The sequence below is a fragment of the Mirounga leonina genome, unplaced genomic scaffold (genome assembly GCF_011800145.1).
Source record: "Mirounga leonina isolate KUSES-001 unplaced genomic scaffold, KU_Mleo_1.0 Mir_488, whole genome shotgun sequence".
NCBI lineage: Eukaryota > Metazoa > Chordata > Mammalia > Carnivora > Phocidae > Mirounga > Mirounga leonina.
In genome coordinates, this window is record NW_023270777.1 from 1,763,738 (window position 1) to 1,829,136 (window position 65,399).

At 48.1% G+C, this 65,399-nt stretch overlaps 2 protein-coding genes and 1 pseudogene across 2 annotated transcripts in view; 2 read left to right on the plus strand and 1 right to left on the minus strand.

The window, feature by feature from the left end:
• The window catches only part of PELP1 (proline, glutamate and leucine rich protein 1), a 20,977-nt gene extending 16,581 nt beyond the window's left edge, over positions 1-4,396 (plus strand). Inside the window, exons 8-17 of the mRNA XM_034989414.1 lie at positions 231-360; positions 514-601; positions 1,033-1,121; positions 1,202-1,318; positions 1,434-1,581; positions 1,743-1,902; positions 2,296-2,351; positions 2,465-2,671; positions 2,769-4,148; positions 4,245-4,396. Of these exons, the coding sequence (XP_034845305.1) occupies positions 231-360; positions 514-601; positions 1,033-1,121; positions 1,202-1,318; positions 1,434-1,581; positions 1,743-1,902; positions 2,296-2,351; positions 2,465-2,671; positions 2,769-4,148; positions 4,245-4,337 (2,468 nt within the window). The 3' untranslated portion in view covers positions 4,338-4,396. The remainder of the gene's footprint in view (positions 1-230; positions 361-513; positions 602-1,032; positions 1,122-1,201; positions 1,319-1,433; positions 1,582-1,742; positions 1,903-2,295; positions 2,352-2,464; positions 2,672-2,768; positions 4,149-4,244) is intronic.
• Positions 4,397-11,158: 6,762 nt separating this feature from the next.
• LOC117999897 lies at positions 11,159-12,845 on the minus strand (annotated as a pseudogene).
• Positions 12,846-15,132: 2,287 nt separating this feature from the next.
• LOC117999898 (polyunsaturated fatty acid (12S)/(13S)-lipoxygenase, epidermal-type-like) lies at positions 15,133-19,958 on the plus strand. Its single transcript, XM_034989298.1, is given in 12 exon segments — positions 15,133-15,194; positions 15,303-15,499; positions 15,658-15,739; positions 15,828-15,950; positions 16,041-16,144; positions 16,289-16,450; positions 16,774-16,913; positions 17,008-17,217; positions 18,980-19,066; positions 19,309-19,478; positions 19,595-19,718; positions 19,917-19,958. Coding segments are annotated over 12 exon segments (1,503 nt in total).
• Positions 19,959-65,399: the final 45,441 nt, after the last annotated feature.

Sequence of the window (65,399 nt, forward strand, 5' to 3'; positions counted from 1 at the left end):
CGAGGGCGCAGAGACGGGTAGGGGCAGCGGGGGGCGGGCGGCGGGGGCGGGTGCTGGCCTCCCTGCGCAGCCTGCTGGGGGCCCTTACGAGGGTGCAGAGATGGGTAGGGGCGGGCGGCCGCGGAGGCCGGGCAGCGGATGTCCCAGCAGCCTGCGTCCCCTTCCACAAGGGAGGAGGAAGGGGGCGGACCAAGGGCCTGGGAGCACGAAGTCCTTGTGTTTCTGTGCAGCCCCCGTGCAGTATGAGGGCCCCGGGGTGGAGGTGCTGCTCACGCCCTCGGAGGACGGGGACGCGCACGCCCTCCTCCGGCTCCGACAGCGCTTCTGTGGACTGGCCCGCTGTCTGGGGCTCATGCTCAGGTGCGCGAGCGAGTGCCGGAGGGCACGGCGGTGGGGGCCTGTGGCCAGGGCGGGGGCTGAGCTTGGGGTGTCGTCCTCATCGGGAAGGGGGTGGGAGGCTGGGTCATGTTGAGGAGCCTGCGCTGAGGATCTCTCTGCTCTCCCCCTCTTTAGCTCTGAGTTTGGGGCTCCCGTGTCCGTCCCTGTGCAGGAAATCCTGGACGTCATCTGCCGGACGCTCAGCATCAGCGCGAAGAACATCGTGAGTGGAGCTGGGGCTCTGTCCGCAGCCCGTCCTCGGGCCCCGGGCGGAGAGAGAGCAGCGTGGGGGCGGCGCTCCCACAACACTGTCCTCCCCGAGGCTGTCCGGCCAGCCCCGTCCCCCGTCGGATGCCGCCGCTCCCTGTGCTTGTCCCCACACACATGCCCGTCGGAGCGCATTCGCTCACGGTTTTCGGGACCCGTCCAGCAGATGCTTCCCCCGGGGAGGGTGAACCCGGGGCTCCGCTGGGTCACCGTTGAGAGGTTCAGCCGTGCTCCCCGTCATCCTTTCTCACTGGTCTGTTTTAGAGGACGGGGTCTGTCTTGTTGGGCCAGCTGGGCATGGGGGCAGGCTCCTTCCTGCGTGTGCACGGTCTCCCTGTTTCCCTTTCCCTCCTGCCGCCCCCTTACTCCTCCCGTATTTTCCTGCAGAGCTTGCTCGGAGACGGTCCCCTGCGGCTGCTACTTCTCCCCTCCATCCACCTGGACGCCTTGGACCTGCTCTCCGCACTCATCCTCGCGTGAGCGGGAGGGGACAGGGTGTAGTGAAGGGACGAGGACCGGCTGGGAACGGAGGTCACTGTTCTGTCTTCACCCCCAGGTGTGGAGGCCGCCTCTTGCGCTTCGGGGGCCTGGTCAGCCGCCTGCTTCCCCAGGTCCTCAATGCCTGGAACATGGGTAGGGATACCCTCTCTCCAGGCCAGGAGAGGCCTTACAGGTGACTGTGAAGGGGAGGGCACAGACCGCGGAGGGTGGGTTGGGGGCTCCGAGGAGGACCCGGCCTGCGGCGCCCCCCTCACGGGCTGCTCTCTGCTTCCGCCCCCCCCCCCCAGCACCGTGCGGACCAAGGTGTACGCCGTGCTGGAGCTCTGGGTGCAGGTGTGTGGGGCCTCGGCGGGAGTGCTGCAGGGGGGCGCCTCGGGAGAGGCCCTGCTCTCCCACCTGCTCAGTGACATCGCCCCGCCGGCGGACGCTCTGAAGGTGAGCGGGGCGCCCGCCCCGGCCGGAGCGAGCCTGCGCGCCAGACGCCGCCTCCCGCTGCCGCCCGCCCCTGCCGGCCCGCCGGTGACCCAGGTCTCCCCCCCCCCCCCCCCCCCCCGCCGCCCCGCGGGGGGCCCGGGGCCCCCCCCCCCCCCCCCCAGCTGCGCAGCCCGCGGGGGAGCCCGGACGGGGGGCTGCAGAGCGGGAAGCCCAGCGCTCCCAAGAAGCTGAAGCTGGATCTGGGGGAGGCCATGGCCCCGCCCAGCCACCGGAAGGGGGACAGCAACGCCAACAGTGACGTGTGCGCGGCCGCGCTGAGAGGTGGGAGGGGCCGCGCCCTGCAGCCCCGGGCAGGGGGGGCGGGGCAGGGGGGTCACGGACAGGGGACCTGCCCCAGATCGGGCTCCGGCCCTCCGCTGGCCCTGCAGGCTCCCGTTCAGCTCCGCCTGCCGCGTTCCCTTGCGGCTCCGGCGGGGCTGCGCCGCGGGGCGTCTGCTCTCCCCGCGCGGCGCTCGGGGCCGTCCCCTCGGGGCTCGTGCGCTGCCGTCCCGGACCCGTGGGCGCACGTGTGCAGCGCGCCTCCTCGCTCGTCGCACGCGGCCGGGGTGGAGGAGCCCGGCGGCGGCGGCGGCGGCGGCGGAGTTCCCGCTGCGCGTGGGCTGCGTGCTCCCTGCCGCCGCCCGCCCGCCCCTGAGACGCCGCCTCCTCCCGCAGGCCTCAGCCGGACCGTCCTCATGTGCGGGCCCCTCATCAAGGAGGAGACTCACAGGGTCAGTGGAGCTGGGGGGCACTGCTTGCGCGGGGGCGTTCGGCCCCGGGGGCGGCCCTGCAGGAGCGGCGCGGGTCCTCGCGCCGCCTCCAAGTGCGCCCGTGTTCTTTGCAGAGACTGCACGACCTGGTCGTGCCCCTGGTCATGGGGCTGCAGCGGGGCGAGACCCTGGGCAGCTCCCCGTACACCAGCTCCCGCTGCCGCCGGGAGCTGTACCGCCTGCTGCTGGCCCTGCTGCTGGCGCCCTCGCCCCGCTGCCCGCCCCCGCTCGCCTGCGCCCTGCACGCCTTCTCCCTCGGCCAGCGGGAGGACAGCCTCGAGGTAGCTGCCCCCTGGGGCCCGCCGCCTGCCTCTCGGGTGAGCCTGGGCCCGCCCTCCCAGCGCCTGAGGCTCACGGCGCCCTTGGCCTCTTCCCCAGGTGTCGTCCTTCTGCTCGGAAGCACTGGTGGTCTGCGCTGCCCTGACCCACCCCCGGGTCCCTCCCCTGCAGCCCGCTGGCCCCCCCTGCCCCACGCCTGCCCCCGTCCCCCCTCCTGAGGCCCCGTCTCCATTCAGGGCCCCCCCCTTCCATCCCCCGGCGGGCCCCCTGCCCCCGGCGCGGCCCGGACCTCCAGCCACAGCCAACCACTTAGGCCTCTCTGTGCCAGGCCTGGTGTCCGTACCCCCCCGGCTCCTTCCCGGCCCTGAGAACCACCGGGCAGGCTCAAATGAGGACCCCGTCCTCGCCCCTAGTGGCACCCCTCCGCCCGCTCTGCCCCCGGATGAAACTTTTGGGGGCAGAGTGCCCAGACCGGCCTTCGTCCACTACGATAAGGAGGAGGCGTCTGACGTGGAGATCTCCTTGGAGAGCGACTCAGATGACAGCGTGGTGATCGTGCCTGAGGGGCTGCCGCCCCTGCCGCCCCCGCCCCCCTCGGGCACCACACCCCCACCTGTGGCTCCAGCCGGGCCACCCACGGCCTCCCCTCCTGTGCCAGCCAAGGAGGAGTCCGAAGAGCTTCCCGCGGCCCCGGGGCCTCTCCCACCCCCGCCGCCTCCCCCTGTGCCGGGCCCCGTGGCGCTGCCGCCCCCCCAGCTGGTCCCTGAAGGGACTCCTGGGGGCGGAGGCCCGCCCACCCTGGAGGAAGACCTGACGGTTATTAACATCAACAGCAGTGATGAGGAGGAGGAGGAAGAGGAGGAGGAAGAAGAGGAGGAAGAGGAGGAGGAGGAGGAGGAGGAAGATTTTGAAGAAGAGGAGGAGGACGAAGAGGAGTATTTTGAGGAGGAAGAAGAGGAGGAAGAGTTTGAGGAGGAGTTTGAGGAAGAGGAAGGGGAGCTGGAGGAGGAGGAGGAGGAGGAGGATGAGGAGGACGAGGAGGAGTTGGAAGAGCTGGAGGAGGCCGAGTTCGGCCCGGCAGGAGGGCCGGCAGAAGAAGGGGGGCCTGCGCCCCCGAGCCCGGCCCCGGCTCTGCCCCCTGCCCAGTCCCCGACGGTGCAGCCCGAGCCCGAAGGGGAGCCCGGGCTGCTGCTGGAGGTGGAGGAGCCGGGGGCCGAGGAGGAGCCGGGGGTCCAGGCTGCCCCCACGCTGGCCCCCGAGGTGCTGCCCTCCCAGGGGGAGGGGCCGCGGGCCACAGGGAGCCCTCCAGCCGGGCCACCCCCCCAGGAGCTTGTGGAGGAGGAGCCCTTGGCTCCCCCGACCCTGCTGGAGGAGGGGACTGAGAGTGGGGGTGACAGGGTGCCGCCCCTCCCAGAGACAACTGCCGCAGAAGACGGGGAGGCCGAGGCGGAGGCCGAGACGGCAGCCCTCCAGGAGAAGGTGGGTGGGCGGGGGGTGCCCAGCCGCTGTGTCTGTCCCCAGCCCGACCCGCGTGTGCGTGTGACTGTTTCCAATTTTCTGTCTTTGTCTCTGAAGGAGCAGGATGACACGGCTGCTATGCTGGCTGACTTCATCGATTGTCCCCCTGATGATGAGAAGCCACCGCCGGCCCCAGAGCCTGATTCCTAGTCCTCTCTTGCACTCCCCCAGCCCCCTGCTTTCCAATAAAGTTATGTCCTGGGATATCACCTGCCGCTCCAGCCTTTTGCACCACTGCGTCCCGGGCCAGAAGCCCCGCCGCCTGCCGGGCTTTTCAAGATACCCGGAGCGCTCCCCACGTGTCTGTGTGGCGTCCCGTGCTCTCCAACAGCTGGGCTGGGCCACATTTTCCCACTGTTCGCCCTCCGCGCTCGCGGTGCGCCGTGTGCCGGGCTCCCCGTGTGGTTAGGACCAGGAGTGAGGACGCGGCGCTGCTTGTCCAGATCCAGCTGTGGGAATGTGTGGGAGGTCAGAGCACCGCGTGCCCCAGCGAGTGAAGGTGGGTGAACACGAACGGACACACACACACATTACCCGTCTCCCTTGGCCCGAAAGCGCAGGCTGGTCGTGATGGGATGTGGAGAAACGTGAAAGGTACGGAGGAGTCTGGGCCTTGACTCCTTGAGGTGTGAGCCCTGCTCCGGGCCTCGGCCTTCCAGTGCCCGTATCCTCCCCCCGTGGGAGTTTGAGAAGCCCACCCGCGCTCTCTTCCACGTGGAGCCGTGGCCACATCCCAGCCAGTGTCGTCCCCGTAAACACATTGACCCTCGGCCTCGTTGGGCCCCTCGTGTGCACGGGAGTGGGCAGGACACCCGTCCGCTGCGGTGTGAGCATGAGCCGAATGCCTTGGAACTGCAGAAAGGGGAACGGGTATCCTGATGGGCCCCTGCAGTGACATTGGAGCCAATTTTTGGCAACTCACTCGGGTTTAAACAAATTTCCCCCAACTTGGTATCTTGAGAAACCCCACCCCTGCAGAAAGGCTGGAAGAGGAGGGTGACCTTCATGTAGACTCACCGGTTGCAAACGTTCTCCCGTGTTTGTGTTCATGTCCACGGGGCTGTGTCGTGTACAGATGCACGTTTGTACGCGCGCATGCATCTCTGCCCATCATCAGCCCGTTCAGATCTGTACGTGTTTCTTTTCTTCGTGGGATCGTGTAAAAGTCAGTTGCAGACCTGGCCCTTTTCCTCTGAATTCTTCAATGCTGTTTCCTGAGATTAAGGACGTTTTTCTACGTAATCATGATACCACCATCAAACCTGAGAAAAGTAATTCAGTAATAGTGCATGTAGACTGTGATACTCAAATTTCCCTACTTCTTGAAATGTCTTTAGTTTTTATTTTGATTCAAGTTCAAGAGGTGTTTCAGGGGCAAAGGGCCACTTGTGGCTTAAGGACCGCTGGAGGGACGGAGGTGTAGGAATCCTGCAAGAGTGATTTTTCAAAAATGGGAAGCACCTGAATTCTGGAAAGTGTACGTGGATAAAGTTGACAATGACCCCGAGGAAGAGGATGGGACAGAAATTTTGTGATTAAGTTGTGTTTTGCGTAGATAATACATTCAGGTGGTTCAGCACTCAGCAGGGACCGGAGTTTGGTTGCAAGATCTTCTGGTCCCTGCTTGTCCGCCGTAGTCCCCCAGAATGCAGCCTGGAGCAGCTCGGGGGGGGTGGATGTGTGCGTGCGGGGACGGGGATGTGCATGCATGCAGGGACGGCTGCGAGCCTGGGGCCGGGTGTGAGCACAGGGGGCAGGTGTGCGCTCTGGGGCGGGTGCACATACGCAGACCTGTACGGCCTTCCCTTCAGTATTCCCAGAGGGTGCTTCGTTGTCGCTGGGGACGAAGCCGTTTCACCGAGTCGTGGGATCTGCTCATTAACACACTGAGTACCAGTTACGTAGCAGGCGCTGCTTTCTCCTCAATACGTATTTTGGAAGTACTTCCAGATCACGGGAGATTCTGGAGAGAGCACAGAGGGGGTGGGGGCGGCCACAGTTTCCCCTCGCGGTCGTGTGCATGGTTAGGGCACGATGTGGAGACGAGGGTTTGACGTCAGTATAGTGATAGGGCAGTTTCATCAGCCAGACGGAGGGCAGAAGTCCCCGCCCCCCCCTGGGGCTGAGGGTCCAGGCGCTCCGTGGGGGGCAGGCAGCAGACGGGCACAGCGTGCGAGTGGGTGCCGAGTGCGTGGCGGGGACGGGGGAATAGGGGTGTGGGGGCGTGTTTCCAACATCAGGTGAGAATTTTCAGATCCTGAAAGTGGAAGGGTTTCCACAGAGAGCGCCCACGTGCCCACCGTGTTACTGCACCTGGGCGCGCGTGTGCATGCGTGCTTGGGTGCGTGTGCGTGCGTGCATGAGTTTAGGATGGTCAAGGGGCGTCTGTCCGCGTCTGTGTGTGTACGTGCATTTTAGGATGGTGGGGGAGATCTCGTCCTGTCTGTGCACATGGGCACACATTGCTCGTGTGTTTTAGGTAGGACAGTCCAGGGAGTCTCCCAGAGAAGGATGGTGAATAAAGGGCCAGAAGGAGATGACGAGAGGGCAGTGTGGGGCTGGGGGGGGGGGGGTGGCTGTCTCCTCGCCTCCGGCACAGCAGGAAAGACGTCCTGAATCGGGACCGTTCTTGGGGTGTGCAGGGTCAGCATGCAAGGTCCCCTCTGCCCTTGATTTGAGGACACCATCTCTTGTCACACAGGGACAGAGGGGAGCACACAGAAAGGACAAATGGACATCACCTGCGTGGAAGAGCTTTTCTGGGTGTCCATGCCTGTCCCTTTGATTGCAGCTGATGTGCCACCTACTGACTTGGTCCCTGAAAACCCTGCTCAACCCCTGTCTGAATTATCCCAGGAAGGTGGCCCTTCTTGCAACATCAACATTGTTTGTCAATCGCTTTGTTGATAGATCAGTTTTCTAACAACGCTTCCGTGGTCTTGGTGAAATCGCTTCTTCAGCACTTGGGGAGTTTCCCTGGGAGCCAGTTGGATGGGCAAGGTTGGTATCTGGTGCTAATAAGGGAGGAATATCTGAGTGAGGACTAATTTGGTAAGCGGTAAGTTCATCAAGAATGTTTTTTGACCTACAGAAGCTTATGATTTTGAAGATTCAGAAAGTAAGTATGTGGACCATCTTAGTTATTTATTGCCGCAATACTATTACCTCAAAACTCAGTAGCTTGGGGGCAATGAACATTTATTATCTCACACAGTTTCTGAGAGTCTCTGGTGGTTCCAGCTCAGGTCTATCCTGAGGTTATAGTCAAGATGCTGGCTGGGGCTGTGGTCATCTGAGGCTTGACCGGGGCTGAAGGCACTGCTTCCAAGATGGCTCCGTCTCACAGCTATTGGCTGGGCGCCTCAGTTCCTCACTGGTTCGGGGTAGGGGGTACTCAGAACCTTGTCATGAGGACCTCACCATGGAGTTTCTGGATTGTCCTTATGACATGGCAGCTGACTTCTCCCAGAAAAGCAGTCAAAGAGACGGAGGGGGAAGGAGTGAGAGATGTCTTTTAGGACCTAGCTTCAGGAGGCATAAACCATCACTTCTGCCATATTCTGTTGGTTGTGCAGACCAACCCTGATACACTTGGGGAGGGTGTGCATACCATGAGGTATGGATCACTGGGGGCTATTCTGAAGACTGGCTACCTACTGTATGCCCTCTGGTCCCCAGTGACGCATATCCCTCCCACACTCGCCTCCCCTCCTGGCACGCCAAAGTCTAATCTAGGCATCAGTGTGAAGTCCAGAATTTCATCCTCTAAATCAGGTCCAGAGATGAGTAGGATTTCTCAGGAATATTTCCTTAAGCATAGCTTCTCCAGTGAAATTCTTCTCCTTCCGAAGATCCGTGAGCTAAAGAGAAAGTCATCTGCCCTCTGCTCTCACCCTACAATGGTGGACGGCAAAGGATAACCTCCATAGAGATGCTACTCAACAAGGCGGGGAGATGGCCTGGGTTTCACCTCTCAAGGTCATAACTGCATCATAATGTAACCTCACTGAATCTACCCACAAGTTACCGTGAATGACCTTCAAGTGTCTTCGCAACTCTTCAACCACCTATTTCCTCTTTAACTATTTTTTTTTAAAGTAAGTTCCCCACCCAAGGTGGGGCTTGAACTCATGACCCCGAGATCAAGAGTCGCGTGCTCTGCCGACTGAGCCGGCCTTGAGCCCCTCAACCCTATTTTTAATTTGTAAGAAAATTATTAGGTTTGTGCCATTTCCACAGATGATGAGCTTCATCCACTACATTTTGATTTTTCTGAATTGTATTTATAAAAGAAAATTAAACTTCAGTTTCAGGGCTTCCCTTTATGGCCACACTTGATTATAGTTAGTGCTTTTATGATAGCATTTTATAGCCTTGAATTTTGTTCAAGATTAAATTTTTGAGATTACAAAAATAACTGATGCTTTTCTAAAAACTTAAAAAAATTCTAAAGGATGTAAAAAATGTAAGTTCCTTCTTTTCCTTCTCCCACTCCCTAGAGATAATCGTTGCTAATGCTTTGGTGTGCACTTATTTTTTTTTAAAGATTTTATTTATTTGAGAGAGAGACAGAAAGAGCATGATGGGGAGAGGGGCAAAAGGAGAGGGAGAAGACTCCCCACTGAGCAGGGAGCCCAGTGTGGGGCTCGATCCCAGGACCCCCAAGATCATGACCCAAGCTGAAGGCAGACACTTAACTGACTGAGCTGCCCAGATGCCCCATGTACACTTATTTTTTTTAATCCTTATTGTTTGACAAAGTTTATGCTCATTGTTGATAAGGTTTTCAAAGTTTGAGGATTTTTTTGCCCGTGGAGGAAACCTCCCCCCACGTGTGTATTTTATTTAATGCCAAACATTAAACATAATCTATAAACAGAACTTTGAAATATAAGTGTTAAATTTGAACAGTGGTTGTTAAGTTATTAAGTTATTAGGTAATTAAGTTAAATTTCCTTAAACAATGTAAACTGACATCATTTAACATATTTAACATAATGATTCTTTTGAATACACCTTAAATGGTACACAAAATGAACACATAGGTGATGATTAAAGACTTACTGTCATTATATTTAAATCTATTTTATTTTATTTTATTTTTTTTAAAGATTTTATTTATTTATTTGAGAGAGAGAGAATGAGAGACAGAGAGCATGAGAGGGAGGAGGGTCAGAGGGAGAAGCAGACTCCCCGCCGAGCAGGGAGCCTGATGCGGGACTCGATCTTGGGACTCCGGGATCATGACCCGAGCCGAAGGCAGTCGCTTAACCGACTGAGCCACCCAGGCGCCCCTTTAAATCTATTTTAAAGCACCAACATCAGGGATTTAATTCATTACTTCATTGGCTCCTGCTTGTTCTCGTTTTTCTCTAGGAATAAGATACGTTCTTAAAGTTGCTAAAATACTTCTTTTGATGTTTTCTTGGTGTTACTTTCAATCTGTCTTTTCCTCCCTGAAATGATGTATTCCTTTAGTTTCGCCTGGCCAGAGTTATGGAATCCTTGTTCTGTCATTCTGATACACTGGTTTGCTTTGTTAGCATTATTTAAAAAAATACGCATGCACTCTTAATGTCTTACTGTGGTTGAGGGGGCATCTAGTGGATTCATCTCCTAGGAGAGGGCAGGGTTGTGTTTGCACGTTAATGCTCTTCTTGAGGACATTAGCTAATTCAGCACCTCAGGACTCCTTTTCTCCCTGACCATGGAGCATGAGCACCAGTCCTGGTTGACTGGTTGGACCTCCTTTCTTCCTGGTTGTCATGGGTAGCCACGTGTGCTGATCTGGGGACGGCTTCTATTTTTCCCGGGACTGTTTGGCTCACATACGGTTGCCTGTTTTTATCCTCTTCTATCTACCAGTGGGCATGAACATATATCTGTTCGTTATAAAAGGAAGTATTCTTAGAAGAAGCACACACTTTCACGGATAGTAACATCCCCAAACGTATAGAAACGTTCAAAAATCCAAATGGAGCCCCTCTCTTCTGTATTATACCTTTTGGTAACAATTTACAGTGACTTTTCTCTTTTTAATGTTATTATGAATTTAAGTCTTTCCCAGACTAATTGCAGCCGACACCCTTGGGTGCCTACTTCCTAATCCATTATCCCTGTTTACTTACTGGTGGGGCCCGTGTGTGTTTGTGCGTCCGCCCATCCTTATGTGGCTTGGGGAAATCCTGATAAGGCTGGGGGGATGACAGGGTCCCATCTCCCCTGCCAGCTTGTAGGATTTGGGTTTGGTGCCCAGTTTTGGCCAAAATAGAAAAGGAGAGGCTGCTGGATGGTTTCTGTGAAAGCTTCCCCTGTTTTTATTTTTATTTTTAACTTGGCATTTTAATTATGTGCATGACTAATAACACGAGAATGGGGAGTTCTCGGGCTGGACTGTCTCTCTAGGTAGAAGGATTTCCCATCAGTCCACTTGCAGCATAGCATCCCCGGAGATAACAAAGAAGCCTAGTATAGTTTTTCCTGAAGAAGAAAGACAATTTACAACATTCAGTACTGACTTCTCTAAACGTCTAAATGGGGGGGGTCTCTCGATTGGATGGGGGCCCCCATAGGTGGGGCGAGGATCAGGTGGAAGCCTGATCCTCGGGCAGGAAATGAATTCACCTGAGGCAGAACACAGGTGACAGAAGTTCATTGACTACCCCGCAAGGGAGCGCGGGCAGGACAGCAGAGGAGAGACGGTCTTCGAGGAGGCGGCGGCTGGGGGCTGTTTTTAAAGGGGGAAGGTGAGCAGGTACGGGGATGTATGGAATTCTCCCCTTTTTGGTAACTGTGCCTGGCTGTAAGTAGCCCATCCGTCAGTTAGGGCCTGTGGCTATTTTGAGGTGGGTCCCCCGATGGGCCTGTGTTCAGCCAGGGGGTCACTGTGGCCCCTCTTTGTGTCCATCATGCAAGCCCGTTTGCCTGAAAGCAGCCTCTAGACTCTGCCATTTTTCTGTGGAAATACTGGTTTACTGCATGGAGTTTCCAATGTTTACCTGTAACTGATTAAAATGGGCAGAACATGGAGCAATCTCCTTATTTCCAGGTGAATTCTTCACATTCTCTGGCATCTGAAAGTTCTCCTTCTATAAATCTTCTAGGACTATGAATCCTTGTAAACCCCAGTCATACAATTTCTCCCCACTGACCTGGACGAAGACGATGAATGGCTCATTGTGGATAATGAAGAGAGACAGCTCATCCCACAAACCTCGGTGGATACACCAGCTTCTTTATTTCTGAACCTCTGGCCAAAACAAGTCCAACAATGCCAGCAAAACCAGTAACACCAAGTCCTGGAAAAAATCCAGGAGGTGCATTTTGGAGACATTCATAGCTGTCTACCCCCCCCCCCCCCCTTGAACCAAGCTCTTGGGTTTAGGTTGTGAGTACATTTCCTGACACCAACTTGTGGATGGCTCACAGTAATGTCAGAGATGTGAGATGCTTTCTTCAAGTTGGGTCCTTGGCTCCTCCCCATATTCAGAAAGACCCTTGGGGACGGAGGAGAGCCAAAGTTCCTTAACCTCTGCGGAAGTTTTGGGAGGTGACTTTGAAGGTGAGCAGACTTGGGCTGGCTGGCCCCCACAGACCTCTGAATTACCTTGAACGTGTTGCTGGCAGAGGTGGCCCTGGCCTCGCCCACTCTTAAAAAGGACGGTGCAGGAAGAAATGGTCCTTCTTTTCCCACTGCGTGTTGTTGTGTCTGTATGGGATTGTTGCAGAAGCAGCACCATTTTGCCAAGGAGGTGACTCATCGAGGAGCTAAGTCATGAAGGATGGAAAAAACAATACCCTGCATCCTTGGTGGTGCTGTAGGGCAACTGAACTAAACAACCCTAGAGCCAACTTAACTTATGGACTTGTTATTTTCTGAGATAATGATTTTTCCCTGGGACTCGAACCCAGGACCCCCCTGGGTCATTTTGAATAGCTTTTTGGTTACTTGCAACAGAAAGCATTCTAACTGATACACTTATTATTTCCACTAGCCCCATTTATTTAGGTTTTTGCTCCTCAAAATGTCGCACATAGCCAGTGGGAGCCCCTCTAATTGGACATTGTGCCCTGTCAGGATAGCCTGTGACTTTCTTGAGAGTGCCCTTACTTTTCTATTTTTATTTTTAGCAACAATAGCCTGTCCCAGGCGTATCCTGAATTTTACCTGCTCCAGGTACCCCCTAAGGAGGCTAGGTTTTAGTGGAGAATAATATTGTGGACCACAATCTGGGCTCCAAGGAGTTGATGTAGGTAGAAAAAAAACACTGTTGCTGTTGGGACCCTTTTAGTCATGACAGAGCTGGAAAAGGGCTAATTTCCTTAACATGTAAATAGTTCCTACAAATCAATAAGAAAAAGACCAAACTCCAATAGAAAAATGGAGCAGCTAGTTCACAGAAAAGGACATATAAGTGGCTTCTACAACATGAAAAGATGCTCAACCTTACTGAGAGCGAGAGAAACAGAAATTAAAGTTACACGAGTGTACCATTTCTCACCTGTCAGATTGGCTAGGGTAAAAGTGTTCATCAACACACTGTTGGCGAGAGGGAGGGAGAGTGAGCATTCTCACACATCAGTGGACTCGCTGATGCAAACATAAAGTGTCACAACTTCTACACGGGAGGCAATTTTACATACGCCAAATGTACACATGCTTTTGACCCAGACATTCCATTTCTAGGATTTTGTACTACATATATACCTACATTTGAGAAATGATGTATATGGCTGATGATCTCTTTTAGCAAACACTTTTAAAAAAAGATTTTTAGGGCGCCTGGGTGGCTCAGTTGGTTAAGCGACTGCCTTCGGCTCAGGTCGTGATCCTGGAGTCCCGGGATCGAGTCCCGCATCGGGCTCCCTGCTCGGCGGGGAGTCTGCTTCTCCCTCTGACCCTCCCGACCCTCCCCCCTCTCATGCTCTCTCTCTCTCAAATAAATAAATAAAATCTTTTAAAAAAATAAATAAAAATAAATAAATAAAGATTTTTATTTATTTGAGAGAGAGAGAGAGCACATGAGTGGGAGGAGGGAGAGATGGAGAGACAGACTTCCGGCTGAGCAGGGAGCTGGATGTGGGACTCGAACCCAGGACCCCCAGATCATGACCTGAGCCAAAGGCAGATGTCCAATCGACTGAGCCACCCAGGCACCTCGCAAAAACGCTTTTTTTAATACTTACACAAGATTGCAAACAACCTAGATGTCCAACTTTTACAAAACCGGGCAGACTATCTTTTCTACATCAAAATAGCAGCACCTTTAAGAACAAGGAAGCTCTTCAAGTCCTGATTTGGAATGATCTCCTGATTTATGCTGCAATGCCTTCGGCCCAGGTCATGATCCCAGGGTCCTGGGATCGAGCCCTGCATCAGGCTCCCTGCTCAGCGGGAAGCCTGCTTCTCCCTCTCCCACTCCCCCTGCTTGTGTTCCCCCTCTCGCTGTGTCTCTCTCTGTCAAATAAATAAATAAAATCTTTAAAAAAGAAGCTTTTTATAGGTTAATTAATGGGCTTTCATACCCCCTGGTTTCTAGCTGGGTTTGTCCAGTGGAGAGCCTCAGCAGGAGGTCATAGGGAGGGAGAATGAAGTCAGCATGTTTATTCCCCTGGGTCCCTCCCTAAAAGTTCATTTTAGGCTGTGTGACTTGACAGAAGGACACTGTTCCTTTCCAGGAAGGCTTCCTTAGAAAGCTTTCTCTTTTCTAGGTTTAGTAACCTTTTCCTCAGGCCCACGGGTGGTGGCAGCTACAGGGCTGATGGACTCAGGATCTTGTAGCATTCCTTTGTGGGTCTCTCACCCCGTCCCTCCTTCATCATTGTCTCCTCCAATTATCCTATTTTAAATGTGTCACCTGCCTTCTATTGGGTCCTTGGCTACTGCAGGGAAGCCAGCAGAATGTGAATCTCCCCTTGCCATCCCTGGTATGTAGGACAGTGAAATAAAAGTTAGCAGAAGAGTTCTGATGCCCCATTCCCATTTCAGAGGAACAGGGAATGATCTGTCTTCTGAATTTGGAGGCATACTTTAAAATAGAAACTCGTGTTTGCTATCGGAGGCTTTTGAATGAAGGAATCTTACCGGAGATTTTTGAATCTAGTAAGGACTTCCAAGAAGGCCTGAAAGAATCTTAATACATTTTGCCCTGGGGGAAGGTGGGTCCATTGTCAACTCCTCCTACTTCTCTGCAGTCCTTGACGGGTACGGAGGAGGGTGTCAGTGATTCCTTTGGCTTCACATGAACAGGCAGAAGCCACGGGACTGCGGTTTTCTCCAGGCCAAACAATGGGGCATCCAGCCTAAAAGTGGCGGAGTATTGCACTGAAAGAACCTGCTCTAGGAGTTCTTTCGACAGGATGGATAAGCATGAAGCCAAACACACTGTTCCAAGAACCAAACACTACTCGTATAGACCTTCATATCCACACAAGCAACCAGTAGTGGATGGCAGAGATAACCTCTGACGAGTGACGTCCCTGGAATTTCTCCATGCTCTCCTTCAGAGGATGTGTGAGAGCACAAAGTTCAAAGACAGAGAGAGAAACCCCAATAAGAGCGGCATACTGCGGGTGGGTTTTTTTTTTAGATTTTATTTATTTGCGAAGAGACAGCATGAGAGGGAGGAGGGTCAGAGGGAGCAGCAGACTCCCCGCCGAGCAGGGAGCCCGATGCGGGACTCGATCCCGGGACTCCAGGATCATGACCTGAGCCGAAGGCAGTCGCCCAACCGACTGAGCCACCCGGGCGCCCCTGCGGGTGGGTTTTAAGTGATAATAAATTGGCTCAGATCGGCGGACAAGTGAAATGTGAAACGTAGGGATCTGGAGGCAGGGTCGGTGGACAGGACATGGCGCCAGGCTGTCCGAAAGTTCTTCTCTAAGTGGAGGTTGAGGCTCTGGAGGACAATGAATGGGAGGGGAAGTCGGTCAGGGGTTGGAGTCAATGCGAAGACGAGAGGGCTTCCAGTTTGAGGGGAAGAAGATCAAGGGTTTATTGGCAGCAGTGTGACCTGCAGAAGACAGTCCCCGAGGGATGGCAGCAACACCGCTCCGTGGATGTGCTGTGAGGCGAGTGTTGAGATCGCCCGCGGTCCCCGATTCTTGAGCGTTAAGAGAGGGTGCTGAAGAGGACAAGGTAGCATCGGAGAGCAAGCGGGTTTTACAACGAAGCTTCCAAATCACCTGTGTTGAACCGACACTGAGCATCCCCTCCAAGGAAGACAGGTTTTATTTTTATAAAGGCGAGGCCTTTCTCCCCTGCTACAGCTGGGAGCAGGGCAACCAGGTCGTCTGCCTGCCCGAGGGCACTGGGGAGGGCAGCGGGGCAATGGGGGGCGGCACGGAAGAGGGGGTCGGCGATGCTGTGACGTAAGAGGGGGACGATGGGGTGCAGGAGAGGGGACAAGTGGCAAGGGTGGGGCCCGCGCGGACGGAGGCCGGGGAGACCTGGTGCTCGCGTCCCCTTGCCCAGCCAGGACCGTGAGCAACGACCAGAACCCGTTTAAGAGGCATCGGGAACAGGAACTCCAGGACAGGAAGACGGTGTGCCCGTGAGCCCGAGCAAGCCTCTGAGCCCCTCTACCAGATCCCAAGAAACCCACCGCCCCCCTTGTCACCGATTCCATCTTCTTCCTCCAGGTGGGGCTCCTGGAAAGATGGGTTAATCCTGCCTGTAGCAGGGAGAAGGCCGTTGGACCTTCCCAGGAATGAGAAATTCCACGAGGATAAGGATCTCGACTTCTCCTTCTCGCTCGCAAGAGCGTATGTGCCGGGTGGACGGTGGGCACTTGCACCCCAACGTGGGAAGTCGGGTCCTTACTTGATCTCCTAGCATTGCCATTCTTTCCACAGGCTGGAGGGCGTGGTCCTCAAGGGGACACTGGACCTCACAAATCCAGTTAAAAGCCTGGAGGATTTCCAAAGAATATTCCCGCGTGCAGAGACTGCTCTGGCTGGCCGGTTACTGCCACCTCCCAAACCTATGCACGTATTTCCAAACCAGGGCTTTGAAAGAAGAGGGGCAGAGCGTAGGGGGAGTGATCTGTTAGTAGGATCAGGGGCTCAGAGCTCACAGCACGCTCCCCAACTGATGTCTTTAGAGCGGGTTCGAAATTCCCGGAAGGATCACACCCTCTTTGGGTACCAGTTCCTCAGCGGTGCAAACCCCATGCTCCTGCGGGGGTCCGCCAGCCCCCCAGCCCGGCTGGTGCTGCCACCAGGGATGGAGGACTTGAAGACGCAGCTGGAGAAAGAACTCCAGGTGCTGAGCTCCCTGTGTGCACCCACAGCCCCAGCCATGTTGCCTCTGTCTCCTACCCCCCCCATTTCCTCCACCAATACTTTAATCGACACCCTCCTCCCTCTACATTTAAGGTTTCTCAACTTTGACACTGAGATTTGGGGCCAGATAACTGTTGTGGGGCTGTCCTGTGCATTGTAGGATGCTTTAGTAGTACTAGATGCTAGAATCCCCCCTCCCCTCGTTGTGACAACCAAAAATGCCTCCAGACATTGCCAAATTGCCAAACATCCTCTGGGGGAGGGGGCAAAAATCACCTCTGGTTGAAAACCACTGAACTAACCATCTCCTCCTGTTATTCCTTTCTGTTCTCCCTCCTAGAGGGGGTCAAGCCTAATGTTACCATCTTGAAACAATAATACGTGGCCGCCCCTCTGGTCACGCTGAGGCTCCAGCCTGACGGACTCTTACCCGTGGTCATCCAGGTGAGAGGCGCTGGGTACCTTTCACACAGACATGGGTCCCCTTGAGAGACTCAGGCACACGGGTCCTGAGCCCCCACTCTCTCCCCTGCTCTAGCTGCAGCCTCCTCATCATGGACGCCCCCCACCCATGCCGTTCCTGCCCTCCGATCCCCCTCTGGCCTGGCTGCTGGCCAAGACCTGGGTCCGTAGCTCTGATTTCCAGCTGCACCAGTTACAGTCACACCTCCTGGGGGGACACCTGATGGCTGAGGTTATTTCTGTGGCCACAGTGAGGACCCTGCCCAGCCTGCATCCCATCTACAAGGTCAGCATCTCTTCTGTATTTGATTGCCCTTTGGATCACACCCCTTCGCAGCTGGGGTAAGCACCTCCTCCGAGTCTAACCTTGTGGCGTGTTGGGTTAGTAGCCATCTCGGTTTAAATGCACGTGCGCGCACACGCACTCACACACGCAGACACGTGCACGCCTGGACACACACCCAGGGCTGGGAGTGTTGTTGAAATGTGGCCTCCAGGGGCACCTGGCTGGCTCAGTCGTTAAGCATCTGCCTTCAGCTCAGGTCATGGTCCCAAGGTCCTGGGGTCGAGCCCCGCATCGGGCTCCCTGCTCCGTGGGAAGCCTGCTTCTCCCTCTCCCACTCCCCCTGCTTGTGTTCCCTCTCTCGCTGTGTCTCTCTCTGTCAAATAAATAAATAAAATCTTTAAAAAAAAAAATGTGGCCTCTGGAGGTTGCCAGGTGGGTAGTAAGGGATGGGGACGTTCCCGTCAGAGAGGTCTGTAGACGGCTCTGGATAATGGCTGAGGAGGAGGGTGTGAGGGATTGAAGTACTGGGTAGGAGAAAGGGTGAGAGGAAGCCGTGTTACACGGTGGGGAGAAGAATCAAGGGTTCTTTCTGAGCACGAGCGGTTTCCAACACTTACAGACACGCACCTGAAGATGTCAGAGGGCAGTCAGATATAGGAACCTGGGGTCCCTGAACAGGTCAGGGTTGGAGATACAGACTTTGGGGTTTTCAGAAAACAGAGCTACCGAAAGCCATTGTACTAGATGAAGCTGTCTGGGGTTTGTAGCTACAGCAGAGAATTCGGCCCAGGACGTAAGTGGAGGGTGCCCGGGCTTTATAAACTGGGAGGGCGGAGTGAAGTCAGACAAGGAGCAAGAGAAGGGACAGCCATTGAGGCAGGAGGGAAACAAAAGGCGTGATGTCAAGGCGGCCAAGAGGAGGAAGTGTTGAAGAGGGAGGCATGATCATCTGCGTCAAATGCTGCTGAGAAGTCACAAACAGAGAAGCCATATTTGGATGTCAGTATGGAAGCCTCTGGTTACCCACTGGTGAGTGCTATCTTAGGGGAGTGGGGGTGGTGGTAGGTGAGCGGGAGAGACAGTGCAGGGTCCCTCCTTTAAGAAGACTTGCTGTGGAAGGGAAGCAAGAAATGAGGACGCTGATGGGAAGGGGTGTGTGGGGGGCGAGGCCAGGGTTTCCTCTGTCAGGGTATCCAGGATGAAGTGTGTGTGTGTGTGAAACAGAGGGAGACAGAGAGAGGGAAGGGGGGAGGAGAGAGGGGAGGGAGTGGAGGGGGTAGGAGAGGGAGAGAGGTTGGGGGGAGGAAGAGGTGGGGTGGAGGGGGAGGAAGGGAGGGGAGGGAGAGGGAGAGATTGCAGGAGTGACATCCCGAGAAGGGAAAAGAGGACGGGAGACTTTGCCTTCGCAGGGAGCAGAGATACTTTCTCGATGGGAGTAAGAGACACATGAGATAGTTCCATATGCGGGAAACTTGCTAGGTTTTGTGGTGTGAGACAAGAGATTCCTGGGATTCTTACAAATAATGCGAGACTGTGCAAATAAGTGAACTTGTAAAACCCTTGACCTTGGGAGGCCTTGGACAGATATTTTCCCATCTTTCTTTTCCCAAATCTTAACCTGATCCAATCCAATCCAACGGGAGGTCTCTCATTTTCATGGAGACCCATCCCCTCCCTTCTTCTCTGTCCCTGGTCCTTTAATTTCTGCTCCCCTAGGATTCTGGGGTCCCTATAACGGTCCTGTTTCTTTCTCCCCAGTCAGCTCCTGATCCCTCACTTCCGCTACACCATGGAGATCAACATCCTGGCCCGGAGTAATCTTGTCTCCAAATGGGGAATTTTTGATCTGGTATGGAAAGGGATGGGTAAAGAGGGCAGAGGGTTCAACAGTGGGAGAATCCTGAAGGTTGTTTGACTTACCCTCCCAACCCCCCACAAGCCCAGCATCCTCCATGAAGGCCTCTCCCTGATCTGCCTCACACCTGAGGAGCCTTTCCTTAGAGGGGCCCGAGCAGGACCATTGACCTGGAATCTGACCCTGAACTCCTGACATGGCTAACCCTGGTGTATGTGCTGTGGGGTCGTCCTCAGGTGGTGAGCACCGGTAGTGGAGGCCACGTGGACATTCTCCAGAGAGCCACCACTTGCTTGACCTATCGTTCCCTCTGCCTTCCTGACGACCTGGCTGACCGTGGACTCTTGGATGTGAGGTCTTCTCTCTATGGCCAAGATGCCCTCAGGCTGTGGGGAATCATCAGCAGGTGAGGATGACATAGAAAGGGGGGCCCAGTGGGCTTGCCGGAGAGAACGAGGGGGCTATAGGTCCAGCTGGTCCTGTGACGGCCACCTGAGACCAAGGGCTTTCTTGCCTGGGAAGCGGGTACATGGAGGGGATGGTCGGTCTTTTCTACAAGAGTGATGAAGCTGTGAGGGATGATCTGGAGCTGCAGGCTTGATGCAGAGAGATCAGAGAGCGGGCTGCAGGGTGCCCAGTACTGGGGGTAAGCTCAGATCCCTCCCCATTGGCCTGTGTCAACTCACACCCACCTGCCAACAATCTGTACCATCTCACAGTGTTGTCCTAAGCCACCCTACCTGGGGTTCCCTGAGCTTCCAGACATCACTCCAGAGAATCCTTCAGAAATCCGAAGGATCGAGCCTGATTCTCCAGCCCCTTCCCTCCTCACCCTCCTGTACAGCCTTCCGTGCCCACCAATCAGGACCCTGGGATCATGACCTGAGCCGAAGGCAGATGCTTAACGACGGAGCCACCCAGGCGCCCCTAAAAAGCTTCTGCACAGCAAAGGAAACAATCAACAAAACTAAAAGGCAGCCTATGGAATGGGAGAAGATATTTGCAAACCACATATCTGATAAAGGCCTAGAATCCAAAATCTATAAAGAACTTACTAAACTCAACACCCAAAAACCAAATAATCCAGTTAAGAAATGGGCAGAAGACGTGAATAGACACTTTTCCAAAGAAGACATCCAGATGGCCAACAGACACATGAAAAGATGCTCAACATCACTCATCATCAGGGAAATAAAAATCAAAACCACAATGAGATATTACCTCCCACCTGTCAGAATGGCTAAAATTAACAACACAAGAAACAAGGTGTTGACAAGGATGTGGATAAGAAGGAACCTTTGTGCACTGTTGGTGGGAATGTAAACTGGGGCAGCCACTCTGGAAAACAGTATGGAGTGTCCTCAAAAAGTTAAAAATACAACTACCTTAAGATCCAGCAACAGCACTACTAGGTATTTACCCAAAGGATACAAAAATACAGATTCAAAGGGATACATGCACCCCAATGTTTATAGCAGCATTATCTACAATAGCCAAACTATAGAGAGAGCCCAAATGTCCATCAACTGATGAATGGATAAAGAAGATATGGTGTGTATACACACACACACACACACACACTGGAATATTACTCAGCCATCAAAAAGAATGAAATCTGGGCCCCTCGGCTCAGTCGGTCAAGTGTCTGCCTTTGGCTCAGGTCATGATCTCATGGTTCTGGGATTGAGCCCCATGTCAGGCTCTCTGCTCAGTGGGGAGTCTGCTTCTCCCTCTCACTCTCCCTTGGTGCTCTCTCTCCTTCTCTTGCTTTCTCTCAAATAAATAAATAAAATCTTTAAAAAAAAATGAAATCTTGCCACCTGCAACAATGTGGATGGAGCTGGAGTATATTATGCTAAGTGAAATAAGTCAGTCAGAGAAAGATAAATACCATATGATCTCACTCATATGTGGAATTTAAGAAACAAAACAGATGAACATTTGGGAAGGGTGAAAAGAAGAAAAGAGAGAGGGTAACAAGCCATAAGTGACTCCTAAGTACAGAGAACAAACTGAGAGTTGATGGAGGAGGGTGGGGAATAGGCTAGATGGGTGATGGGTGTTAAGGAGGGCACTTGTGATGAACACTGGGTGTTGTATGTAAGTGATGAATCACTGAATTCTACCCCAGAAACCAATATTGCACTATATGTTAACTAACTAAATTTAAATTAAAAAATAATTTGAATTAAAATTTAAAAATTTATATATAGATATACATCCCATAAGGTCATACTCCCATGGACGACACAACAGTGCATAAGAGTACAAAATGGATTTAGAGACACAAAAGGAATTTGTCCAGAACATTCCCTTTGTAGCAGACATCCTCAGTGTTTAGGAGAGATTCTCTTGCACACACACCCCCAACCTTGGCTTTAGAGAGAAAACAACCCTACCCTTCTCTCATGTTGGTAAGAAAGTAGGAACTTTCCCTTCGAAACACTGAACTCCACAGAACACTGGTGACTTGTTCTACCTGTCCTGTTTCTGTAGTGATCAGAATGGGGTGGTTGATAACAGAATCATTTTTGAACTGACGCCTTCAGTAAGCTCTGGGTGGGGTGGAAAAATCGAGATGGAGTGGAGGGCTAGTGAGGGTCCCCCATCCTAGGATGGGAGCACTTGGTTAAGCAATCGCCACTGTCTTCTGGGGCTCATCGTATGACCACTCAGGGCAAGGTTTTGGGAGATGCAGTAGCCGAATCTAAGAATGGCAGTCTTGTGACCCTGTGACGCAGCAGAAGAGAAAAATCTCAGTTCAAGCTTTCTCCTCTGAAAGCAGATGGAAAAGCAGAATACTTATGTGACTCTGTGATGGCACACTTTTCGATTAGTCAGTGATACGAGGCGACTGGTGCCGAATCAAGAAATTGATTGTGAGTCTTGATGAATAGTGACGTCCGAATCATCTCAGCACCTGCTTTCTAACAGCAAACTTGTTATTAATAACTGTGAAAGTGGAGAATCTGGCAACTGAAGAAGATATCTGGGTGGAACAAGAGACTTTAGGGAGCTCTCTCCCCAGACTTCACCACTCCACCAAATCCTGTCTCCATTTGAGCCCTTAGTTATGATCAAAGATATTAGACTATTTCACTGTGAAGTGATTTCCACCATTATCACGGGAATCCAGCATGTGAGCAGGAGGATGGTAACATTTAAGGGCTGGACTACCATGCTCTCTGCACTCCCCATTTGTGCCCCCAAGGCAAGGCAATATAGCAAAGAGGTCAGCAGAGACACGGGGAGGTTTCTAGCTCGCTGCCAAGACACTTAAACACGTGGTCGTTAAGTTTCTGACGATGGCTCATATGCCAGAAGTACACTAAATTTCCATGTGGATTTCTTTCTCAGAGACAGGAACCATGGGGAAGATGGTTAAAGACATATAGATATAGTTAAAGATATATAGATGGATATAGATCTATCCCTCTATAGCTATAGATCTGTAAACATCTATACAGAGAGAGAGAGAGAGAGAGAGAGGGAGAGAGAGAATATAGAATTTTTTTTCTCTACAACATAGGAACATGAGTATGGCTGCCAAGAGATGGCCATGGTACTATGCCTTCAGCAAATATCCCCTTTAGGGGGAGAAACTACCAGTTATTTGCATCCATTATCTCAAATTAGGAAACGTGAATCAAAAAATTAATAACAAACTTGTCAAGGTGACTTTGGGAAATTCCACCCCATCCTCACTACTGCAAAACCTTTAGGCAATGGGAAAAACCCTCCACGTCAAAACAAGGTTAGGTCATATTCAAACAAGATCATCTGCTGTGAGTGAGACCTAAAGATTTGAGACCATCTCAAGGGAAGAATCTCAGAGTGTGAGATGATAGAGGAAGTCTGGAGTAGTGGTTAAGGGCACAAACTTTTGAGCCAGACACACTTGAGTCCACTTCTAGCCCCGCCTCTAACTTGCTGTATGATCCGTAACACATTACTGAGCATCTCAGAGTCCTTGCACACTCATCTACGAAATAAAAACAATAGCACCTACATCATAGAGCTGCTTGGACATTAAAAGAGTTACTGTGAACACTGCTCTAAACACAATATGTAAGGTTTAATAAGCATTCAACAAATAGTAGAGATCATCATTATGCACAAGGAAACCCCAAGATTTAAAGCGGGGCCGAGCATGTGACTGAGCTGAAGGGGACCCATACTGGGCACAGATGGACCAAGGGGAAGTCATCAGTTGCAAATCATGCTGTGGCTTTGTGAAGACCTGAAAGGGAAACTATATTGAAGGCAGGGATTTTTCTGCACTATTTAGGTTAGTTTTAGGGTCCTATTTTCCAGGCTTTCAGATCTTTATCAATAGTGCAGTTTCTCATGGGACCCAGAGATGTCTCCCTGTAGTTTGAGAAGACCAAAATTAATAAAGACGTACAGTTAAACCAAAATATACTGCGACCCATCACAGAGCTGAACAGATCAAAGAAAAGCCTTTAGATTCTATACCCATGGACTTCCATCTAAAACTGACTTGTCAAAGATTCAAGGGTGCGGACCACACAGAATCAGTCTCTAACTATAAACACCACTTCCACTTACAAAACCTCTGAAAGGATTACTTGAGCTTAACTCTAGGATTACATGGCGTCCGCTTTCGTTACCAGTGTTGTCAATGGGCTCTGTGCCAAAGAAAGGCTATTCAAAGCCATCAGGTTAGCTAAGCAGAGTTCCCCTCTCTCTGAGACCCACGCTTTAGCACGTCACCATCAAGGCGTGCAGGCTGAGAAAGCTGAGGGATCTAGCAAAGCAAGCTCATGGCTCTCCAGCTGAAACAACTCCAGGGAAATCATCCCAGGGGCCTGGAGCTACCCTTGACCTCCCTGCAACTTTGAATACACTGGGACACTGGTCAATATCGCCAGAAACAAGATAGTGGGTTAAAAGTGGTGAAGAAGGAGAAGAAGAATAGGAGGAGGAGGAGGAAGAAGAAGAAGAGGAGGAGGAAGAGGAGGAGAATCCAACAGATGTCAGTGTCAAAGACTCCACTCTGCGGAATCTGCCCCATCTTCCCCAGATACCCTTAAACACACTGGTTGAAATAATAATCCCAGTCAATGGACATCTTATCCCCTCCCACTACCCAGGCCCTCTGACAGTCCCTCATTCAGAACACACTCACATTCCTGAGTCCCTTCTGGCTACAAGATCAATAGACATAGGACCTATTTAGGAAGCAGAGCCCCTAAAAGTGGAAATAGACCCCACGTGCCCCTCCCTGGACCCTTGACGCAAACTGGTGCAGCCACTCTGGAAAACAGAACGAAGCTTCCTCCAAAAGTTATAAATGGAATTATCCTACAACTGAGCAATTGCACCACGGCATATTTATCCAAAGGATACAAAAATAGTCATTCAAATGGGCACACGCACCCCAATATTTATAGCAGCAACGTCCACAAGAGCCAAACTATGGAAAGAGCCCAGATGTCCATCGACAGATGAATGGATAGGCTTTATTTTTTAGAACAGTATTAGGTTTACAGAAAAATTGAGTAGATAGTACAGAGTACACATTTCAACAACGCTCCCAGTATCCTTTAAAACCTGAAGCAGTTGAAGGTCTCAGACCTAGTATTCAAGGACTCCTTGCAGAGAGCTCCTCGTTCCTCTTTGCAGACCCCGTAACACCTTCATTTTCCTAAGAGCTTGTGGTCTGCTGGAGATTCTGTTAAAAAGCATGAGAAGACAAGCCACAGACCAGGAGAAAATAGTTGCAAAACACATATCCCGGAAGAGAGTTGTTTCCGAAGTATACAAAGAACTCAACAATCAGGAAACAAAGTTTTACAAATGGGCAAACGCAGACAAAACCTGCGTGATTCCACTTCTACGGAGTACCTGGAGTAGTCAGATTTATGGAGACAGGAATAGAATGCTGGTCACAAGAGTCTGGGGTGGGGGTGGCCAATCCTGGATGAATAGGTACTTGTTTCACGGATATAGAGTTCCAGCTTTGCAAGATGAACAGAGTTCTGGGCATGGGTTGCACGACAGTGTGAATGCACTTAATGCGATTGAACTGTACACAGAGAAATGGCAAAGATGGTAAGTTTTATGTTACGTGCATTTTACCGCCGTTAAGCATACAAATTTAATAATCGGCAAAAGATCTGGACAGACACTTCATCAAAGAAGATGGCAAATGAGGGCGCCTGGGTGGCTCAGTTGGTTAAGCGACTGCCTTCGGCTCAGGTCATGATCCTGGAGTCCCGGGATCGAGTCCCGCATCGGGCTCCCTGCTCGGCGGGGAGTCTGCTTCTCCCTCTGACCCTCATCCCTCTCATGTTCTCTGTTTCTCATTCTCTCTCTCACAAATAAATAAAATCTCAAAAAAAAAATTAAAAAAAAAGAAGATGGCAAATGAGCATATGAAGAGATGCTCAATGTCGTACGTCATTAGGAGATTGTAAATGAAAACAGCAAGATGCCACCAAATACTGATTAGGCTGGCTAAAATAAAAAACAAAAAAACGGACAATACTAAATACTGACAAGAATGTGGAGCTGATGAGAAGCCACTTTGGAAGACAGTTGCACAGCTTCTTACAAAGCTAAATTTCAGCAATTTTGCGCTCCTGGTGGTTAAGCGATTATGTCAACACAAAAATCTGCACGTGAATCTCTATAGCCATTTTCTTCAGAATTGTCAAAAACCGTCAATAGGAGCGTGGATAAACAAACTGTGGTGCATGCAGACAATAGAATATTATTCAACGATGAAAGCAAATGAGCTATCAAGCCATGAAAAGACATGACGAGCCCTAAATGCGTGTAAATGCATATTGTTAAGTTAAAAAAAAAAAGCCAGTTTAAAGAGGCTGCATCCTGCATGATTCCAACTATATGACATTCTCAAAGAGGCAGAACTATCGAGACAGTAAAAAAATCAGTGATTGCCGAAGAGGTTGTGGGGGAGGAGGGAAGGATGAGCAGGTGGAGCACCGGAAGATTTTAGATCAGTAAACTAATCTGTATGATACTGTCATGGTGGATACATGTCATTATACCCTTACAACTGCAGAACAGTCAATTTTAACGTAAGCTCTGGACTTTAGTAAATTTCAACATTAGTTCATATAGTTACTTGACTTCCGTTACTATGTCAATATCAGTTCAATAATTGTAACAAATGTAAAATATTAATGCACGATGCATGATGTATTATTATTAATGTGGAACATTAATAGGGAAAACTATGCACACGATGGGCGGCAGGGACATGTGGGAACTCTCTGTACTATCTACGCAATTTTTCTGTAAATCTAATACTGTTCTAAAAAATAAAGCCTATCCATTCATCTGTCGATGGACATCTGGGCTCTTTCCATAGTTTGGCTCTTGTGGACGTTGCTGCTATAAATATTGGGGTGTGTGTGCCCATTTGAATGACTATTTTTGTATCCTTTGGATAAATATGTCGTGGTGCAATTGCTGAGTTGTAGGATAATTCCATTTATAACTTTTTGAGGAAGCTTCATTCTGTTTTCCAGAGTGGCTGCACCAGTTTGCATTCCCACCAACAGTGTAAAAGGGTTCCCCTTTCTCCAAGACAAATACCATATGATTTCACTCATATGTGGAATTTAAGAAACAAAGCAGATGAACATTGTGGAAGGGAAACAAAAATAAAATAAAATAAAATAAGAACAGAGAGGGAGGCAAACCATAAGAGACTCTTAATCATAGGGAACACACTGAGGGTTGCTGGAGGGTTGGTAGGTGGGAGGATGGGGTAACTGGGTGATGGGCATTGAAGAGGGCACGTGATGTGATGAGCACTGGGTGTTATGTGCAACTGATGAATCACTGAACTCTAGCTCTGAAACTAATAATACACTAACTAAATTGAGTTTAAATTAAAAAATAATAATAGTCTATTAATTTTTTTAAAACCTAATGGGAAAGATGTCTATTAGCCCAAGACCCGTGGGCCATAAATAAACCAATAAAGCCTAGATTCCCTCTAGTTTCAAACCCTCATAATCATCCTCACTTCAGTATCCCCGATACCAGTCACTTCGCTGGTACTGACTCATGCTTCCATCTCGAGGTCTCCAGTGATTCCCAATACCTGTCTGTCTTCACCTGGGAGAGCCAACAATGCATCTGGACAGTTATGCACCAGGGGCTTACAGCCCATCTCCTCCACCCCACCCCCAACATTAAATGCAGAGGGCTAGAGGTCAGAAAAATAACAGAGACTTTCCCATATTGGGAACACCCCATCTCAGGGTCCTGGGACCAAGCCCCGCGGCCGGGCTCCCTGCTCACCAAAGAGCCTGCCTCTCCCTCTCCCCCGTCCCTGCTAATGCTCATGTTCTCTCTCGCTATCTCGCTCTCAAATAAATAAATAAAATCTTTATTTAAAAAAGTGCCTGGTTACTAGCTTGATGGCTTTCTCCAACTGAACACACTCAGATAATCAGCACCCAGATAAAAGGGAAAAACAACAACCCAGAAGTCTCTCTCATGACCCCTTTCAGTCAGTACCCTCCTCCAAAGGGTAACCACCGGTCTGACCTCTGGCCCCGTGGATTCGTTTTGCCCGTCTCTGTACTTTGTATAATAAAGTCGCTTCATGCATGTTCTTTTGTTCAATACCATGTTTGTGAAGTTCATCCGCATGGCTGCTAATGAGCTGTGCTTTCGTTCTCGAGGCCACATGGAGTTCTTTTGTGCAAATATACCATGAGTAATGTGCTCGTTTCATTCCTGATTGCAGTTTCCAGTCGGGGACTATTATGCATATTATGAACCTTATAGTGCATGTCTTTCAGCAAACATACATGAACACGTCCGTTGGATGGATAATTGGGAGTGAGTTATTGGATCCTGGGCTATGCATACGCTCGTTCTTTGTAAATATTGCCAAAAACTTTCCCAACGTGGCTGAGCCAATTTCAGCTCCCACCATCGGTTCAGGGAGCTCTGTGTGCTTCACATCCTCCCTCCACAATCCTTTTTCCTGCAGAGCTGGGTTTTCCCTGCAGAGCTGGGCTCTCACGGAAACAGGACAGTGGGTGTGGGGGGGCGGCCTCCACCGCCTACAGAAATGCCCCAGTGCAGAGAGCTCTATTCCAGGGCAACACCTCCACTTTCTCAGGTACTTTCCAGTTTGTTTACTTCCAGTAGAAAAGAGCCCTTTGTGGGTTTTTGCCTAACAAGTGAACATCTAGCTGGGTATTCTGTGAGGGGAGAGGGAGGAAGAATCAAATATCCTGTTGAATTCATATCTCTTTGAATCTATTTCTTCCCAATTCTCTTTCATCATGCCTTATATCTGGAATTCAGGACTCCATCTAAGGATCTGAAAGAATGAGCAGCTCCTTCCCAAATGCAAACTGCTTCTCCCCTTTCCTGGCCCGCGGCTCCCTCTGTCCCCTTCCTCAGTCATGGCTCCCCGCACGTGCTTCTAAAATCTGTCCAGATTTCCCACTCACTTCAGCTCTGTTCCAACTCTCTCACTGTGGGTCCTTTGCTTACACTCATGGTTACGGCATCTTGGAAGGAAACAGAGAAAAACCAGTCCCCCATATCCGGTCAGAACTCTTCCTCCAGGGGCACCTGGGTGGCTCAGTCGGTAAAGCCTCTGACTCTGGATTTCAGCTCAGGTCAAGATCTCAGGGTTGTGAGATCAAGCCCTGTGTTGGCTCTGCAATGAGTGTAGAGCTTGCTTGAGATTCTCTCTCCCTCTCTCTCTCTCTCTGCCCCTGCCCCCCCCATGCTCAAGCATGCTCTCTCTCTCTCTCTCTCTCTCAAAAAAAAAAAAAAAAGATTAAAAAGGAACCGTTTCAAATCCCTGGACATGGTCCTATGGGCATACAGCAAATGAAGCAACATTTATTCAAAGAATCTATTAAAACTCGGTTTATTTTTAATAAGTGGCACTTAAACCCAGATCTGTTCATTCCTTTCTCCCTCCCAGTGAGATGGAAACCCCACTCCAGGCTGGTAAGACCAAGAATTCAGAGCTCCTTTTCCCTCTAGCTCCTGTCGGAAGGCTATTCGCATTTGATGCACTTTTCCAAAAACATGTTCACCCTCTTCATCCTGCTCCCAACTACCTGTCACTGAGGACAGGTTGTGGGGCGACGCAGCTGAGAGCCCGGGGCCCCCTCCTTCTACCCGGCCCCTGCTCGTGGGGCAGCATGGTGGAATATACCCCAGAGAATAATGTAACAAACACCTGCATACTGGCTACCCAGAATAATCAACCGTGAACATTATCGCTTCAGATATGTCTTTATATAAAATAGATAGAACGTCCCAGGGGGGAAATGATCCTCTGCCCTGCCTTCTCGCTCCCTGGAAACAGCCATATTTCACGTTGCTGAAATATTTCTTCTGATGCTTATATTCATTTCTAAATAATACCCTCGTACTTCTGTTTATGGAGCAATCTGTTTGAGAAACTATTGACTGTAAATGGTACTGTAAAAAAAAAAAGAAACTATTCACTGATTATTTGCCTTTCTGCAACAGTAATGAGCAATTAGCTGTCTTAGACTCTTCGCCGAATTTCCACCGTCCCCCAGGGTCTCCCGTACAATTATACCTAAATTTTTGTTAAATCGATATTCAAGAGTTTACATTTTTTTTATTACGTAAATATTGTTCACTGCAGAGTCCAATAAGCACAAGATTGTACTTCCTTTCTTGCCCAGCATTGCTTCCCTGGAAACTAATAATTGCCTTGATTTTTATTTGCTTAATTTTGTACGTACCTGTCCTTCACTGTCCCCCATGTGCTCCATCCCCTCTGTAAAATGTCTATCCATTTTATTTTTTAATTATAAAGTATGTGAGATAATACATCAGGGACATTTTATCCCTTCCCAGAGCCCTCTGTCCTGCACCAACCCGAACTGGCTGCTCTTCAGCTCTGATAAACGGTTTTTATTCTGGAATTCGCCTTTATTGTTCTCCCACGTCGGAGCCTCTGCTCACTAAATCCCAAGTTTTTCTCTTCTTGGTTTTTGCCTTTGTTCCGGTAGCTTCCTTACTGATCTAACTCCTTGTGCATCTTAAATATCTCCAGTCTTTCGTGACATTTAACAATTTGGTGTACATATAAGCACTGTTTTATTGTCTCTGGCTTTTGATCGTGCTATTTTATTTTATTGTTATCTGCTGTTTTGTCAGGGAAGGCTTCTAGAATGTTCTCTTTAAAGATTTTTTTTTTTTTTTTTTTATTTGACAGAGACAGAGACAGCGAGAGCAGGAACACAAGCAGGGGGAGTGGGAGAAGGAGAAGCAGGCTTCCCGCTGAGCCAGGAGCCCGATGTGGGACTCGATCCCAGGACCCTGGGATCATGACCTGAGCCGAAGGCAGTCGCTTAACCAACTGAGCCACCCAGGCGCCTAGAATGTTCTCTTTAGCTCTAGTGATGTGAAATGTTCACGGGGTTGTGCTTGGAAACAGCCACTGATTACAGAATGGTGGTGTAGACTCTGTGGCCTCATCTGGGTGACTCTCAGGAGCCTCGTTTGGAATGCCTCCCCCGCCCCTTTCTAGATCATATCGGGCTCACACGTAAAGCCTGGAGTAAGTACCACGGCTTTGCCACTGTGATCGAAACAGCCTCAGGACAAGGCTGACCCCGTGTGAGGCAGGACGGAAAGATCCGGAGAAACCGCAACTTTGAAAACACTGCATCAAGGGGCGCCTGGGTGGCTCAGTCGTTAAGCGTCTGCCTTCGGCTCAGGTCATGATCCCAGGGTCCTGGGATCGAGGCCCACATTGGGCTCCCTGCTCAGTGGAAAGTGCTTCTCCCTTTCCCTCTGCCTCTCCCTCTATGATCTCTCTCGTACTCTCTCTCAAATAAATAAGATCTTTTTTAAAAAAATAAAATAAATGGGGCGCCTGGGTGGCTCAGTTGGTTAAGCGACTGCCTTCGGCTCAGGTCATGATCCTGGAGTCCCGGGATCGAGCCCCGCATTGGGCTCTCTGCTCAGCAGGTAGCCTGCTTCTCCCTCTCCCACTCCCCCTGCTTGTGTTCCCTCTCTCGCTGTGTCTCTCTCTGTCAAATAAATAAATAAAATCTTTAAATTAAAAAAAAAGATAAAATCGGGGTGCCTGGGTGGCTCAGTCGTTGGGCGTCTGCCTTCGGCTCGGGTCGTGATCTCAGGGTCCTGGGATCGAGTCCCACATCAGGCTCCCTGTTCTGCGGGGAGCCTGCTTCTCCCTCTCCCACTCCCCCTGCTTGTGTTCCCTCTCTCGCTGTGTCTCTCTCTGTCAAAATAAATAAACAAAATCTTTAAAAAAAAAAAAGAAAGAAAGAAAACACTGCATCAAACTCCTCCTAAAGCTGCCATGCTCCTAGATTCTGTTGTATAAACTGGTGAATCCCCTGTATTACGCAAGCCAGCCTGACACGGGGCTTGTCTTTTGTTAACGGGGGTGATGTGATTAGTGGCAACTGAACGGGTCGCGACTGCTGTGGCTGTTTCCCTGAAACGCTGGGTGGGAGCTCTCCGGGCTTTGGCAGACCCGGCGAGGGGCAGACTGCAGAGACATGGCCAACTGGCCACATGCTATGTTCTGACGCTCCCAGCAGCAGAGAACAAGGAAGCAAAAGGTCTAGGTGAGCAGGGACGAAAGGCACAGAAGAGGGAGGACTGTCCACACAGCAGATTTCAACCTGTTCGTGAAAGATTGAAAGCAGCTAGAGAAATTGATTTCAGCTTTACATTCTAGACGCTATAAAGTGCATTGAGGGGGAATAGCAGTAAGTACCAGACCCAAGAGCCCCCCGAGAACCACTCGGAGGTCCAAGCCTTGGAGGTACCATTTACCCTGTAATACGTGTAAATGAGTGACACGAGGACCTGGCTGCAAGTCCCTCCATATATGGGCACGTGGGTGTAGGTGTAGGTCCCCGGACTGCATACCCCACCCCGCACAGCTAGCTACTCCTCTGTCACGGTTTTATTCGCGGTGTGTTCTTTCAATCGCGTGGATCTTTCCCTGAGCTGCATCCATCCGCACACATCTCCGCCCAGGTGCCCCTAGCTCACCAGGCTCGTTTTCGAAAACTTAGTCACACTTCTCCCTCAACCCCCCCTCTCGCCATCACTGCCCTCATCCTCACTGACGTTGGGCGACCGTGACGTTTTCCAGACATTCATCCCGGGAATTTCCGATTGCCTCTGAAACCAGCCCTCCTTCTTCCCTGCGCCCCATCACCAAGCCTCTTGATTCAGCCTCCACTGTGTTTCTCACACCCATCTGCTCCTTGCCATTCCCGCTCACCTCTCCCTCAGGATCATGTCCTATTTGGCCTGCTGGGGCACTGTCGTAATTGGTCTTCCGCATGCACAACCTTCAATCGCTAAAGCTCTGCCAAGTTCGTCTTTCACAGGGGCTGGTCTGATGACACTCCCATTACTCAGAAATCAGCCTTGGCTCCCTGCAGAGCCATCTGCCCAGTTCAATGCACAGATTAATCTTCCCATACCTCAGTTTTTTACCATAAAAAGTCATACATAGGGAATCTGGGAAGATGGTAACCGTAGAGATGGCATAGATTTTGGATTTTCCTAAATACTCCCATAGAAACAGAACAGAGAAAATTCTCACATAAAAACAGACCAAATGGCAAATCAAAACCACAATGAGATATCATCTCACACCTGTTAGACTTGCTATTTCAAAAAGACAAAAAATAACAAGTGTTGGCAAGGATGTGGAGAAAAGGGAATCTTTGTGCACTGTTGGTGGAAATGCAAATCAGCACAGTCGCTGTGGAAAACACTATGGCGTTTCTTCAAAATTAAAAATAGCAATACAATATGATCCAGTAATTCCGCTTCTGGGTATTTATCTGAAGAAAACGAGAACACTAACCCAAAAAGATATCTGCATCCCCATGTTCACTGCAGTGTTATTTACAATAGCCAAGATACGGGGACAGCCTAAGTGTCCATTGATGGATGAACAGATAAATAAAATGTGGTGTATATATACAATGGATAATTATTCATTCATTAAAAAGTAGGAAATCTTGCCATTTGCAAAAACACGAATGGACCTTGAGGGCATTATGCTAAGTGAAATAAGTCAGGCAGAAAGAGGTAAATACTGTATGATCTCACTTATGTGTGGAATCTTAAAAAGAATAAAGAGGAGGGAGGGAAGGGAAGGAAAGGAAAGGAGAAACCAAGCTCGTAGATACAGAGAACAATTTGGTGGTTTCCAGAGGCAGAGGTGGAGGTGGGCCAAATGGGTGGAGGGGGTCAAAAAGTACACACTTCCAGTTACTTTACGCGTAAAGTACTCCTGAGAGAAGCGGGATGTAATGATGTAAACACCCGTCGAGGATGATCATTCTAGTGGTGGTGTGGACAGCATGCGTTGGAGCTGGGAAACTGGAATGGATGCCAATCCGAATCCTACAAACCCGGGTTTGTATCCCTGTCTGTGCATGAGCAGTGTGGTCTCGGACGAGCACGCATTGCTGTATGTGAAATTATGTAAATATGTCAAATTCATGGCTTATCTATGAATCTAAGTATTCCCTGAAGAATCGATCATTCCAGTTACGGATGCATCAAAAAAGCAAAGTTCCTCCAAGTTGAAATCAACAAAAATTATCCAAGAACCGCGGTGACTCAGGGCAAGAAAGATTGCATAATATGGCATGGCTGTCACCTCTTATGCGACAAATTATATGAAATCCTGATCAGAAAAACGTACTTAGCAACTTTTCTGAAAACAGAAATGAATTACATGAAATAAATTTGTACTAATTTAGTTATTATGTATGTCTTAATTTTATTACTGACACAAACATTGCCTGCCCATCAGCATATTATCCTGTTATTTTTAAACCTCTATCAGGATGGATTGTATTAGTTATAGTCTGTTCATTATTTCTGTCGAATTATTGCCGAAGCTGATTTTACCAATTGGCTTTGTAACTACCCTAAAATGAGCCTTATTTGAAGATAGTAAACTAACAACGCCAAAAGCGATAGCAAACTATCCGTTAAGTATACTGCTGGATTGGGCACCTGGGTGGCTCAGTCGTTAAGTGTCTGCTTTCGGCTCAGGTCATGATCCCGGGGTCCCGGGATCGAGTCCCGCATCGGGCTCCCTGCTCGGCGGGAAGCCTGCTTCTCCCTCTCCCACTCGCCCTGCTTGTGTTCCTGCTCTCGCTATCTCTCTCTCTGTCAAATAAATAAAATCTTAAAAAAAAAAATTACTAAAAAAAAGTATACTGCTGGATTAGGTTGCTATTATTTTTTCTGAGATTATTTGCCTTGAATGCTCATATGTGAGATGAAATTATAATATCAGTTATGTTACAGATTATATTATATTAAATTATATTATCAGGCTTTGCTGTTTGGGATTTATGATCGTAAAATGAATCGCAAGGCTTTGCACCTTTTTATTTACGTTGGACTAGATTATTTGACATGAAAATGATAAGCATTTTGAAAGTATGAGAAAATTTTCATGGTGCCATTTTTGGATGCAATTATTTAACAAAATTGATTGACCAATGCCATATTTATTGCATGCATTCACTTTGAGTACTCTTTATTCTTGAATTAGTCATTTCTCAGAAACAAACATTTCAATCTTTTTTAAAGACCTGTCATTAATTTTTAAATTAGAAAGTGTTGCTATATCTGCTTTCTAATACCTTTCTAATGCAAAAATCACATCAAATAATTATTAACCCTTTTGTTTTCATTAAAATTGTTTTATAAAATTTTTAAAATTAAATTTCTCATCAGAGATGTTGAATCTTTTATTTAAAATGTATGGAACAGGGATGTGTTTCAAAGATGAGCGAAAAAAAGTACCGCAGGTTTACAACTTTTGAATTTTACTTGTTTCTATTTTGCTGAAAGTTGGTTTGGGACGGTGTACTATTTAAGTCTTCATTTGTTGTGATTTTATCTATTAATAAATCGATTTTACTTCTAAGGAAAAAAAAAAAAAAGGAAGTGGACCCGATGGTGTCCAAGGCCCACGCAGCGCCAGGCTCCCGTGAGAGGGGCTCCTAGGCCAGCCTGAGGTCCCCGCGGCCGGTCCCCTCCTCTGGGCTCTGGGGGCGCACGCAGCGCCTCTCGGTGCAGTACTGCCTGGCGGCCGGCAGGTGGCGCCCAAAGCTCAGAACGGGCCACAGGGCGCTCTCCACCTCGGGGAGCGCGAATACCCGAAAAGAGGTCGTTTGCACGCCTGCCCCCTTCCATCTCTCCCCGCCCCCCCTCCCCTCCATCACTGGGAACAGAGGGCCAGGTCTTCAGCTGAAGAAAGTTCTGCTGTTTAAGCGGAGGAGGCGGAGGCAAGCCTCCCCCGGTGTCAGGGGCGCCCCGAGCCCGTCCCGAGGCTGGTGGGCGGTGCGGAGGGAGCTGCAGGGCAGCCTCCAGGATCCAAGGCCGGATCCCCCCAAGAGGCTGCGCGGGTGCAGCCGCTGATGCCACGCGCCGGGCCAGCAGGCTGCTCCCTGCACCCCGAGAGCTGCCCCCGCCCCCACCCCGCCCTGCGCGGGCACGTGGGACGGCAGCCGGCTCTGCGGGGAGGGGAAGGGTGCAGCGGGACCCGGGCAGGCCCGCAGCCGGGCTAGGAATGAACCCTGCTGGGGAAGCAGCCCCGGCCCAGCTGAGAGCACGCTCGCACCGCACCCCCTTCTCCCACCTTCTGCAGGGGCCCCTTGCCCCCTGGGGAGCCTGGACCAAGGGGGCCCTTTCCCTGTGTGCACCCTGCCACTGCAGGTGCCTGGAGGCCTGCGGAGCAGGGGTAAGGGGGCCCTTGGAGATCATCCCAACTCAGAAAGACGTCCTTGCCTTCCTGCTCCCACTCACTAAATACTTACTGAGTACCTCCTATAGGCCTGGCCCTTTGCTAAGCCTGTTTGGGGTGAGGAATGGGGGAGGGGGGGACCAAAGAAAAAAGTGAGCAAGATAGGAGTCAGCAGGAGAACAACCTCAAGCACACAGAGGCCGCCCGAGGCACCGAATGAGGAGGAAGAGGTTTGGGGTCACTCCCGCCTGGTAAGTCCAGGGAATGTCGCACAAGGAGAAGAACCGCAGCCTGGTGTTGTTCCCGGAGGCAGAGGGACAGGAAGTACAAAAGCTAAGAAGCGGAAAGTCTGCTGGAGAGTGGACGGTGGGGAGGGGCCGATACAGGATGAAAAATTCAGGGGTGGTCAGGTGCCTCACTCAAGGGGCTCACAGCTCAGAGATGAGGCCCGATGACCTGTCTCACGGGGATTGCTGCTTCTTCTTCTTAGGATTTTATTTGTTTATTTGAGACAGAATGAAATAGAGAGAGAGCAGGAGAGGGGGGAGGGTCAGAGGGAGAAGCAGACTCCCCGCCGAGCAGGGAGCCCGATGCGGGACTCGATCCCGGGACTCCAGGATCACGACCTGAGCCGAAGGCAGTCGCCCAACCGACTGAGCCACCCAGGCGCCCTGATGGGGATTGCTTCTTAACTGAGAAGAGACTCAAGTCCAGGCAATGGCAGAAATTCGAGCATCAGCGCTGTGTCTGTGGCCCACGACCAGGGTGAGCGGGATATGTTGGGTTGAGGGGACTTGGCCCCTTTTCTTGCCTTTACTGTTCCCCGCAGGTCGCGGATGCCTCTGCTCAGCTCGCTAGTAAAGAATGGACCTGCCTGGACAGAGACCAGCGTCGTGCACTTTGAGGGGGTGCCTCTGGACAACGACGCCAATGGCTTACCCCCCTCTCTCTCTCCTATCCTGACCCAGCACCAAGTTTCTCGGGCTCGTAGCCTCTGCTTCTGGCCTTCCTTCCGAGCTTCGTCCCTGGACAGCTGTCTCTCTGCCACCATTACCAGGAGGTCCTGCCTGAGGAGCCCAAGCTGGGTGCCCAGAGCGCCAGCATCCTTCCCCGGGTCACCGGCGGGACTGGACCACCATGGCCAACGGATGTTTGCCTGGGCCTTCAACATAGGCTCCAACCAGTGTGTGGCAAGAGGTCAGATCCTGGGTGGAAGAAGGAATATCGGAATGCTGTCTCCACAAGCCTTGACTAGTGCTCACCCTCGGGGAAACACCAGTGCTCCAGAAGGGTCCAGCTTTATCTCTGAGCACCCTACTGCACGCAGGGAGTGCTGTGATCTCCCAATAACCCTGTCTCCTCGCGTGAATTGCCAGCGGAAAGCAGACTGAAGCTCCTCGCCCGCGTAGCCAGGGCCCCCAGGTGTGCTAATCCAGATGTGCTACCCCCCTCCACCAGGTGTTGCCTCTGAGCAATCCCCAGTGCTAAAGAGAGGTGAAGCCTGCTCACTCCAGGAAAGCTCTGAGGGTCTGCTGAGCACTGTCCAGGGAGCTCTACTCCGAGCCTGCGAGCCCCAAGGATGACCAGGACTGGGAGAGGGACAGGTTGGGAGAGGTGGACGGACGTCTCCGGCAGAGTCATCAATTAAGCAAACAAGCTTATGCGCTGTATTTATGCTTTCAACACCTTCAGAGTCACTTTTATTTCTACCAAAGGAAGAGGATGAATCTTAAGTTGTTCATCTTAAACCTTCAAGACAAACTGGGCTGTTCTAAGATTTGAATGCAAACAAAGCTCCTTTAAGAACAGCTGAATAAGCTTACTGTTGGGTGTTTTTATATTAACTGATACACATCTTTAAGCATCACAAATCTGAAACAACTAACAGAGGCTCCTTAATGTCCATGAAGAGGAGAGTAAAATATTACTTCTTTTTGGTATTATTTTGATATTAGGAAAAAAAAGGTCTTCTCTTTCTAAAAGAAAAAAAAAAAACCCAACTGCTTCTTGTACAAAGGAACTGAGAAATATATTTGCTTTGAAATTAATTTTTTTCCCTTTAATATGGAACCTTGCCAGGGAGAGAGAGAAAAGTTTTTCGACATTCTTAAAAGAGACACTCATAAGGGGCGCCTGGGTGGCTCAGTCGTTAAGCGTCTGCCTTCGGCCCAGGTCATGATCCCAGGGTCCTGGGATCGAGTCCCACATCGGGCTCCCTGCTCCGTGGGAGGCCTGCTTCTCCCTCTCCCACTCCCCCTGCTTGTATTCCCTCTCTCGCTGTGTCTCTCTGTCAAATAAATAAAATCTTTAAAAAAAAAAAAAAGAGATGGGGCGCCTGGGTGGCTCAGTCGTTAAGCCTCTGCCTTCGGCTCAGGTCGTGATCCCGGGGTCCTGGGATCGAGCCCCGCATCGGGCTCCCTGCTCCGCGGGAGGCCTGTTTCTCCCTCTCCCCCTGCTTGTGATCCTGCTCTCACTGTGTCTCTCTCTGTCAAATAAATAAATGAAATCTTTAAAAAAATAAAATAAAATAAATAAATTAATTAAAAAAAAAGAGACACTCATAATTGTAGATCATATTCTTCCTTAAGGTAAAAGGTGGGAGGGTAGGGAGGGGGTTGCCTGTGTTTTTAAGAAAGGCAGAGCCTCATCTGGATGTGTCTGGAGTCACGGAAGCTTGATTAGCCTACCTTCTCCTACAAGTGGTCCTTGAGAGCTTGTCTGGAGGTTCTAGGAGGGGAGCACAGCTACCTAGATACCCTTGACGGAGAAACAGTCCTCCTCTGTGGTGGCAGGTGTCCTCCTCCCTGAGCGTGGAACAGTGAGGGAGGAAGAGGACACCGTCTAGGCAGCCACATCAGCCCAATCAAGCCTGGTGATCAATGTGGGGACAGATTTTGCAGCCAGATTGCACACCTGGATTAGCACACCTGGGGGCCCTGGCTACGCGGGCTAGGAGCTTCAATCTGCTTTCTGCTGGCAATTCACATGAGGAGACAGGGTTATTGGAAGCTCAGAGCACTCCCTGCGTGCAGTAGGGAGCTCAGAGTTGGGGTTTTTTTTAAACAAAGATTCGCCTTTCTAATATAAACACACATAAACTATAGACCACTAAGGAATTTAAATATCTAAGTCATAGCCAGCAGGTGGCTATCCAACATCCAGTGTTGACAGAATGCTTGAAGATGCTGGCAGAGCTCCCCGCCCCCCAGGCTGTAATGGTTTTCAAATTCTCTCTCCTCCTTGAGGACCGTGAGAGGCACTCCACTCAAGGTGAAGTAGGTGGGCCTAGTGTTTTTCAGACAGGTCGAAACTCTCACGATGTAAAGGGTATCTCTGGATAGGCGTCATGTGAGGCAGGAGCCGAGCCTCCCGGAAGCTAAAATGGCAATGAACACCAATGAAGAGACTTTTAACAGAAATTGCATCTGCAACATTATGAATTCTTACAGCTAGTCTTAAAAGAACAGTGATAAGAGCTGCTTGACCAAGTTCAAACTGCACGATTATCAAATATTTTAAAATACAGTTTGGAGCGGTCTAGCTAGCAGAAGGAAAGGCAGGCCTTCTCTAGAGGAAAACAGCTGGGGTCTCTGCAACTTTTATACACCTTTTCCAGCATTCAATCAAAAAGTACTAGTCAAGCCAAGAGACGGGACCATAGACAAAAGTGGAAAAGAAAAAAAGTCAAAGGAAAAGAATCACAAATGATACAGATTAAAGTTAACAAAACAAGTTTAAGATTAAACTTACAGATTAAACTTAATCTGTAAAATAACAGATTAATGCAGGAATGGAGGAAACAATTAGGAAAATAAGCAAAATGATTTAAAAATTTCACCATAGGACCATAATCGATAAAAGTAAATCTAATTGAAACTGTACCACTGAGCATCGCAGTATCTCAGATAAGATTTCAGTCAGTGGATTCACAGCAGGAAAAAAAAAAAAAAGCCAGCAGAAAACTGGGTTAAAAAACCAGAGACAGGTCTAGAGACAATAGCCACATAGAAGTAGAGAAAGAATTAAAAACAGAAAACCAAGGGCATAAGTATGCTGAGCACAGACAGTCCGGCATGTGGAATTCTAGCAGAAAAGAGAATTACACAGAAGGACAAGATTTTCCCAAAACTGATTAAAGACATCAACCCACAGATCCAAGAACCTCTGTAAGCCCCAGCAGGGTGAGTGCAAAGGCAACTCACCCAAGCACATGACAGTGAAACCGCTGGAAAACAAAGACAAATAAAAGCAGCCAGAGGAGAAAAAGAGACACACAGCCAAAGTGGCGATCGTGGGGCTGTGTTCTCCGTTTCTCAGCAGAAATGACGGAAACCAGGAAGCGACAGAGGGGCATCTCTAAATTGCTAAGAGGAAATAATAACTCCCACCTCTAAGTCTATACCAAGGAACAATATCCTTCCAAAACAAATACAAAGTAGTTTTCAGACAAATAAAAACAGAGAATTCCTCACTATCGTATCTGCTCATAAACACGAGAGGGAGATTTTCAGGCAGAAAGGAAAGGTTCCAAATAGAAACACAGAAATACGGGAAGAGAGTATGTACATCACACACATGCTTGCATGCACACCCATACAATGGAATATTACTCAGCCACGAGAAAGGACGGAATCTTGCCATTTGTGACAATGTGGATGATCCTAGAAGACATTACATTAAGTTAAACAGTCTTAAATTAAAAAACAAAAACAAAAATGGGGCGCCTGGGTGGCTCAGTTGGTTAAGCGTCTGACTTTGGCTCAGGTCACGATCCCAGCGTCCTGGGATGAGCCCCACGTTGGGCTCCCTGCTTAGTGGAGATCCTGCTTCTCCCTCTCCCTCTGCCCACCCTCCTGTGCTCTCTCTTGCTTGCTCACTCTCTCTCAAAGAAATAAATAAAATCTTTAAAGAAAAAACTGAACTCAGAAACAGAGAGTAGAGTGGTGGTTACCAGGGGTTTAGAGGTTGGGGAGATGGTGAGAGGTTGACCCAAAAGGACAAACTTCCAGATAGAAGATGAGTAAGTTCTGGGTCTCAACGCACAAGCACATCGTGATTACAGATAACAATACCGTCCTGTGTAGTGGAAAGTTTCTATGAGAGTAGATCTTAAATGATCTCACGACAAACACAGAAATGCTGATCATGTGACATGATCTACTACCAGTGGTAACTGGGTATGGTGACCGGAACGGAATTGGACATTTTCACTTCCAAATCCAGCATCAGTTGTTCTCCTGAGGCAGACTGAATAGAGATGCCAAAAGAATCAGAGGTTTTCTATTTTTTTTTTAAAGATTTTATTTATTTATTTGGCAGAGAGAGACACAGCGAGAGAGGGAACACAAGCAGGGGGAGTGGGAGAGGGAGAAGCAGGCCTCCCGCGGAGCAGGGAGCCCGATGTGGGGCTCGATCCCAGGACCCTGAGATCATGACCTGAGCTGAAGGTAGACGCTTAACGACTGAGCCACCCAGGCGCCCCAGATGTTTTCATCTAGAAAGGACACCTTTGTGGTCAGGAGTCCCAGTGACGTCTTTGGCAGAGAAGCGACGTGATCAGACTAATGTCTAAATAGCACCATTCTGGTTGTTGCATTGAGAATACACCGTAGATGTGCTTGAGTTGGCAGGAATTGGTATCTTTGCTTGAAAACAAAAAATGCTAGCTGGGGTAGAAATTAAGAGTGAAGGGCGCCTGGGTGGCTCAGATGGTTAAGCGTCTGCCTTCGGCTCAGGTCATGATCTCAGGGTCCTGCGATCAAGTCCCACATCAGGCTCCCTGCTCCTTGGGAGCCTGCTTCTCCCTCTGCCTCTCTCTCTCTCTGTCTCTTATGAATAAATAAATAAAATTTAAAAATAATAAAAAAAAAAGAAATTAAGAGTGAAGAGCACTTTGCAAATCACAGACCCTCGGGGAAATATGGGACATTTGGATTTAGGTACCTGGTGGTGATGAAGCAGATGACAGTGAAGTTCTCATTAATATGCCAGCGACTGAGATCCTAGAAGCTCTTGGGGTCTGGCGACAAAATGACAAAGTTCTTACTGTAGTCAGCTGGAAGCAAGCACTTTAGAAGGCCAGGACTGTGCGGAACAAAGTTGCGTCTTCTACAGAGCAGCGTGAAAAGTACTAGGAATTCCAGAATAGTAGGGCACAGGGACTGTTTCTGATGCCCATGGAAGACTGAAGAAGAACGTCAAGTTCAGATCCTTCATTTATTGCTTCAGGGAGACTGACTACAACTCAGAGGCTTTCTACAGCCATGTCAAGGCAGTAACAGTACGTCTAAGCGAGGCAGGCAAATGCAGAATCTCTGTAAGTCCTCTTGTGGCCGCCTGCACGCAAAAGGAAAGCTCCGTGCGATTTTGTGAATTGAAGAAAGCGCGGGTCAGGAGCCACTGGGACTTGGCTCGTTCGAATGGGAGCACCAGCGAGCATTTGCAAGTATGCGCGAGCCCTTCTAACATGCTCCGGACTTTGCCTCCCTAGAGCAGACCCAGTCATGGCTGTGTTTTCTGCTTGGATACAAAAACGCTGAGACAAAGACATTCAGTCAAACATTTACCAAATGGTGGAAATACAGAGATCTACTGTCTTCGCAGTGAAGTCACCAACGGAGTGTTAGCAAAGACATTGGGTAGTAAACTTACTCAGTAGACCCTACAAAGCAGGTCTTCCCAAGTGTGGGGAACCAGGAGTGTGTCTGTCCTATTGTTTTGGATTAGCCTGGAGCCTGAGGGCGCATTTAAGAAACCACTACCTAGGCTCCGAATGCCTTGCCTCTCTTGGTCAGTCGTCTGTTATCAAAGGCTCTTACGTAACAGGATGTTTATTTGTACCCAAACTGTTATATGTCATTGCATATGTCTTAGTCAGAAGTTGGGCTGTTGCCTGGAAAAGAAAGTTCCTAGGAATTTTATCTTCCAATTACCCTCACTAGGTGAAATCCCAAGTGGCTATCCGAGAAACATTGTCATGCTCCTGGCATCCATCCCGTTAGAGATGCTGAAGAAGCTGCTCCTGCCTCGCTTAAAGGTACTGTTACTGCCTTGCCAGAGGAAGGCTCCATGCAAGAAAAAAATAAAAGCAATTTCCCTCAGACCCACTCCCCATCCCATCACAAGCTGGGAATCAGAATGGGATCCCAGCGATCCAGGGTGTAGGATGTGATCTCAGGTTCTGGAAGAGAAACTTTACATGGTGACAGGGTTTCAGAATTTGCGTATTGATATCAGGAATAATCTAGAGACTGCTTATGGAAATGGATTTTTGAGGATGACCAATCAATGGAAGAGGAACATTATTATTTTTTTTTTAAGATTTTATTTATTTATTTGACAGAGAGAGACAGCGAGAGAGGGAACACAAGCAGGGGGAGTGGGAGAGGGAGAAGCAGGCCTTCCGCGGAGCAGGGAGCCTGATGCGGGGCTCGATGCGGGGCTCGATCCCAGGACCCTGGGATCATGACCTGAGCCGAAGGCAGACGCTTAACGGCTGAGCCACCCAGGCACCCCAAGAGGAACATTATTTTACATCAGGCTGAATCTATCAATGTGCATGGACTTACAGAGATTCTGCATTTGCCTGCCCATCTTGTTGTGATTCTCACACTTGGCTCTGTTGGACTACACGCAGTCAGATCAGTCTGGATGACGCAAAGGAAGTTCAGATGCTATAAAACTCTTCACAAATTGCAGAAGGACTTCAAAGATCTGGTACATAAAAATTCTGGGTTAGATCCAGCACAAATGTCCTACCTACCCACACGCGCACTATGTCCCCTGGGAGGACCCAGAAGATTCTCCCTCACCAGAGTTGAAGAGGCAATATCCTTTAGGTGAGATTTACTGGGTGTTTAAATAAACACAACTAATATATTTATGCTCACACACATATACACACACATAAAAGGGGGATTGTCTGTGCCTGAGTCTTAATTCAAGACAAGTTTCCAGATAAAGTGAGATGACTCACTAATTACCTCAATTTTGCATTAGTCCGAGGAGCCATGCCAACTAGGGATTCTATAAAGTACATTTAAGTGACCATAATAACACAACAATTCGTGATTATAAAGAAGTTGTTATGGCCAATGTCAGTGACCTTACTGCCTGTGTTCTCTTCCAGGATTTTTATGGTTTCAGGTCTCACCTTTAGGTCCTTAATCCATTTGAAGTTTATTTTGGTGTGTGGTCTGAGAAAATGCTCCAGTTTCATTCTTTTGCATGTTTCTGTCCAGTTTTCCCAGCAACATTTATTGAAGAGACCATCTTTTCCCCATTGTATATTCTTGCGTCTTTTGTCGAAGATTAATTGACCATATAAGTGTGGGTTTTGTTCTGAGCTTTCTATTCTGTTCCATTGATCTATGTGACTGTTTTTGTGACATTACCCTAGAGTTTTAATTACTGTAGCTTTGTAGTATAACTTGATACCTGGGACTGTGGTACCTCCAGCTTTGTTGTTCCTTGTCAAGGTTGCTTTAACTATTTGGGGTCTTTTGTGGTTCCATAAAAATTTTAGGATACTTTGTTCTAGTTCTGTGAAAAATGCTGTTGGCATTTTGATAGGGATTGCATTAAATCTGCATATTGCTTTGGGTAGTATGAACATTTTAACAATACTTGTTCTTCCAATTCATGAGCATGGAGTGTCTTTCCATTTGTTTGTGTTGTCTTCAATTTCTTTCATCAGTGTTTTATAGTTTTCAGGGTACAGTTCTTTCACCTCCTTGGTTAAGTTTATTCCTAGGTATCTTATTCTTTTTGGTGCAATTTTAAGTGGGATTGTTTTCTTAATTTCTGTTTCTACTACTTCATTATTAGTGTATAGTCATACAATGAATTTCTATATATTCCTTTTGTATCCTGGGACCTTACCGAATTTATTTCTTAGTCCTAGCAGCTTTTTGAGGGAGTCTTTAGGGTTTTCTAGATATAGTATCCTGTAATCTGCAAATAGTGAAAGTTTTACTTCTTCCTTACCAATTTGGATGCCCCTTATTTCTTTTTCTTGTCTGATTGCTGTGGCTAGGACTTCCAGTACTATGTTGAGAAAAGTGGTGAGGGTGGACATCCTTGTCTTGTTCCTGACTTTAGGGGAAAAGCTCTCAGTTTTTCACCACTGAATATGACATTAGCTGTGGAATTTTCATATATGGCCTTCATTATATTGAGGTATGTTCCTTCTAAACCTATTTTGTTTAGCATTTTTTGTGGGTTTTTCATCTGTTTGTTTGGGTGCCAATTTTAAATATTATAAATATTGCATTTTCCACTTACAATACAGTACTTATAAACTGTAATGTTATTTCCTTTCTCAGTACACATATTCCATATTCAAGTATCAAGAATGCCCAGTTATTTAATATAGCAGCTCTGCTTTAAAAAATGTCACGGAATCTACTACAACTTTGAGTCCTTTGATGTTTTGTGGAACAATGCTAAATCTATGCTCAGGTTGGCCTAAGGAACCCCTTCAATGGTGGGGTCAGAGGAAGCACCACCAGATGGAGGAGCTTCACCATGAAGGGAGCCCTCAGCCGTTCCTCCTGGCACACCTGCACTCCAGTACAGCTTATTAATGATGGAGTTGTAGACTTTCTCCAGGTGTTTCTGCTGATACATTCTTCCTGCTCTGCAGTCTGCTTAATTTGGATGTTTTTTTCTCCAAATTTTTATTTAAATTCTAGTTAGTTAACATCGAGTGTAATATTGGAGTAGTGTAATTCAGGAGTAGAATCTAGTGATTCATCACTCACATACAGCACCCAGTTGTTGAGCATTTTTATCATGAATGGATGATGTGCTTTGTTGAATGCTTTTTCTACATCTATTGCAATGTTCATATGGTTTTTATTTTTTTCTCTTGTTGATGTGATGTATCACATTGATTGATTTGTGAATATTGAACCACCCTTGCATCCCAGGAATGAATCCCACTTGACTGTAGTGAATGATTTTTTTTTTTTTTAACGGATAGAGAGAGCACAAGCAGGGGGAACGGGAGAGAGAGAAACAGGGTCCCCATTGAGCAGGGAGCCCAATGCAGGATTCCATCCCAGGACCCTGGGATCATGACCTGAGTCGAAGGCAGACACTTAACCGACTGAGCCACACAGGTGCCCATAGGGGCCAGTACTTTTTAAAGAACATAGAGCTTAGGGTCACCCGGGTGGCTCAGTCTGTTGAGTGGCTGGCTCTTGATTTTGGCTCAGGTCATGATCTCAGGGTCCTGGGATGAAGCTCCGAGTCAGGCTCCACACTCAGCAGGGAGTCTACTTGAGAATTTCTCCCACTCCCTCTGCTCCTCCCCCCTGCTCATGTGCATTCTCTCTCTCTCTCTCTCTCAAATAAATAAATAAATCTTTAAAAAAAATAAAAACAAGGGCGCCTGGGTGGCTCAGATGTTTGGGCTCAGGTCATGATCTCCAGGTCCTGGGATCGAACCCTACGTTGGGCTCCTGGCTCAGGGGGGAGTCTGCTTCTCCCGCTCCCTCTGCCTCTCCCCCTACTTGTGCTCTCTCTCTCAAATGGATAAATAAAAAATAAAAAAATAAAAATAAAATAAAATAAATAAAAAGCATACAGCTTCATCAAACGTATTTTTTCATTATCAGAAAGACTAGAGTGTCGGGGCGCCTGGGTGGCTCAGTTGGTTAAGCGTCTGTCTTCGACTCAGGTCATGATCCCAGGGTCCTGGGATCGAGCCCCGCGTCGGGCTCCCTGCTCGACAGGGAGCCTGCTTCTCCCTCTCCTACTCCCACTCCTCCTGCTCGTTCTCTCTCTCTCACTCTTTCTCTCAAATAAATAAATAAAATCTTTAAAAAAAGACTAGCATGTCCATTGGAATCCAAGAATTATAATCAATACTCCATCATTCAACTCTCAATTAATGTAGGTTTTCAAACAGGGAAAAAACATCTCTTATATGAACAATGGAAGAAATTATTGAATTGAGATGAGCAACTTTAGGAATTTATACGATCTTTTTTCTTCCAAAGATAAGAAGGAAAAATGTATGCATTCAGAAAATACAATTCAGCTCTAAGCTTCACCTGCACTTAGCCCCTAAGGATATGGCAGTCTCCATTGTTGAGAGCAGGAAACTTTCTTTTTCTTTTTCTTTTTTTTTTTAAAGATTTTATTTATTTATTTGAGAGAGAGAGAATGAGAGAGAGCGAGTACATGAGAGGGGGGAGGTCAGAGGGAGAAGCAGACTCCCCGCCGAGCAGGGAGCCCGATGCGGGACTCGATCCTGCGACTCCAGGATCATGACCTGAGCCGAAGGCAGTCGCCCAACCAACTGAGCCACCCAGGCGCCCAACTTTCTTTTTCTTGAAGAGAAAAAAATCCACTTGCCTCAGCTCACAGACAAATTTCAGCTGCATTTCATGAATATATGCCCAGTGCCATCTAGCAAAAATGCATAAGATAACAAACAGAAAAGAAAAAAAATAGCAGAAAACAAAAATAATTTTCTTGCTTTCCAAGGAGTGGCAGAAACCACTCAGGAAACCGTGGCCCAAAGAAACTGGTCTTGACATTGGTTTGCCACAAAAGGAAATAGATTTGTTAGCCAAAGTAGTGCTTGAGAATCGCATTGCTTTGGACTGTATTCTTGCACAACAGGGTGGAGTATGTCTTTGCTGACACCATTTGCTGTGTTTATATTAACAGTTCTGCAGAAGTGAAAACTCATTCAGATAAAATCGGAGAGCAAGCCACTTGGTTGCCCCAGATTTCCCCAGAGATGCCTGCAGGAACGGATCGGCTTACGGGACTGTTTTCCAGGATTCTTCAAGGGATTAGATCAATGTCACAGGGAATACTAAGATTTGGGTTATCTGTCCTCTGCATCTCATTAACTGGGTACGTAATTTTTTAAAAATGTGATTTCCATGCTGCCCCAAAAGAACCAAAGAGGGAGCTAATGTTTTGGTCATGCAGACCATACATGTCAAGCCAAGTGCTAGGGAATATTTTCCACAAAGTGCAAAGTTGTTTCATTCCCCAAATCCCCAACACTGCGCCCCTTTCCAGGAGGAAGTAGCAGAGCAGTGGTCACCCAATCCCTCAACACGAGGAATGATGAAATGCTAGGGAGACTGGCCCCCACACTTGGGAGAACAAATGCGTGGCGGCTCTGCCCCCGGAAACTGGCCAACCTGGCTGCCCTCTGCTCCTGTTTCACGGAAGTGGACCGACCACCCTAAGAGGAGCTGGGACTGGAGCAAACCCGGAGGGCCTCCAGCAGTTGCGTGCAGGAAGGACTAGAGTGAGGAAAGTCGCCTCTGTGACAGCACACCGAGGCCTCCCCCGCTGGTCATGCTGGCGCCACTGTCTTCTGCAGGTAATAGGACGCATGGACAAGAGTGGGCAAGAGTGGACAAGCATGGAAAAGTGTGGACAAGCATGGACAAGAGTGGACAAGCATGGACAAGAGTGGACAAGCATGGAAAAGCATGGACAAGCATGGACAAGAGTGGACAAGGATGGACAAGAGTGGACAAGCATGGAAAAGCATGGACAAGCATGGACAAGAGTGGACAAGGATGGAAAAGCACGGACAAGAGTGGACAAGAGTGGACGAGCGTGGGAAAGCATGGACAAGAGTGGACAAGCATGGACAAGAGTGGAAAAACATGGACAAGACTGGACAAGCATGGACAAGACTGGACAAGCGTGGAAAAGTATGGACAAGAGTAGACAAGCATGGACAAGACTGGACAAGCGTGGACAAGACTGGACAAGCGTGGAAAAGCATGGACAAGCGTGGACAAGGTGGACAAGCATGGACAAGCATGCCCCTGGGTGGTGCCTGCGCGGACGCAGCTATGTCTTTCCCCCCACCTCACCTTTGCCAAGCTCCAGCCACCTACATCCACCCCCGGAGACCCCGTAACCCGCAGAATTCTCCAAATCCTCGGCCAGGTCCTCCTCGGGCAATCTCCTCCCGCCTCCATGCTCACAGGCCTGCGGCGAAGCCCACTTTCTCTGTGCACATCTGGGAATGGTGGGCTCTGTGCAGCGGGCAGCGCGTCGGGGATCCCAAGCCTCCGGCGCCCCTGCCAGACGCCCCGCACAGCCCCGGACTACAGCCTGGCGCCCGCCGCCCTGCAAGGGGCCCCACCGTGCTCACGCCTCCGGCTGCACGCCCTAAGACCAGACGGTGATGTCCCACTGCCTGCTGACCACAACTCAGCTTTGACCAGGAAATAACCCGCCCCCCCTGCGCATCTGCAGGCACCGAGGCCCTTGATGTATGGAGTAAAGCTTCCAGGTTACCTGGAGCACCTGCCCTGGCCTGTTCCTTAAGAGAGAAATAGTCTGTTTCCTGGAGCTATCGATCTCTCTGTCAGGCAGTGTAAGCTACCCTAATCAATACTCCTAGCTCTATAGATGTTCCCCCATGGTAGCTCTTTAGCAGCATTGTTACCCGTGGGGGAGACAGATGGCAGAGGCGCACGGGCCTCACTGGGACCCAGCGGAGGCCATTCACGCATCGGCTCAGGCTGCTTTAACACGTGCACCAAAGATGGAGTAGCTTAAATCTGTTTCTCACAGTTCTGAAGGCTGGTAGGTCCCAAGGTTCGGGCAGATCTGGTGCCTGGTGCGAGCCCTCTTCCTGGTATTCAGATGGCCGTCTTGCCATTGCATCTCCATGAGGTGGAGGGCAGAGGAGAGGAAGCAGGCTCTCCCTTGCTGCTTCATACAAGGACAACACTCACTAATCCCATTCACGATGTCTCCAGCCCCATGCCCTACCTACCTCCAAAACACCCCACCCTAAATACGATCACACTGGGGAGGAGGGTTTCAGCACGTGAAACATTCAGTCTATAACAGAGGCTAATCTTATTTTCCTTTTGCTGGGGTTCACGTGCACACAGCCTTTAATAGATCACTTTACGCTCAGTTCAGCCAAACCACATCACGGCACCATTTGTTAATGTATTTTTAAAAGATTTTATTTATTTATTTATTTATTTATTTATTTATTTATTTATTTGACAGAGAGAGAGAGAGCACAAGCAGGGGGAGCAGCAGAGGGAGAGGGAGAAGCAGACTCCCCGCCGAGCAGAGAGCCCCATTCGGGACTCGACCCCAGGACCCTGAGATCGTGACTTGAGCCGAAAGCAGACATGTAACCAACTGAGCCACCCAGGCCCGCCATCCACTTGTTACTTTAAATGAAGCAAGACTTCCATGCTCTTTGCTTAAATAAGAAATCAAGAAGAGTCATTATTTTACATTCCTTTATGAATGGGGGAGAAAGGAAAACCAAACTGATCCTTTCCTGGATGAAGATATAAACTGTGTAGGTGTTTCTCATCTGATGAAAACAAGGGTATCAATTTAAATACTACTCTCGGAGAAAAACATTATCAATATAATCATTCTCACTGAAATAAAAATTCTTAGAGGTTCAGGGTTATTTTCATAGGAGAAGCGTCACAGGAAATATTTTCCACAGGACTCTCACAAAACATAGCGACAACCCACCTAGAAAAGAAAAGGGTGAAGCTTCTCTGGAGAAAGACAACATGAACCAGAGAACAATTTTTAAGATACAATGTCCCACATTCACTTAAAGAAATTGGTAGTCATACCATACATTCAGAATCCAAGGAAATAAGTAACTAATCGAATTAGGGTCCTAAGTGATTCAGGTAAAAAAAAAAAAAAAAGCAAATAGGAACATTAAAATAACTGCAACTAGGGCGCCTGGGTGGTTCAGTTGGTTAAACGACTGCCTTCGGCTCAGGTCATGATCCTGGAGTCACAGGATCGAGTCCCGCATCGGGCTCCCTGCTCGGCAGGGAGTCTGCTTCTCCCTCTGACCCTCCCCTCTCCCATGTGCTCTCTCTCTCTCTCATTCTCTCGGTCTCAAATAAATAAATAAAATCTTTAAAATAACTGCAACTAATCTATTCAAGAAAACACAGAGAACGGAATGAAAAGCTGGCCAGTGTCAGCAAGGAATCTGAACCCATAAAAAAAGAATTATGGAACTTCTAGAATTGAACGAGACAAGACTGAGGATTAGGATTCAGAGGATGAGGACAAGCACAGATCTGTCATAGCAGAGGACCGTATTTGCTAACCACAGATATTTGATTGTGTTCCTCCGGGGTGAGGGAAGGATTGAGCTGTCTTGGATCCTTCTGCACAGAAGCACACGCTGTCTCCCTCCCCCCATGCCCTCTGCTGTAGCCACATCAGACCTCCGGGTTAAATCAATATATTCGGTGTTTATATTCTTGTGATGATGTGAAGGCTATCAGCACTGAAACACACAGTTTGCTAGGATTGCATTTTTTTCTTTCTTTTTTTTTTTTTTTAAGATTGTACTTATTTATTTAGAGAAAGAGAGAGCGTGCATGTGAGCAGGGGAGGGGCAGAGGGAGAGGGAGAATCTCAAGCAGACCCCCCCCCCCACACACACACACTGAGTGCAGAGCCCGATGCAGGACTTGATCTCATGACCCTGAAATCGTGATCTGAGCCGAAATCAAGAGTCGGACACTTGACTGACTGATGCAGGTGCCCCGCATTTTTTTCTTATAGAAAAATGTTTTCCAGGAGTCGATAATTGCCCTAAGTTTTTGTTGACTTAGTTTCCTATATGCAGATCATTCATTAATCTCCAAACTGTCAATAAAATTATAAATCTCTTCCCAGTGCTTTTAGACACATGAGGGAAGCTGGCAGTTTGTTTTCTGGTTGGAGGTCTCTGTGTGCCTCTGGGGCCGGCACTCACATCCTGCTGGACCAGCCACACACTTGCCATCTGTGAATTCTTCACTGGCATCTGGGGAATTCACTTCCTCTCTCCACTGAAGGACCTCCTGCTCCCCAACTCATTCTTCCACCCAACAAATACATCGTCTGTGCTGAGCACCGTTACAAGCTCTGAGGATGAGCGCCATACTCAGTGAATCTGACACAGGGAACAGATCGTTTTCTAACAACTCCCCTCCTCGAGGTGATAAAATTTCCAGTAAAATCATGTACTAACAAACAGCAGTCATTGTTTCTATGGCTGTTCTAGTTTTAAGGCAATTAGCAAAAGAGAACAAGTTTTTAATTTTATTATTTTTTAAAGATTTTATTTATTTATTTGACAGGGAGATAGTGAGAGAGGGAACACAAGCAGGGGGAGTAGGAGAGGGAGAAGCAGGCCTCCCGCTGAGCAGGGAGCCCGATGCGGGGCTCGATCCCAGGACCCCGGGATTATGACCTGAGCCGAAGGCAGACGCTTAACGACTGAGCCACCCAGGTGCCCCACAAGTTTTTAATTTTAAAGATGGTTTTCAAATTCTGTCCAATATGCCAGGTATGAACTAAAATTTTTCTCGCCAAAGTGTATGGATGTATATTACCCTTCGCAGTTCAGATGTATCCATTGTAAACACAGCAAGAGCCCCAAATTTGGACAGGCATTCCCACCACACTGTCCTTGGCACACCACTACTGAGGATACATCAGTGGACAAAACCTAATGAAGGAAACCTTTCAGCCTCATAGACCTCGGAGATTATAGTGCAAGGAGACAGACAATAGGAAATAAATAAGTAACGTACATAATATTCCAGGGGCGCCTGGGTGGCCCAGTTGTTAAGCGCCTGCATCGGGCTCCCTGCTCGGCGGGAAGCCTGCTTCTCCCGCTCCCACTCCCCCTGCTTGTGTTCCCTCTCTCGCTGTCTCTCTCTGTCCAATAAATAAATAAATAAATAAATAAATATTTTAAAAAACACTACTCCAGAAAGTTCCAAGCGCTGTGGAGGAATAGAAGAGCAGGTGTGAGGGAGTGGTGGAGGAGGGCTACAATGTTACCTAGATGTACAGGGAAGGCTGAGAAGGGGAGGTTCAAGTAAAACCCTTAAGGAGGCGTGAGCCATAGATACATCTGGCGGGAGAGCATTCCATGTTGAGGGAGCGGCAAGTAAAGTAAGAGGCCCTAAAGTGGGAGCGTGCCCGGAATGTTTGAGGAAGAGTAAAGAAGTCGGTGTAGCTAGAGCTGAGTGAGCAAGGCAGAGAAAGGCAGAGTGTGAGTTCAGAGGGGAAATGGGGTGCCGTGAGCGCCTCACTTTTCACCCTGAATAAGATGGAAGGTTCTGGGCACTGACGGAGATGTAGGAGAGGAATCACGGACAGACTGGGGGCTTAGCAGCGCGCTAACAACTCTGTTGAGGGTGAAGAAAGATGAGAGCTGAAGTCGGGGCTTCCCAGGACGCCTTGAAAGATCCAGGCAGAGCTCCAGGCTCGCACACAGGTGGCAGCCGGGGAGGGTGTGGACACGTGCCGACAGACGGAGGCTGTATGTCCAAGGAAGGCAGACAGGACTTTGCTGACCGATTGCGTATGGGATGCGAGAGAACGGGAGAACTTGAGGCGTGTTCCTGGGAGACATTAGGGCTGGGCGGCCATCCCCTGAGTAGGGGACACAGCAGAAGTGAGCTGGGGGGACGAGCAGAGGTTTGCTCACGCACGCGAGGTTTCGGATGCTTGTTACGTCACAAGTGATGATATTTTACGGGAAGTCACATCTCCTAATTTGGAACCCAGGGGTGGGCACCACGCTCAATGTGCATCTCTGGGAGTCACAGTAGAGAGATGGTATTTTCACACATGTGTCCATGAAGTCACAAGGGTGTGAAAGGGAGGAGGTCCAACCCTTGGGCTGTGGTGCTTGTGGTAAATGCTTGGGGTGCGTCACCCACCCGCCCCGGCAGGGCTGAGGTGCTTCTCTCCACAGGGGCGCTGAGGGTGGGCAGCTCAGTCCCTCCCTAGAAACTGCTTCTGGCAGGGTACAACCCTGCCCACATGGAGTGGACCTAAGCCACATCAAATCTGTGGTCAGTGTGGGAGTGCAACCACTGAGCCCCTTTACATGTGTTCAGGGCAAGCTTGCAGGACCAGTCCAGCTCCAGAGCTCCCTGTGCCATCAGCATCGCGGTGTATCTTCCTTGTGTGGCCATCCTGGTCCCTTCAGGGACTTCTCCAAGAGCATACCATCTCCCTCATTGCCTGCTTCCCTAGGGACCTGAGCTCAGCCAGTAACCCAGCTCTGGAGTTAGAGACAGGTGGGTGTTAGCAAAGTAGACCGCGGAGGAGTGGTCAGTTGGGTAGGAAGGGAAGAGTATGGTTTCCTGCAGGATGTCCTTCCAGAGCATGGGGCACTGAGGAGGGGGTTGGAAGTTCTGGGAGTCTGGGAGAGCCTTGCTAGTCTGCTGTGTCCTTGGGAGAACCCGGCTGTCCTTACTTGTGGCTCTTTTTTCAAGTATGTCACTCATCGGATAGGAATTTCCAGGGAAGGAAGCTGTTGGCCACAAACATTTGGTGTGGGAAGGGATTGGGAACCTCACGGATCATCCTTTAGATTTTCACATAACCCCCTGACCCCGTTCTTAGGACTACATCTCCCCCATCCTCAGCTGTGCATAGATGTCCTTGAGTCCAAAGCCCAATTTTTCTAGAGAGTGAGCCTCCGGTCTCCTGCTTGCCCTACGGAGGGGCAGCGAGGGGGCCCTGTGGGTGGTGGTGGGGGGTCTGCCTGCAGCTTGCAGCCAATGCTCTGTGAGCTCTGTTCATGTCCTCTGATCCCCTCGGAGCTCATCTGATTTTTTTTTTAATTAAAACAATTCAAAGAGCACGCAGCGAGGTAGTTAAATCAGAAAGGCTTTCTTTGCCTAATTCTTGCCTATTGAGTAGATGATTGTGTAGAATATTTAATAATACATGAGATTTACTGCACTCTGACACCCCCATGTGGCTTTCAGACACCTCCCTCTCCTTAGTCTTTTCTTTCTGTTCTGTTCCTTGTCAATCCCCTTTGCTGGCTTACCCTTCTGGCCCATGCTTTAAAATATGGGTGTTTTCACAGCATTATCAACAACAGCTAAATTATGGAAACAGCCCGTGTCCATGCACTGATGAATGGATAAGAGGAGATGGCATATATATACAATGGACTATTACTCAGCCACCAAAAAGAATGAAATCTTGCCATTTACAGCGATGTGGATGGAACTAGATGGTATTATGCTAAGCAAAATAAGTCAGAGAAAGATAAATACCATATAATTTCACTCATACGTGGAATTTAAGAAACAAAAAAAATGAGCAAAGGAAAAAGAAGAGAGAGAAATCAAGAAACAGACTCTTAACTCTAGAGAACAAACTGATGGTCCCCAGAGGGAAGGGGGAGGGAGGATGAGTGAAACAGGTGTTGGGGATGAAGGAGGGCACCCATCGTGATGAGCACCGGGTGATGTATAGAATTGTTGAATCACTGCATTATACACCTGAAACTAATATTACAATTAAATTAAGTAAATTAAATAAGGAAAGAAAAGAAAAGAAAAGAGGGGCCCCTGGGTGGCTCAGTCATTAAGCGTCTGCCTTCAGCTCAGGTCATGATCCCAGGGTCCTGGGATCGAGCCCCACATCCCGCTTCTCCCTCTCCCACTCCACCTGCTTGTGTTCCCTCTCTCCTGTCTCTCTCTCTCTCTGTCAAATAAATAAATAAAATCTTAAAAAAAAGAAAAGAGGGTGCCTGGGTGGCTCAGTTGGTTAAGCGACTGCCTTCGGCTCAGGTCATGATCCTAGAGTCCCGGGATCGAGTCCCGCATCGGGCTCCCTGCTCAGAGGGGAGTCTGCTTCTCCCTCTGACCCTCCCCCTCTCATATGCTCTCTCTCTCTCTCAAATAAATAAATAAATAAAATCTTAAAAAAAAGAAAAGAAAACATGGGTGTTCCTTGAGCTTTCACATTCTCTCATTTCGTATACCTCAGCTCTGCAATCTACTCCCAGGGCTTTGAAGGCATAAAGACCTCACTGGGTCTAAATCCCTGTTTTCAACACAGATTAAAACACATTTCATGACCAGCTCAAACAATCTGTCTTCTCTGGTAGCTCCTGAGCTGGGGTAAAAAAAAAAAAAAAGTATAGCGATTCTGTGGGGCGAAGAATCAAGAGAGTTGGCTGAATGCATATTATCAGGTCCCATCGTAGAGGACTGATGAGGCAAAGAGCATTGGGATGGGTTATCCGGGGAAATTATAACACCTGAAGCATCTCCCACTGGCATGAGGGAACATATTTAAACCAAAAACACCTTTATGCCGTTGTACATATCTAATATCAGTGTGATGGTTGGGTTGTTGCTTGGGGGGACAGTTCATAGAACTTTATTTTCTGGCTATCCCCATTAGGTGAAATTCCAAAGTTAAGTGGGCATCCAAGAAAGGAAGTCATGCTCCTGGCACCCCATTAGAGATGGACCTCCCTCGCCATCCTGTCCTGGAGCGCCCGCGTCCCCCCCCAAGCTTAGACCTGCAGTTACCACCTTACCAGAGGAAGACCCCCATGCAAGAAAAGCAAACAATGTCCCCCCTCCGAGGACCCACTCTTCACCTGAGCCAGTAATGGGAATGGGGCTCCCAGCATTCAGTGGCAGACACACTCAGATACGGCATACAATTGAGTAAGCATACAATGTTTGAAATCAGGTTCCAAAAGAGAAAGTTTGTGTATTCAAGTGATTCAAGATACCTTGTTTATCAATGGCAACACAATTCCAAGGACTCTTCTAGGAAGTGGATTTTGAGGACAATTCACCAAGGAAAAGGGAACATTATTTGACACTAGGCTGAAATTGGACTCAACAGAGATTGTGAGTTTGGCGTACTGTTCTGCACTTCTGGGTGTGATGCCACGTTTGCCAGATTAGGCACTAAGTCCCTCGATACAGTTCTGGTTGATATAATAATAAATTTCGTGGCAAGTGCCGACTACATGGAATCTCTTATTTTAAGGAAAGAAAGGAGGGAAATATATGCATTCAGAATAGAAAGCACAACCCTGACCCAAAACTTCACCTCTATTTATATTCCTAGAAGGCAGCAATATCGAGAAAAGGCAATTTTTTCAGGTTACTGCTTTCCCTCTTGGAGACCACGTACTCTATACTTGGTCCAGCAGGATTTCAGAAAAAACTCACTCAATGGAGTCTTAATGCTCCCAAACAAAGGAAACCCAACTTTTGGAGCTAGAAACATTCTTTCCAAAAAAAGGCAATTCTTCCTCTGAGCTCTGCTACTGGGATCAAACTGGGTATTTGCCCAAAGATCAAAGGCATGGGCACATACCCCATGCCTCTGTCAAAAAAACATTAGAAACATGGGCGCCTGGGTGGCTCAGTTGGTTAGGCGACTGCCTTCGGCTCAGGTCATGATCCTGGAGTCCCGGGATCGAGTCCCGCATCGGGCTCCCTGCTCGGCGGGGAGCCTGCTTCTCCCTCTGACCCTCCCCCCTCTCATGTGCTCTCTCTCATTCTCTCTGTCTCAAATAAATAAATAAATGCTTAAAAAAAAAAACACACATTAGAAACAATGACCCACAACAACAGAAAATAAAAAGACAACAGTCTTAAATCTTTCACTTTCCTGTCCTGCAATGTCCACTCTATCCTTACTCCATACAACTCAAAGGGCAGCCTACTCGTGGCTAGCGGACCATCCCAAGTTCCCAGCCTCTTCTGCAGCTCAGCGTGGTCCCACGACTTAGTTCTCTGTGCAAGTGCAAGCAGGCTGTCGGTCGGTCATTACTGGGGCAACACCTCAAGACTGGACCCCATCTCCTCAATATTCTTTCTTTTTTTTTCTCCCCACTTTATTGAGGCATAACCAACAAATAAAAATTATATATCTTTAAGACACACAATGCGATGTTTTATTATATGTACACATTGTAAAATGATTCCACAGTTGAGCTAATTAATATATCCATCCCCTCATAGTTACCTGTTTTTTTGTTTTTGCTTTTGTTTTTGTTTTTTAAGATTTATTTATTTATTTATTTGACAGAGAGAGAGATAGCGAGAGCAGGAACACAAGCAGGGGGAGTGGGAGAGGGAGGAGCAGTCTTGCTGCCGAGCAGGGAGCCCGATGTGGGGACTCGATCCCAGGACCCTGGGATCATGAACTGAGCTGAAGGCAGATGCCCAACGACTGAGCCACCCAGGCGCCCCATAGTTACCTGTTTTTATTTTATTTTTTTCCCATTAGAACTGTTTTTTTTAATTAAGGTTTTATTTTAATTCCAGTGTAGTTAACATACAGTGTAATATTAGTTTCAGGTGTACAATATAGTGATTAACACTTCCAAACAACACGTGGTGCTCATCACAAGTGCCCTCCTTTATCCCCATCACCTGTTTAACCCATCTCCTCACCTCCCACCCCTCTGGGGACCATCAGTTTCTTCTTGATAGTTAAGACTCTGGTTCTTGGTATGCCTCTCTCTTTCTTTTTTTTTTTTCCCTTTGCTTATATGGTATTTGTCGTTCTCTGACTGACTTATCTCACTTAGCGTTATATTCTCTAGCTCCATCCATGTCGTTGCAAATGGCAAGATTTCATTTTTTATGGCTGAATAATATTCCATTATATATATACCACATCTTTTTTATCCATTCATGTATTGATGAACACTTGGGCTGCTTCCATAATTTGCCTATTGTAGATAATGCTGCAGTAAACATAAGGGTGCATGTATCCCTTTGAATTACTGTTTTTGTATTTCTTGGGTGATGCCTAGTAGTATAATTACTAGATAGTAGGGTACTTCTATTTTTAACTTTTTGAAGAACCTCCACACTGTTTCCACAGTGGCTGCACCAGTTTGCATTCCCACCAACAGTGCAAGAGGGTTCCTTTCTCTCCATATCCTCACCAACATTTGTCGTTTCTTCTGGTTTTGATTTTAGCCATTCTGACAGATGAGAGGTGGTATCTCATTGTGGTTTTGATTTGCATTTCCCTGATGATGAGTGATGTTGAGCATTTTTCATGTGTCTGTTGGCCATCTGGATGTCTTCTTTGGAGAAATGTCTGTTCGTGTCTTCTGCCCACTTTTAATTGGATTATTTGTTTTGGGGCTGTTGAGTTTTATCAGTTCTTTATAGATTTTGGATACCAGCCCTTTATCAGCTATGTCATTTGCAAATATCTTCTCCCATTCCATAGGTTGTCTTTTAGTTTTATTGATTGTTTCCTTTGCAGTGCAGGAGCCTTTTATTTTGATGTGGTCCCAATAGTTTATTTTTGCTTTTATTTCCCTTGCCTCAGGAGGCTTATCTAGAAAATGTTGATATGGCCAATGTCAGGCAGTTACCTTCTTTTCAAATGAGAGCAATTAAGATCTACTCTTAGTAAATTTCAAGTATATGATACAGCATTATTAACTATAGTCACCATGCTGTCATAATCTCTTCCTCATTCCTACTGGTTACAACCCAACCTCATTCACATAGAGGAGTATGATATCCCATGGAATGGAAAAAAAAAAGATGAAGAAAACCAGCCTCTTGAATTGAGGAGTAGAGTCCCTAACTGACTCAAAATGCCAGCCTGATGGGTACAACGAGGAGAAACGTGATCCTGTCCTAGCCGCTGCATATTTGGGGTCTCTTCATTATAACAGTATAATCTACTCATGAGACTCCCGGGTGGCTCAGTCGGTTAAGCGTCTGCATTCGGCTCAGGTCATGATCCCAGGGTGCTGGGTCCGAGTCCCACATCAGGCTCCCTGCTCAGCAGGGAACCTGCTTCTCCTTCTGCTTGCTCCCCCTGCTTGTGCTCACTCACGCTCTCTCTCTCTGACAAAAAAATAAAATCTTAAAAAAAAAAAAAATTACCCTAATACACAATGTTCCCATTGATTTTCTAAGCAGGACAGCTCTTTAGCATTGTTCCCACTGGTTAGAGGCAGATGATAGCAGTGGGGAGACTCCCCAGTGACAACCAACAGTTAAACTTCACTCGCTTTCCTTGGCTGGTACATGAGCTCACAGGTGTCCCAGGAACACCGCTTTCTGCTCAGTTCATCAAAACCACATCACAGCACCACTGGTTTACTTAGATAAGGCAACATTTTTAAAAATCTTTGCTTAAATAAAAAATGTAGAAGAATTATTATTTTATGTCTATGCATGGGGGAGAAGGAGGAAGTGCCAAAGATCCTTTCTGCATAAACAAAGGAAATTCACAAGCGTTTATACTTCTTGAAAAACATAAATGTCCATTGAAAATTTTTGTCAGAACAACACATTATTAATTCAAATCAGCCAATCAGAATTACAGACTTCCTAGAGGCTAAGGAATACTTCCATAGGTAGCAAAAATGTCTAAGTTCTAGTGATTTACAAGACTACTTAATTGGGAAGAATATAAGAATAGTTTTACCAGGCAGAATACCACCTACTTCTCTCTGCGGCTTCAGGGGAAGAGGCAACATTTTCTCTTACCTTGCAGAGATTTCTTGCACCAGTGGTTAGAAGAGCCTAGAGTTTCAAGGCTAAGCACTGAAATTCCATTAGTAAATCTGGCCTAGATGCCCAGAAATTACAATGGGGAAAAGAAGAAGGCAGAATAGGGTTATTAGCAAATGGAATACAAAGCATATAGTATTTTACATCCATATGATAATTGACACAGAGTTGCTATAGTAAACGTGGATTTGAAAGGATTACATATAAACTGATTATAAAGATTGTATGCAAGAGAAGACCCATAAGAATATCCAAGGACATTTTGAAAAAAAAGTATGTCAAAATATAGGGTAAAACCATTATATGTAAGAAATCTTGAATGGTATTGGCACAGTAAGAGCAAGACAGATCAGCAAAACAGAACAGAAAAAAATGAGAGAGAAGTCTAGACTATGATGAAGAATCTTCGAGCTTAAGGAGAAAGGATGAACCATGTAATAAGAGGACTCGGGATTATTCACTATCCAATATTTTCTTAAGGTTAGATCCCTACCTTACACCATATCCCAAAATAAACTCCATGCAAATAAAAAAAAAAAAAGCATGAAAGCAAACCATAAATTATTAGAAGAAAATACAAAAAGTACCACCTTTATATTTCCAGGTACTGTGAAGGACTTTCCAACTACAATAAAACAAACATCCTGTTAAAATTTCGCTTGGCTCAAAAAGGTAGGGAAATCATGAAGTACTGGTGGGGAAACTGACATATGTATGAATCTGGTAAGCAAACAACCAGGGAGACTTTTCATGGACCAAATGGCTATTCTAGAGCTGGAACCTAGAGATTAAGCCTAGGGCCCCCTACTAGACTGGGGCATTGAGCCGGTCTCTCAGAGGGCAAAAGTGGTCTCAGGTGAGGAGTATCCGCTTTGACTCCTGACATAAGAAAACTGCAAATTATCTGTGGGGAAGAGCAACTCCGGGTTAGGCTTGGAGCTTCCACAGGCTAAGTCCCACCAGGTATGAGTTCATAATCAGAAATCATCTAACCCAGAAGGAAAAAAAGCACTATGAGTGAACACCAGCAGAAAGAATGACTGCATATCTAGACAGGGATTTCAGATATTGGATTTATCAAATACAGAATACAAATTAACTATTGGTAAATGTATAAAAAAATGAAATATGGAATAAAAAAATACAATAAGCAAGAGACTATGAAAAATTCCAAGCAAGTCTCAAGAAGAACTCAACAAAACTTTTAGATATGGAAAATAAATAGAATTCCACCTCTGGTCATGATGGAGTAACTGTTGTGAGACTAGGCTGTAGTGAAGGGCTAGAAAACTGGACAGAATATATGAAGCACTTTTTTAAAGACATTTAACAGCAGGCAGAGGAGGTCTATATAATCACTGAGAAAAGGGAAACACATCCTGTAAGATTTATGCCTAAAGGCAGTTCCCCAGCAAGGGGCACACGGAAGGGGACCTAAATAGACCCTTATGGACCCTGAGTTGAAACAGAAATCAGAGTGTAGGGAAGCTGAGACAGCTGCAAGTGATAGAACAGAGTTCTAGAGAGGTGGGACCAGTGCAGAAAAATACTTCAGGAAATCTGCATATAGGTGTTCTTGAATATTGGTTGTGTGTGGAAGAAAGAGTGGGAATGAAACTCTACGAGACCAGGCAAAGAAAGACTGGGGCGCTGAATAACTCTCATAGCTCCCAAAGTGGAGAGATATTTGACCACCCAGGCATTCAGTAGAGACTCCAGGGGTGGGGTGGGGGTCACATCTTTTTTTTTTAAGATTTTGCTTATTTATTTGCAAGAGAGCACAAGCAGGGGGAGGGGCAGAGGGAGAGGGAGAAACAGGCTCCCCACTGAGCAGGGAGCCCGACATGGAGCTCCATTCCAGGACTCTGGGATCATGACCCCAGCTGAAGGCAAATGTCCAACCAGCTGAGCCACCCAGACACCCCAGGATGGAGGTGGGGGGATCACATCTTGACAGTGGTGCTGACTTATCCCTTGATTGAGATTCTAGACCCAGTCCAACAATGCTAAACAAGCCTTGAAGGAAAAAATTGATCTACGAATAACTCAACTTCTTATCACACTTGCAACAAATTAAAGGAAGACAAAATCCAGGGAGTCAACAAAGTCATACTCATGATATTGGGCATCTACTCAAAACTTACTAGACATTCTGAAAAGCAGGAAATATAAGCAAGAGAAAGACCCATCAATAGAAACAGAATTACAAATGATGGAGGTCATGGAACCAGAAGACAGGGAGAATAAAACAGACATTGTAACTCTATTCAAGTATTTATAGGAAAACATGAATATAATGAAGAGAGAAATCACTGATATAAAAAAGAGACAAATGAATGCCTAGAGTTAAAAAAGCATCTGAAATAAAAATTTTACCGTATGGGATTAAGAGCAGACTGGATATCACAAAGAAAAGGTCAGAGAACTTAAAAAAAAAAAAAATACAAAAGAATGTATCCAAATGAATCACACGGAGGAAAAAATTATGCAGAACCTCATTAACCTGTGGAACAATATCAAAGACTAACACAGATATAATGGGAGTCCCAGAAGGATAGAGAAGTAGGACAGAAATTTTGTGAAAATACAATGGATACAATTTTTCCAAATTTGATAAAAACTAAAAAAGCACAGATCCAGAGAACTCAATAAACCTTAAACAGGATAAACACATATACACAGGCCTGACACTAAGGCACCTCATAGTCAAATTGTGGAAAATGAGTAGTAAAGACAAAACCTTAAAAGCACTCCAAGAAAAGATACTATGCACCGTTTAATAAAGATTAAAAAATCACAGATTTCTTAGCAGATAGGCAAGTCAGAAAGACAATGAGAAGACATCTTCAAAGCAATGAAAGGAAAAGATATCTTCCAAAAACACAGAAAAAATAAAAACTTTTGGAGAAAAATAAAAGTTGCATCAAAGGATTTTATCAAGAAAGTAAAAGTACAACCTACATAATAGAAAATATTTTCAAATTATATTTTTGATAAGGGCCTAATACCTCTTATATATATATCTATATATACCTCTTACAATTCAATAATAAAAAGACAAAGAACCCAATTTAAAAACAGGCACAGGATTTGATTTGCAACAGCATGGGTGGACCTAGAGCATATTATGCTATGTGAAATAAATCAGACTGAGAAAGACAAATACCATATGATCTCACTCATATGTGGAATCTAAAAAACAAAGTGAATGAACGAACAGACAAACAAAAAGCAGAAACAGACCCATAGATACAGAGAACAAACCGATGGTTGCCAGAGTGGGAAGGGGCAGGAGGGAGGGCAAAATAGGTGGAGGGGGGCGGGAGGTCCAGGCTTCCCGTTATGGAAGGAATAGGTCACAGGGATGAAAGGGACAGCGTAGGGAGGATAGCCAATAATAGCATTATAGTGTTGTGTGAGCCACACTGGTGGTGATCAGAGCATAACATACAGATTCATCAAATCACTGTATTGTACACCTGACAAGAATACAATGTCCGTCAACTCTACTCAAACAAAAAAATGTCTTAATAAAAATGGGCAAAGGATCCGAATGGACATTTTCTCAAAGACTACATACAAATGGCCAATAAGCACAGGAACAAAAAGATGCTCACCCCCATCAGTCACTGGGGAAGTGCAAATCAAAGCCAGAATGTGATACCACTTCACACCCACTAGGATGGCTATTAATCAAAGAACGAAAAAGAGGGGCGCCTGGGTGGCTCAGTGGTTAAGGGTCCGACTCTTGGTTTTGGCTCAGGTCATGAACCCGGGGTCCTGGGATCGAGTCCTGCATCGTAGGGCTCCCTGCTCTGTGGGGCGTCTGCTTCTCCCTCTCCCTCTGCCGCTCCCCCCGCTTGTGCTCTCACTCTCTCTCTCTGGCTCTCTCTCTCTCAAATAAGTAGATAAAATCTTAAAAAAAGAAAAAGAAAAAACATGTTGGGTAGGATGTGGAGAAATTGTCTTAGAGAACATCAAGACCATGTGTCGTGATTTTCTCCCCACCAGCCTGTTTGGAAAAACCCTGTGTCAGGGGCACCTGAATGGGCAGTCGGTACAGCATGCAACTCTTGAACTTGGGATCATGAACTCAAGCCCCACGTGGGGCCTGGAGCTTACTTAAAAAAAATTAAAAAATTCATCTCCAAAAAGCAATGGGATTTGAAGTTTTCTCTGTCAGGGAGTGAAGGGAAAAACTATGAAAATGAAAATATCTGACAAGGAACCAATAATGAGAGTGAAGGGGGGTGGCTCCCAAGGAAAGGGGGTGAGGTCCCCAAAGAGAAGGGATGTGATCCCCAAAGAGAAGGGGTGCCACCCAAGGAGAAAGGGGTACCTCTGTGTTTGACTTCCAGGACCCTCTTATATCATTACTTAAAATCCTTCAGTAGCTGTTTCCTAAAGGTCAAGCCTCATTTCCTAGCACCACCTTCATGAGACCACCCTTCCCAGCGCCTCTCTCCCAGCCCCTGCTGCTCCCGCTGCCCCACTCCCCAGCCTCCCCGGCTGCATTATTTCTGGTGCGGAGACTGTACCACGCTCTCTCACCAGATCCCAGGATTGAACTCTACCCCACCTCTCAACTGTGTATTTCCTGTTCTTGCTTTAAGAATCAGACCAAGCATCGCCCATACATCTTCTGCCAAATTAAACAATCAGAGGCAAGAAGCAACTTTGTTCATCTTGGAAAGGAAATGGTTTGGGCTGGTGTATACTGTGAATTTCTGCTTTAAAATACCCACCAAGTGGCGCCTGGGTGGCTCGGTTGGTTGGGCGTCTGCCTTCAGCTCAGGTCATGATTCCGGGGTCCTGGGATTGAGCCCCACATCAGGCTCCCTGCTCAGGGGGAAGCCTGCTTCTCCCTCTCCCGCTCCCCCTGCTTGTGTTCCCTCTCTCACTGTGTCTCTCTGTCACATAAATAAATAAATAAATAATCTTTTAAAAAAAGAAATAAAACTTCTAAGTTTATTTTTCCAAATTTTTCATCAGATACAGAAGTTGGATTTTAGTGATTCCTTTGTTGTCACTCATTAAAATAAGGAGGGGTTTTTTTCAATTTATTTATTTTTTAAGATTTTATCTATTTATTTGACAGAGAGAGACAGAGAGAGGGAACACAAGCAGGGGAAGAGGGGGAGGGAGAAGCAGACTCTCCGCCGAGCAGGGAGCCCGATGTGGGGGCTCGATCCCAGGACCCTGG